The sequence below is a fragment of the Oncorhynchus clarkii genome, chromosome 21 (genome assembly GCF_045791955.1).
Source record: "Oncorhynchus clarkii lewisi isolate Uvic-CL-2024 chromosome 21, UVic_Ocla_1.0, whole genome shotgun sequence".
NCBI lineage: Eukaryota > Metazoa > Chordata > Actinopteri > Salmoniformes > Salmonidae > Oncorhynchus > Oncorhynchus clarkii.
In genome coordinates this window covers 27,286,725-27,355,904 of record NC_092167.1, presented here as the reverse complement: position 1 = coordinate 27,355,904, position 69,180 = coordinate 27,286,725, and the positions used below count along the sequence as shown (strand labels likewise).

The following is a 69,180-nucleotide window of genomic DNA, read 5'->3' as shown; positions in this document are numbered from 1 at the left end:
CATTGTGTGGGCTAGGTTATGAATGCTGTGTTGCACGTGTAGCGCAACATTTTACGGTAGCTTCGGTTTTTAACATCGGCGTTAAACTCAGCCAATACCGATGTTGACATTTTTAGCTAATATCGTCCAATTCCGATATGTTCACAAATATTAGTGACTACCTCAAGCTCTAAACCCTCAGAGGTAGTAATCACACCTGTGGGGAGAGGGGCATTCTTCTTAACAAACCACATTACCTTTGTTTTGGAGGTGTTCAGAACAAGGTTAAGGTAGAGAAAGCTTGTTGGACACTGGGACGCCACTGGGCCAAACCTGGACGACACTGGGCCAAACCTGGACGACACTGGGCCAAACCTGGACGACACTGGGCCAAACCTGGACGACACTGGGCCAAACCTGGACGACGTTGGGCCAAAGTAGTGGCTAGTAGTGATAGAGAGATGAGACCTGGGTTCTATCAGGTAGCCCATATATATACATATATATATATATATATATATATATATATATATATATATATATATATATATATATATATATATATATATATATATATATATATATACAGTGCCTTGCGAAAGTATTCGGCCCCCTTGAACTTTGCGACCTTTTGCCACATTTCAGGCTTCAAACATAAAGATATAAAACTATTTTTTGTGAAGAATCAACAACAAGTGGGACACAATCATGAAGTGGAACGACATTTATTGGATATTTCAAACTTTTTTAACAAATCAAAAACTGAAAAATTGGGCGTGCAAAATTATTCAGCCCCTTTACTTTCAGTGCAGCAAACTCTCTCCAGAAGTTCAGTGAGGATCTCTGAATGATCCAATGTTGACCTAAATGACTAATGATGATAAATACAATCCACCTGTGTGTAATCAAGTCTCCGTATAAATGCACCTGCACTGTGATAGTCTCAGAGGTCCGTTAAAAGCGCAGAGAGCATCATGAAGAACAAGGAACACACCAGGCAGGTCCGAGATACTGTTGTGAAGAAGTTTAAAGCCGGATTTGGATACAAAAAGATTTCCCAAGCTTTAAACATCCCAAGGAGCACTGTGCAAGCGATAATATTGAAATGGAAGGAGTATCAGACCACTGCAAATCTACCAAGACCTGGCCGTCCCTCTAAACTTTCAGCTCATACAAGGAGAAGACTGATCAGAGATGCAGCCAAGAGGCCCATGATCACTCTGGATGAACTGCAGAGATCTACAGCTGAGGTGGGAGACTCTGTCCATAGGACAACAATCAGTCGTATATTGCACAAATCTGGCCTTTATGGAAGAGTGGCAAGAAGAAAGCCATTTCTTAAAGATATCCATAAAAAGTGTTGTTTAAAGTTTGCCACAAGCCACCTGGGAGACACACCAAACATGTGGAAGAAGGTGCTCTGGTCAGATGAAACCAAAATTGAACTTTTTGGCAACAATGCAAAACATTATGTTTGGCGTAAAAGCAACACAGCTCATCACACCATCCCCACTGTCAAACATGGTGGTGGCAGCATCATGGTTTGGGCCTGCTTTTCTTCAGCAGGGACAGGGAAGATGGTTAAAATTGATGGGAAGATGGATGGAGCCAAATACAGGACCATTCTGGAAGAAAACCTGATGGAGTCTGCAAAAGACCTGAGACTGGGACGGAGATTTGTCTTCCAACAAGACAATGATCCAAAACATAAAGCAAAATCTACAATGGAATGGTTCAAAAATAAACATATCCAGGTGTTAGAATGGCCAAGTCAAAGTCCAGACCTGAATCCAATCGAGAATCTGTGGAAAGAACTGAAAACTGCTGTTCACAAATGCTCTCCATCCAACCTCACTGAGCTTGAGCTGTTTTGCAAGGAGGAATGGGAAAAAATGTCAGTCTCTCGATGTGCAAAACTGATAGAGACATACCCCAAGCGACTTACAGCTGTAATCGCAGCAAAAGGTGGCGCTACAAAGTATTAACTTAAGGGGGCTGAATAATTTTGCACGCCCAATTTTTCAGTTTTTGATTTGTTAAAAAAGTTTGAAATATCCAATAAATGTCGTTCCACTTCATGATTGTGTCCCACTTGTTGTTGATTCTTCACAAAAAAATACAGTTTTATATCTTTATGTTTGAAGCCTGAAATGTGGCAAAAGGTCGCAAAGTTCAAGGGGGCCGAATACTTTCGCAAGGCACTGTATATATATATATATATATATATATATATATATATATATATATATATAGTGGCAGTAGTAGTGGCTAGTACTGATAGAGAGATGAGTCCTGGGTTCTATCATGTGGTATATATATATATATATAGTGGCAGTAGTAGTGGCTAGTACTGATAGAGAGATGAGACCTGGGTTCTATCAGGTGGCCCATATATATATATATATATATATATATATATATAGTGGCAGTAGTAGTGGCTAGTACTGATAGAGAGATGAGACCTGGGTTCTATCAGGTGGTCTATATATATATATATATATAGTAGCAGTAGTAGTGGCTAGTACTGATAGAGAGATGAGACCTGGGTTCTATCAGGTGGTCTATATATAGTGGCAGTAGTAAATGGGGGGTGTATATGGAAGTACATTGGCCTACAGGACACTGTGTGTGTATTAGAGCTCCCAGTCAGGATTGTAGTGAGGCACAGATCTGGGAAAGGGTACCAAAATAATTATGCAGCATTGAAGGTCCCCAAGAACACAGTGGCCATCATTCTGAAACGGAAGTCGTTAGGAACCTCCAAGACTCTTCCTGAAGCTGGCCGCCCTGTGAAACTGAGCAATTAGTGGAGAAGGGCCTTGGCCAGGGAGGTGACCAAGAACCCGATGGGAGATTGGAGAACCTTCCAAAAGGACAAAGTTAGATAACTTGTTGGTTATTACTGCATTGTCGGAACTAGAAGCACAAGCATTTCGCTACACTCGCATTAACATCTGCTAACCATGTGTATGTGACAAATAAAATTTGATTTGATTTGATTTGATTTGACCATCTCTGCAGCACTCCACCAATCAGGCCTTTATGGTAGAGTGGCCAGATGGAAGCCAGTCCTCCGTCAAAGGCACATGACAGTCCGCTTGGAGTTTGCCAAATGGCACCTAAAGGACTCTCAGACCATGAGAAACAAGATTCTCTGGTCTTTTGAAACCAAGATTTAACTGGTTTGCTAAGCAAACTGAATGCTAAGCATCACATCTGGAGGTAACCTGGCATCATCCCTACGATGAAGTATGGTGTTGGCAGCATCATGCTGTGAGGATGTTTTTCAGCTGCAGGGACTGGGAGACTAATCGGGATTACGGGTAAGATGAACAGAGCAAAGTACAGAGAGATCCTTGATGAAAACCTGCTCCAGAGCTTTCAGGACCTCAGACTGGGGTAAAGTTTCACCTTCCAACAGGACAACGACCCTAAGCACACAGCCAAGACGATGCAGTAGTGGCTTCTGGACAAGTCTCTGAATGCCTTTGAGTGGCCAATCCACAGCCCAGACTTGAACCCGATCAAACATCTCTGGAGAGTCGTGAAAATAGCTGTGCAGCGAAGCAACGCTCCCCATCCAACCTGACAGAGCTTGAGAGGATCTGCAGAGAAGAATGGGAGAAACTCCCCAAATACAGGTGTGCCAAGCTTGTAGCATCATACCCAAGAAGACTCAAGGTTGTAATCATTGCCAAAGGTGCTTCAACAAAGTACTGAGTAAAGGGTCTGAATACTTATGTAAATATAATATCTCAGTTTTTTTTAATACAAATTTTCACACATAAAATAGACAGTTTTTGCTTTGTAATTCTGGGTTATTGTGTGTAGATTGATGAGGGGAAAAACACATTTAATCCATTTTAGAATAAGTCTGTAACGTGATGAAAATGTGTAAAAAGTCAAGGGGTCTGAATATTTTCTGAATGTTCCTGTATATCAGTATATTAGACTCTCTCTCTCTGGTCTGAATACTTTCTGAATGTTCCTGTATATCAGTATATTAGACTATCTCTCTCTGGTCTGAATACTTTCTGAATGTTGCTGTATATCAGTATATTAGACTCTCTCTCTCTCTCTGCAGTGATGTTGTTTTCATCACTTCTGGTTTAACACTGCCATCAAGTGGTGATTGTCCAAACTGCACCACTGTTAAGATAGAGAAAGGGAGAGATAGAGAGAGCAGAGAATGTGGGAGAGAGAGCAGAGAGAGAGCAGAGAATGTGGGAGAGAGAGCAGAGAGAGAGAGAGCAGAGTGTGGGCGAGAGAGATAGCAGAGAGAGAGAGCAGAGAGAGAGAGAGCAGTGTGGGAGAGAGAGAGAGAGAAGAGAGCAGAGAGCAGAGAGTGTGTGTGAGAGAGAAGAGAGCAGAGATTAGGGAAAAGAGAGAGAGAAGAGAGCAGAGAGTGTGAGTGAGAGAGATAAGAGAGCAGAGAGTGTGTGTGAGAGAGAGAAGAGAGCAGATATTAGGGAAAAGAGAGAGAGCAGAGAGCTGAGGGAGCAGAAAGCAGGCTGAGAGAGCAGAGAGCGAGAGCAGAGAGAAGAGAGAGGGGGAGGGGGGTTAGAGAGCGGAGAGCAAAGAGAGAGATCAAAGAGAGCAGAGAGAGCAGAGATAAAAGAGAGTGAGAGAGCAGAGATAATAGAGAGTGAGAGAGCAGAGAGAGCGGGTAGAGCGAGCAGCAGAGCAGAGAGCAGAGAGAGCAGAGATCATAGAGAGAGGGAGCAGAGAGAGACAGCAGATAATGAGAGCAGAAAGAGAGAGAGCAGAGAGAGCAGAGAAAAGCGAGAGAGCAGAGAGCAGAGAGTGTGTGTGTGAGAGAGAAGAGAGCAGAGCACACAGAGAGAGCAGAGCAGGGAAAAAAGAGAGAGCAGAGAGAGAGCAGAGAAAAGGGAGCAGAGAGTTGAGAGAGCAGAAAGTAGGCTGAGGGAGCAGAGAGCGAGAGCAGAGAGAAGAGAGAAGGCTGAGAGAGGGCAGAGAGCATTAGAGAGAGAGAGAGAGAGAAAGAGAGGGGGAGGGGGAGGGAGAGAGTGGAGAGCAGGCTGAGAGAGCAAAGAGAGAGAGCAGCAAGTGAGAGAGATCAAAGAGAGCAGAGAGAGCAGAGATAATAGAGAGTGAGAGAGCAGAGAGAGCGGGTAGAGAGAGCAGCAGAGCAGAGAGCAGAGAGAACAAAGGGCAGAGAGAGCAGAGAACAGAGAGAGAAGAGATAACAGAGAGAGCAGAGAGAGAGCAGACAGAGCAGAGGGAGAGAGAGAGCAGAGAGCAGAGAGAGCAGATAAAATAGAGAGCAGCAGAGCAGAGAGTAGAGAGAGCAGAGGGAGCAGAGGGAGAGAGAAAGAGCAGAGAACAGAGAGAAGAGAGAGCAGAGGGTGTTAGAGAGCAAAGGGAGAAAGAGAAAGAGAGAGAGCAGAGAACAGAGAGAGAGCAGAGAGAGCAGAGGGAGTGAGAGAGCAGATAACAGAGAGAGCAGAGAGAGCAGAGGGAGAGAGAGAGCAGAGAACAGAGAGAGCAGAGGCAGAGAGAGAGCAGAAAACAGACGAGAGAGCAGAGAGAGAGCAGAGGGCAGCGAGAGTAAGAGCAGATAACGAGAGCAGAAAGAGAGCAGAGAGAGAGAGCAGCAGAGCGGAGAGAGCAGAGCAGAGAGAGAGCAGAGAGAGAGCAGAGAACAGAGAGAGAGCGCAGAGAGAGAGCAGAGAGAGCAGAGGGAGAAAGAGAGAGAGAGAGAGCATAGAGCAGAGAGAGCAGAGGGAGAGAGAGAGCAGAGAACAGAGAGAAGAGAGAGCAGAGGGTGTTAGAGAGCAGAGAACAGAGAGAAGAGAACAGAGAGCAGAGAGAGCAGAGCAGGGGGCGAGAGAGAGAGCAGAGAATAGATAGAAGAGAGAGCAGAGAGAGAGTGAGCAGAGAGCAGGCTGAGAAAGCAAAGAGAGAGTAAGAGAGCAAAGAGTGAGAGAGCAGAGAGAGAGAGAGAGAGAGCAGAGAGCAAAGAGAGAGAGCAGAGAGTGCAGAGAGAAAGAGCAGAGAGAGCAGAGAGAGAGAGCAGAGAGAGCAGAGAAGAAAGAGCAGAGAGCAGAGAGAGCAGAGCAGAGAGAGCAGAGAACAGAGAGAAAAGAGTGAGAGAGCAGAGAGGGCAGAGAGAGCTGAGAGCAGAGAGACAGATCAGGGAGAGCAGAGGGCAGAGAGAGCATAGAGAGAGCAGAGGGAGAGAGAGAAAGCAGAGAGATCAGAGGAAGTGAGAGAGCAGAGAACAGAGAGAAGAGAGAGCAGAGAGGGCAGAGAGAGAGTGAGAGAGCAGAGAGTGATAGAACAGAGAAGAGAGCAGAGAGAGCAGAGGGAGAGAGAGAGCAGAGAGAACTCTGTTGCTATAGTGACCCTGCATCACAACACTACGTTGCTATAGTGACCCTGCATCACAACACTGTTGCTATAGTGACCCTGCATCACAACACTACGTTGCTATAGTGACCCTGCATCACAACACTCTGTTGCTATAGTGACCCTGCATCACAACACTCTGTTGCTATAGTGAACCTGCATCACAACACTATGTTGCTATAGTGACCCTGCATCACAACCCTCTGTTACTATTGTGACCCTGCATCACAACACTCTGTTGCTATAGTGACCCTGCATCACAACACTCTGTTGCTATAGTAACCCTGCATTACAACACTCTGTTGTACTAATTGTACAATTTGTTTAATTCTATTCCACATATTTAATTGTTTTGTATTTCAGTTCATATTTGTTTCATGTTTCAACCAGTCGCAGGTTAACATCAACCTGACAGAGGAAACGTTAAATCAATAAACAAACTGTTTCACAATTAACAGGCCTTTTCATGTTTCAACCAGTCGCAGGTTAACATCAACCTGACAGAGGAAACGTAAAATCAATAAACAAACTGTTTTCACAATTAACAGGCCTTTTCTTGTTTCAAGTATGTTTTATTATGAAAAGTACAATATATCCTTGTATACTTGTACAACTATGGAGCGTAGGTCCATATATAATTGTATATAATTGTATAATTAGTTTTTCAACATAAAAGACAACACATGATTACATTGGTATTTTAACAGTGTTATTGTAAGAGGTCCTCACAACTATAGAAAAACGCGCATGTGTGTGTGTGTTTGTTTGTCCAGTGTGTGTCCAGTGTGTGTGTGTCCAGAGTGTGTGTGTGTGTGTGTCCAGTGTGTGTGTGTCCAGAGTGTGTGTGTGACCAGTGTGTGTGTGTGTGTGTGTGTGTGTGTGTGTGACCAGTGTGTGTGTGTGAGTGTGTGTGTCCAGTGTGTGTGTGTCCAGTGTGTGTGTCTCCAGAGTGTGTGTGTCCAGAGTGTGTGTGTCCAGAGTGTGTGTGTGACCAGTGTGTGTGTCCAGTGTGTGTGTGTGTGTGTGTGTCCAGTGTGTATCTGTGAGTCCAGTGTGTGTGTGAATGTGTGTCCAGTGTGAATCTGTGAGTCCAGTGTGTGTGTGTGTGTGTGTGTGTGTGTGTGTGTGTGTGTGTGTGTGTGTGTCCACTGTGTTTGTGTGTGTGTTTGTCTAGTGTGTGTGTGTATTTGTCCAGTGTGTGTTTGTCCAGTGTGTGTGTGTGTGTGTCCAGTGTGTGTATGTGTGTGTGTGTGTGTGTGTGTGTCCAGTGTGTGTGTGTGTGTCCAGAGTGTGTGTGACCAGTGTGTGTGTGTGTGTCCAGAGTGTGTGTTTGTCCTGTGTGTGTGTGTGTCCAATGTGTTTGTGTGTGTGTTTGTCTAGTGTGTGCATGTATTTGTCCAGTGTGTGTGTGTGTGTGTCCAGTGTGTGTCTGTGAGTCCAGTGTGTGTGTGTGTGTGTGTGTGTGTGTGTGTCCAGAGTGTGTGTTTGTCCTGTGTGTGTGTGTGTGTGTCCAATGTGTTTGTGTGTGTGTTTGTTTAGTGTGTGCATGTATTTGTCCAGCGTGTGTTTGTCCAGTGTGTGTGTGTGTGTCCAGTGTGTGTCTGTGAGTCCAGTGTGTGTGTGTGTCCAGTGTGTGTGTGTGTAACCAGTGTGTGTGTCCAGCAGGTGTATGTGTGTTTGTGTGTCCAGTGTGTGTGTGTGTGTGTCCAGTGTGAGTGTGTGTGTGTGTGTCCAGTGCGTGTGTGTGTGTGTGTGTGTGTGTCCAGTGTGTGTCTGTGAGTCCAGCGTGTGTGTGTGTGTGTCCAGCGTGTGTGTGTGTGTGTGTGTGTGTCCTGTGTGTGTCTGTGAGTCCAGTGTGTGTGTGTGTGTGTGTGTGTCCAGTGTGTGTGTGTGTGTGTAACCAGTGTGTGTATCCAGCAGGTGTATGTGTGTGTGTGTGTCCAGTTTGTGTGTGTGTGTGTGTCCAGTGTGTGTGTGTGAGTCCAGTGTGTGTATCTAGTGTGTGTGTGTGTGTGTCCATCGTGTGTCTGTGAGTCCAGTGTGTGTGTGTGTATCTAGTGTGTGTGTCCAGCAGGTGTGTGTGTGTGTGTCCAGTGTGAGTGTGTGTGTGTCAAGTGTGTGTCCAGCAGGTGTGTGTGTGTTTGTCCAGTGTGTGTGTGTGTGTGTGTTTGTCCAGTGTGTGTGTGTTTGTCCAGTGTGTGTGTGTTATTATTTACAGTTTGCACTATTTCAGGGACACTGAGTCGCCCAACCAACCCCAAACCCTAAACCCTGGATAGAGGGGCTCAGTGAATGTGGAGGTGAACGTGTACTGGTGGGTCAGTGAGTCAGAGGAGGCTCTATAGAAGGACAGAGTGCCGGCTGGCCAGTCCAGATACACTCCTATTCTGTGGGATCTGGAGGAGGGGACGTCTATGGTAGTGGAGTTATTATTGTGCCTGGCTCTGTAACTGTTGTCAGAGCAGGACAGACTCCAGGACTTGTCATTACATCCAAGACAACAGTCATCACTCCTTCCTCTCCTGCTGATTCCTTTATATGTCACTCCTATACCAGCCCCTCCCCCATTCCACTCTACCTCCCAGTAACAACGCCCAGTCAGACCCTCTCTACACAGCACCTGTCCCCAGACCTCAAATCTCTCTGGGTGATCAGGATACGGCTGCTCCTCTCTCCTCCATGTCACCTTTCTGTTCTCCTCAGACAGAGAGAGGAGTCTGTGTGCTGTGTTTAGGCCCAGTGTAAGATCACAGACATCTGATGGATGAAACCAGACACAATATTAGAAATCATCATCATTAACAATAGAATGTTAACTCACTTTTCACAAATTAATTTAATGTAGATGTTTCTAGGTATCAAAAGGAGAAGTTAAGGTAACTTGAGACTTGTTGAATGATCATGTGTTATACTGTATGGTAATATAAAACACACTTATTCCCATTAATTACACACACACACACACACACACACACACACACACACACACACACACACACACACACACACACACACACACACACACACACACACACACACGTATATATCAAGCGAATGTTTGTCTGTGTGTGTGTGTCCAGTGCTTGTATGTGTTTGTCCTGTGTGTGTGTGTGTGTGTGTGTGTGTGTGTGTGTGTGTGTGTGTTGTGTGTGTGTGTGTGTGAGCCCAGTTTGTCTGTGTGTGTCCAGTGTGTGTGTGTCCAGTGTGTGTCCGTGTGTGTCTCTGTGTGTGTGTCCAGTGTGTGTTTGTCCAGTGTGTGTTTGTGTGAGTCCAATGTGTGTCTGTGTGTGAGTGTGTGTGTGTGTGTGTGTGTGTGTGTCCAGTGTGTGTCCAGAGTGTGTGTGTCCAGAGTGTGTGTCATTGAGAGATTTACACACACACTGCACACATTGGACCCACACACTGAACTCACACACACTGCACACACAACTTTGTCCAAGTGTTGGTAAGAATGTTTGTGTTAACCAGCCTGATAAGTCAAACATGTCTGATATGAACATTGACATAAACCCTCTACATACTTGAGTTTCTCCAGTCTGCAGTGTGGATCCTCCAGTCCAGCAGAGAGCAGTCTGACTCCTGAGTCTCCTGGGTGATTGTAGCTCAGGTCCAGCTCTCTCAGGTGTGAGGGGTTTGACCTCAGAGCTGAGACCAGAGAAGCACAGCCTTCCTCTGTGACTAGACAGCCTGACAGCCTGCAAAGAGTCAAATCATATTAAAATCACACTGCTATTCTTTGGTGGTGAAAATAGTGGCAGTATATTTTTTCAACATATTCAGATATGTCAATTTCCTGAAACCTGCCATTTCTATTTATTTAATGCATCATTGATTTAAATTATTAGAAATAATCATAATATTACTTGTAGATAGAAACATGTAGAGTACAAATATTATAGTAGACTGACCAGACAAGTTTAAAAAGCAGTATCAGTCAAAAGACAGACAGTGAGGAGTATTGATTATTGGATTGTATTGAGTATACAGTCCACATCATATCTATTTAGACAGTGAGGAGTCAGATTTAGATTGTATTGAGTATACAGTCCACACCATATCTATTTAGACAGTGAGGTATCAGATTTAGATTGTATTGAGTATACAGTCCACACCATATCTATTTAGACAGTGAGGTATCAGATTTAGATTGTATTGAGTATACAGTCCACACCATATCTATTTAGACAGTGAGGTATCAGATTTAGATTGTATTGAGTATACAGTCCACACCATATCTATTTAGACAGTGAGGTATCAGATTTAGATTGTATTGAGTATACAGTCCACACCATATCTATTTAGACAGTGAGGTATCAGATTTAGATTGTATTGAGTATACAGTCCACACCATATCTATTTAGACAGTGAGGTATCAGATTTAGATTGTATTGAGTATACAGTCCACACCATATCTATTTAGACAGTGAGGAATCAGATTTAGATTGTATTGAGTATACAGTCCACACCATATCTATTTAGACAGTGAGGTATCAGATTTAGAGTGTATTGAGTCTACAGTCCACACCATATCTATTTTGACAGTGAAGCTAACATTTTAAATGTGTCTCTATTCTCCAACATTTTGGATTTCAGATCAAATGTTTCATATGAGGTGACAGTATATAATGTCACCTTTAATTTGAGGGTATTTTAATACATATCTGTTTCACCATTTACTGCTTAGAATAAAAGCACTTTATGTATCTAGTCCCCCTATTTGAAGAAGTCATAAGTATTCTGACTAATTCACTTACAGTTAACTTATAGGGTATTAAAGTAGTCAAAAGTATATAATTTGGTCTCATATTTTTTAACACAATGACTACACCAAGCCTGTGACTGCCATGATTGAGAAAGATCATAAATGAATCATTAATAATAATGAGTGAGAAAGTTACAGAGGCTACAACAAAACATGCTAACCTCTCACCATTACCAGTAACAGAGGCTACAACAAAACATGCTAACCTCTCACCATTACCAATAACAGAGACTACAACAAAACATGCTAACCTCTCACCATGACCAATAACAGAGACTACAACAAAACATGCTAACCTCTCACCATGACCAATAACAGAGGCTACAACAAAACATGCTAACCTCTCACCATTACCAATAACAGAGGCTACAACAAAACATGCTAACCTCTCACCATTACCAATAACAGAGACTACAACAAAACATGCTAACCTCTCACCATGACCAATAACAGAGACTACAACAAAACATGCTAACCTCTCACCATTACCAATAACAGAGACTACAACAAAACATGCTAACCTCTCACCATTACCAATAACAGAGGCTACAACAAAACATGCTAACCTCTCACCATTACCAATAACAGAGGCTACAACAAAACATGCTAACCTCTCACCATTACCAATAACAGAGGCTACAACAAAACATGCTAACCTCTCACCATTACCAATAACAGAGACTACAACAAAACATGCTAACCTCTCACCATTACCAATAACAGAGGCTACAAAAAAACATACTAACCTCTCACCATTACCAATAACAGAGGCCACAACAAAACATACTAACCTCTCACCTTTAACAACAAATAAAAGGTGACATTCTGTACTGTCACCTAATATGAAACATTATATCCAACTACAGGAATACTGACCTCAGAGTCTCCAGTTTACAGTGGGGATTCCCCAGTCCAGCAGAGAGCAGCTTCACTCCTGAATCCTTCAGGTCATTGTTACTCAGATCCAGCTCTCTCAGGTGTGAGGGGTTTGAACTGAGAACTGAGGCCAGAGAAGCACAGCCTTCCTCTCTGATTAGACAGCCTGACAGCCTGACAAAGAGATCATCATGACTTCACAAACACCAGTTTAACACCAGTAGTGTAGAAGGACAATGGCAGATGCATTTGGTTTATTCTCGCAAACAACATATAGATTCATCTTCCATCTCCTAGAATTGTATGGTCATATTGTTATACTAATGTGAAAATCAATGCATTTATTCAATATGTTTTTCAAAATAATATATTATACATATTATAATACATATTTTTCTCTAAACTGAATATTTCTTCTTGATGATTAGTTCTTAAATGTAATTTTATGTACTCACAGAACAGCTCTGGAGGCTTTGACCACTGGCAGCAGCCTCAGAAGACCTTCCTCTGATCTGGAGTATTTCTTCAGGTCAAACACATCTAGCTCCTTTTCTGAAGTCAGCAACACAAAGACCAGAGCTGACCACTGTGCAGGTGACAGGTTGGGTTTTGAGAGACTTCCTGAGGTCAGGTATCTTTGGATCTCCTCCACTAGAGAATGGTCATTCAGTTCATTCAGACAGTGGAACAGATTGATGCTCCTCTCTGGAGAGAGATCCTCCCCGATCTTCTCCTTTATGTACTCAACTGTTTCTTCATGGCTCTGTGAGCTGCTTCTTGTCTTTGTCAGTAAACCTCGTAAGTGCTTCTGATTGGACTCCAGTGAGAGGCCCAGAAGGAAGCGGAGGAAAAGGTCCAGGTTTCCCGTCTCACTTTGTAAGGCTTTATCCACAGCACTCTTGTAGAAAGTAACTTCAGGCTCGTCGTTTGTTTGCAGTTTGTCCATAAGATTCTCATTGTTGTTGTTGAATGAGAGGAACACATATACAGCAGCCAGAAACTCCTGAATGCTCAGATGTACGAAGCAGTACACCTTGTCCTGGTACAGCACACATTCCTCTTTAAAGAGCTGTGTGCACAATCCTGAGTACACTGAGGCTTCATTAACATCAATGCCAGACTCTTTCAGGTCTTCCTCATAGAAAATCAGATTGCCCTTCACAAGCTGTTGAAAAGCCAGTTTTCCCAGTGACAGAATGCTCTCTTTATTCCAGTGTGGACCTGTCTCTTCTTTCCCAGGATACTTTTCATTCTTCTGTTTGGTATGAAACACCACAAGGTGTGTGTACATCTCAGTCAGAGTCTTGGGCATCTCTTCTCTCTTCTGTTCCAGCATGTGTTCAAGGACTGTTGCAGAAATCCAACAGAAGACTGGAATGTGGCACATGATGTGGAGGCTCCTTGATGTCTTTATGTGTGAGATGATTCTGCTGGCCATGTCCTCATCACTGAATCTCTTCCTGAAGTACTCCTCCTTCTGTGGGTCATTGAAGCCTCGTACCTCTGTCACCTGGTCAACACACCCTGAAGGGATCTTATTGGCTGCTGCAGGTCGGTTAGTTATCCAGAGGAGAGCAGAGGGAAGCAGATTTCCCTTGATGAGATTTGTCAGCAGAACATCCACTGAGGTTGACTCTGTGACGTCACAACAGATCTTGTTCTTCTGGAAGTCTAGGGGCAGTCGGCACTCATCCAGACCATCAAAGATGAACAGAACTTTGTACTTGTTGTAGATGGAGATTCCTGATTGTTTGGTTTCCATTGAGAAGTGATTGAGAAGTTCAATGAAAGTGTGTTTGTCCTCTTTCATCAAATTCAGCTCCCGAAAAGGGAATGAAAATACAAATTGGACATCCTGATTTGCTTTTCCTTCAGACCAGTCCAGAATGAACTTCTGCACAGAGACTGTTTTTCCAATGCCAGCGACTCCCTTTGTCAACACAGTTATGATACGTTTGTCTTGTCCAGTTAAGGGTTTGAAGATGTCGTTACATTTGATTGCAGTCTCTGGTCTTGCTTGTTTCCTGGTTGTTGTCGCAATCTGTCTCAGCTCATGTTCATTATTGACCTCTCCTGTTCCACCCTCTGTGATGTAGAGCTCTGTGTAGATCTTATTGAGAAGTGTTGGGTTTCCTTGTTTAGCGATCCCCTCAAATACACATTGAAACTTCTTCTTTAGATTAGATTTGAGTTCACGTTGGCAAATCACAGCAAGCTCATCTGAATCTAGAAATAACACAGAGGATATTAATATTACATCTGTTTTAATACCTACAGTATTGAAGGACTGTTATAAAGTTGTAAATTATAATAATTTATTCTCTTAACTGACTGTCTAAATCTGTAAAAGTTTTTATAATGCATTACAGACTGGTGTGACTGATCATATTATTGATGGTATTATTGATGGTATTATTAATGTTGTCTCTCTCTCTCTCATCTCTCTCTCTAAATTAATCAACACATCCTTCTGCTACGTGACGAGGTCACTAGGTGTTGTGTTAAGGCTGCTACAATATCATTGAGTTACACAGCTACTTTAGCTGTACTTTAGCTACAGCTTTTAAATGTTAGAAAACATTATTCAACATGAGGCAGACAGATCTTACATTTCTCCAGTGTGTCAGCAAGCTCCTTCTGGTTCATTTTCCTCAGGACGTGCAGTGTGATCTTCAGAGCCCCCTCTCTGGCACTGCTTCTCATCTTCAGCATCCACCACTTCCTTATCCTGATTCTGACTCTCAAAGCCTTCTGGGAGTTCTGGACTAAGAATCCTCTTGAACATCTTCAGCTCGTTCTTCACAAATGTCATAATTTTCTCTTCAAGCAACTGAAATAAATCAAGTAAATAAGTTAAGCAAGAGAATAAATGCTTTCTCATTAACACATTAATGAATGATTGACAGATCAACTTTACTTGAGGTCAACAAAAACAAATGTACATAACAGGACCACATACACTGAATATGGAGTCCAGGTCTGTTTGATGACTCTGGGAAGACTGACCACTGAGAATCTCTGAATCTGATCTCTCCTGTTGGTTTCTGTGGACGAAACATGGGATTACATCTTGTCATGGAAATTGCAAGATTATGTTATAATGTTTGTATTGCATTATAATGGTTGTTTTATTCGACAGAATTGAGTATTCTGTTAACTATTGTGTTGTACTGAGGATGGCTTCTATGAGATAACACTGACAGGAGATTTACGATTAAATTAAACAATTAAGATTTATTTTTCTCTGGGTGATAAAACCTAAAGAGAACTAGATTGAGGTAATGGTTCTGTTATGAACCAGGAACCTCGTTTTAGGGACCAAACTGAACGATAATTTATAGCTTTCTGGCTACGGGATACTCCTTTCCACTTATAAAGTCTCACTTTGTGAACTGTTCCTGTGGTTTGTTATGTCGACTACGGGGGTGAACTGTTCCTGTGGTTTGTTATGTCGACTACGGGGGTGAACTGTTCCTGTGGTTTGTTATGTCGACTACGGGGGTGAACTGTTCCTGTGGTTTGTTATGTCGACTACGGGGGTGAACTGTTCCTGTGGTTTGTTATGTCGACTACGGGGGTGAACTGTTCCTGTGGTTTGTTATGTCGACTACGGGGGTGTAGCTTTGTGAACTGTTCCTGTGGTTTGTAATGTCGACTACGGGGGTGAACTGTTCCTGTGGTTTGTTATGTCGACTACGGGGGTGAACTGTTCCTGTGGTTTGTTATGTCGACTACGGGGGTGAACTGTTCCTGTGGTTTGTTATGTCGACTACGGGGGTGTATCTTTGTGAACTGTTCCTGTGGTTTGTTGTGTTGACTACGGGGGTGTATCTTTGTGAACTGTTCCTGTGGTTTGTTATGTCGACTACGGGGGTGAACTGTTCCTGTGGTTTGTTATGTCGACTACGGGGGTGAACTGTTCCTGTGGTTTGTTATGTCGACTACGGGGGTGTATCTTTGTGAACTGTTCCTGTGGTTTGTTATGTCGACTACGGGGGTGAACTGTTCCTGTTGTTTGTTATGTCGACTACGGGGGTGTATCTTTGTGAACTGTTCCTGTGGTTTGTTATGTCGACTACGGGGGTGAACTGTTCCTGTGGTTTGTTATGTCGACTACGGGGGTGTAGCTTTGTGAACTGTTCCTGTGGTTTGTAATGTCGACTACGGGGGTGAACTGTTCCTGTGGTTTGTTATGTGGACTACGGGGGTGTATCTTTGTGAACTGTTCCTGTGGTTTGTTATGTCGACTACAGGGGTGAACTGTTCCTGTGGTTTGTTATGTGGACTACGGGGGTGAACTGTTCCTGTGGTTTGTTATGTCGACTATGGGGGTGAACTGTTCCTGTGGTTTGTTATGTCGACTACGGGGGTGTATCTTTGTGAACTGTTCCTGTGGTTTGTTATGTCGACTACGGGGGTGAACTATTCCTGTGGTTTGTTATGTCGACTACGGGGGTGTATCTTTGTGAACGGTTCCTGTGGTTTGTTATGTCGACTACGGGGGTGAACTGTTCCTGTGGTTTGTTATGTCGACTACGGGGGTGAACTGTTCCTGTGGTTTGTTATGTCGACTACGGGGGTGAACTGTTCCTGTGGTTTGTTATGTCGACTACGGGGGTGTATCTTTGTGAACTGTTCCTGTGGTTTGTTATGTCGACTACGGGGGTGAACTGTTCCTGTGGTTTGTTATGTCGACTACGGGGGTGTATCTTTGTGAACTGTTCCTGTGGTTTGTTATGTCGACTACGGGGGTGAACTGTTCCTGTGGTTTGTTATGTCGACTACGGGGGTGAACTGTTCCTGTGGTTTGTTATGTCGACTACGGGGGTGTATCTTTGTGAACTGTTCCTGTGGTTTGTTATGTCGACTACGGGGGTGAACTGTTCCTGTGGTTTGTTATGTCGACTACGGGGGTGAACTGTTCCTGTGGTTTGTTATGTCGACTACGGGGGTGTATCTTTGCTACTAAAGATCTCAGTAGCCATTGTGTTGTCACTTTCAATGGTTCATTAGAAACGGTGCATCATTGAAAGTCTTTGCTCTTATTATTAAATTAACCACCACAATCTCCTCATCCAGGGAGTACACACACACACACACACGCACACACACACACACACACACGCACACACACACACACACACACACACACACACACACACACACACGTTGTGTTTGTTTAATATTGTTTTAGGGACTATGAAAATGGAGAAAAAAAATAGCATTATGAAAATTACTAGAAACAGTGTTGTTTAACTCAGTGACCATGACCCATGAGTTGTTCTTACCTTTGTTCAGTAGAAAAGTCTCCCTTTCTAAAGTGTATAGGTTGACCCATAGACCAGTCACTCTTCATGGACACACAGCTGGAAACAGGGGAGGCTGGTCTCTCCTGCATGATTGGTCTTCAACACAACAGAGACAAACATTACATCCCTCATCTACTCTGAGCTCAGATGGGGAAACATAAGAAGAGTTTCATTCCAAAACGACATATATCACTTTTCAGAAATGTTCATAAATTAGCTTTTATTGTAACCTCTTACAGCTACCCCCCTAATTTTTCAATTTCCACCTGAAGACATACCCAAATCTAACTGCTTGTAGACTATTAGCCAAGCACAATCTCAGAGAAATCAGTAGTACTGCTAGGTTTTTCACAGTAATAATATATATCTGCCCCATTCTCAGAGAAATCAGTAGTACTGCTAGGTTTTACACAGTAATAATATATATCTGATTCACTCTCAGAGAAATCAGTAGTACTGCTAGGTTTTACACAGTAATAATATATATCTGCCTCACTCTCAGTGAAATCAGTAGAACTGCTAGGTTTTACACAGTAATAATATATATCTGCCTCACTCTCAGAGAAATCAGTAGTACTGCTAGGTTTTACACAGTAATAATATATATCTGCCCCATTCTCAGAGAAATCAGTAGTACTGCTAGGTTTTACACAGTAATAATATATATCTGCCTCACTCTCAGTGAAATCAGTAGTACTGCTAGGTTTTACACAGTAATAATATATATCTGCCTCACTCTCAGAGAAATCAGTAGTACTGCTAGGTTTTACACAGTAATAATATATATCTGCCCCATTCTCAGAGAAATCAGTAGTACTGCTAGGCTTTATACAGTAATAATATATATCTGCCTCACTCTCAGTGAAATCAGTAGTACTGCTAGGTTTTACACAGTAATAATGTATATCTGCCCCATTCTCAGAGAAATCAGTAGTAATGCTAGGTTTTACACAGTAATAATATATATATATCTGCCTCACTCTCAGTGAAATCAGTAGTACTGCTAGGTTTTACACAGTAATAATATATATCTGCCTCACTCTCAGAGAAATCAGTAGTACTGCTAGGTTTTACACAGTAATAATATATATCTGCCCCATTCTCAGAGAAATCAGTAGTACTGCACTGCTAGGTTTTACACAGTAATAATATATATATATCTGCCTCACTCTCAGTGAAATCAGTAGTACTGCTAGGCTTTACACAGTAATAATATATCTCTGCATTACTCTCAGAGAAATCAGTAGTACTGCTAGGTTTTACACAGTAATAATATATATCTGCCTCACTCTCAGAGAAATCAGTAGTACTGCTAGGCTTTACACGGTAATAATATATATATATATCTGCCTCACTCTCAGTGAAATCAGTAGTACTGCTAGGTTTTACACAGTAATAATATATATCTGCCTCACTCTCAGAGAAATCAGTAGTACTGCTAGGCTTTACACGGTAATAATATATATATATATCTGCCTCACTCTCAGTGAAATCAGTAGTACTGCTAGGTTTTACACAGTAATAATGTATATCTGCCTCACTCTCAGAGAAATCAGTAGTACTGCTAGGTTTTACACAGTAATAATATATATCTGCCCCATGCTCAGAGAAATCCATAGTACTGCTAGGTTTTACACAGTAATAATATATATATATCTGCCTCACTCTCAGTGAAATCAGTAGTACTGCTAGGTTTTACACAGTAATAATATATCTCTGCATTACTCTCAGAGAAATCAGTAGTACTGCTAGGTTTTACACAGTAATAATATATATCTGCCTCACTCTCAGAGAAATCAGTAGTACTGCTAGGTTTTACACAGTAATAATATATATCTTCCCCACTCTCAGGAAATCAGAAGTACTGCTAGGTTTTACACAGTAATAATATATATCTGCCTCACTCTCAGATAAATCAGTAGTACTGCTAGGTTTTACACAGTAATAATATATATCTGCCTCACTCTCAGTGAAATCAGTAGTACTGCTAGGTTTTACACAGTAATAATATATATCTGCCCCACTCTCAGGAAATCAGAAGTACTGCTAGGTTTTACACAGTAATAATATATATCTGCCTCACTCTCAGAGAAATCAGTAGTACTGCTAGGTTTTACACAGTAATAATATATATCTGCCTCACTCTCAGAGAAATCAGTAGTACTGCTAGGTTTTACACAGTAATAATATATATCTGCCTCACTCTCAGTGAAATCAGTAGAACTGCTAGGTTTTACACAGTAATAATATATATCTGCCTCACTCTCAGAGAAATCAGTAGTACTGCTAGGTTTTACACAGTAATAATATATATCTGCCCCATTCTCAGAGAAATCAGTAGTACTGCTAGGTTTTACACAGTAATAATATATATCTGCCTCACTCTCAGTGAAATCAGTAGTACTGCTAGGTTTTACACAGTAATAATATATATCTGCCTCACTCTCAGAGAAATCAGTAGTACTGCTAGGTTTTACACAGTAATAATATATATCTGCCCCATTCTCAGAGAAATCAGTAGTACTGCTAGGCTTTATACAGTAATAATATATATCTGCCTCACTCTCAGTGAAATCAGTAGTACTGCTAGGTTTTACACAGTAATAATGTATATCTGCCCCATTCTCAGAGAAATCAGTAGTAATGCTAGGTTTTACACAGTAATAATATATATATATCTGCCTCACTCTCAGTGAAATCAGTAGTACTGCTAGGTTTTACACAGTAATAATATATATCTGCCTCACTCTCAGAGAAATCAGTAGTACTGCTAGGTTTTACACAGTAATAATATATATCTGCCCCATTCTCAGAGAAATCAGTAGTACTGCACTGCTAGGTTTTACACAGTAATAATATATATATATCTGCCTCACTCTCAGTGAAATCAGTAGTACTGCTAGGCTTTACACAGTAATAATATATCTCTGCATTACTCTCAGAGAAATCAGTAGTACTGCTAGGTTTTACACAGTAATAATATATATCTGCCTCACTCTCAGAGAAATCAGTAGTACTGCTAGGCTTTACACGGTAATAATATATATATATATCTGCCTCACTCTCAGTGAAATCAGTAGTACTGCTAGGTTTTACACAGTAATAATGTATATCTGCCTCACTCTCAGAGAAATCAGTAGTACTGCTAGGTTTTACACAGTAATAATATATATCTGCCCCATGCTCAGAGAAATCCATAGTACTGCTAGGTTTTACACAGTAATAATATATATATATCTGCCTCACTCTCAGTGAAATCAGTAGTACTGCTAGGTTTTACACAGTAATAATATATCTCTGCATTACTCTCAGAGAAATCAGTAGTACTGCTAGGTTTTACACAGTAATAATATATATCTGCCTCACTCTCAGAGAAATCAGTAGTACTGCTAGGTTTTACACAGTAATAATATATATCTTCCCCACTCTCAGGAAATCAGAAGTACTGCTAGGTTTTACACAGTAATAATATATATCTGCCTCACTCTCAGATAAATCAGTAGTACTGCTAGGTTTTACACAGTAATAATATATATCTGCCTCACTCTCAGTGAAATCAGTAGTACTGCTAGGTTTTACACAGTAATAATATATATCTGCCCCACTCTCAGGAAATCAGAAGTACTGCTAGGTTTTACACAGTAATAATATATATCTGCCTCACTCTCAGAGAAATCAGTAGTACTGCTAGGTTTTACACAGTAATAATATATATCTGCCTCACTCTCAGAGAAATCAGTAGTACTGCTAGGTTTTACACAGTAATAATATATATCTGCCTCACTCTCAGAGAAATCAGTAGTACTGCTAGGTTTTACACAGTAATAATATATATCTGCCTCACTCTCAGAGAAATCAGTAGTACTGCTAGGTTTTACACAGTAATAATATATATCTGACTCACTCTCAGAGAAATCAGTAGTACTGCTAGGTTTTACAGTCAAATGTAACAAAGAACAACATGTTTAATAAAGAACTTTACAAATTATACACTATAACATCAATATTTAAATATTTAAATATAAGAATTCAACAGTAATATAAGAACTGTATGTAAAACATTTACAGTCATTTAACAGATGTTTTATCCAGGGTCCGGTTTCCCAAAAGCATTTGAAGTTCATCATTATAATCTTCATAGGAGCATTGTTAAATCTCTGAAGCTGTTTAACTAAACCATTGTTATTAACGTAGCACTTGAAAACAATCGTAATCTAACACCTGCCCCAGACCACTATAACAGTTGAGTAATCTAACACCTGCCCCAGACCACTAGAACAGCTGAGTAATCTAACACCTGCCCCAGACCACTAGAACAGCTAAGTAATCTAACACCTGCCTCAGAACACTATAAGAGCTAAGTAATCTAACACCTGCCTCAGACCACTATAACAGCTAAGTAATCTAACACCTGCCCCAGACCACTAGAACAGCTGAGTAATCTAACACCTGCCCCAGACCACTAGAACAGCTAAGTAATCTAACACCTGCCTCAGAACACTATAAGAGCTAAGTAATCTAACACCTGCCTCAGACCACTATAACAGCTAAGTAATCTAACACCTGCCTCAGACCACTATAACAGCTAAGTAATCTAACACCTGCCTCAGACCACTAGAACAGCTGAGTAATCTAACACCTACCTCAGACCACTCGTAGATCAGCTGAGTAATCTAACACCTGCCTCAGACCATTAGAATAGCTGAGTAATCTAACACCTGTCTCAGACCACTAGATCAGCTGAGTAATCTAACACCTGTCTCAGACCACTAGAACAGCTGAGTAATCTAACACCTGCCTCAGACCACTAGAACAGCTGAGTAATCTAACACCTGCCTCAGACCACTAGAACATCTGAGTAATCTAACACCTGCCTCAGACCACTAGAACAGCTGAGTAATCTAACACCTGCCTCAGACCACTAGAATAGCTGAGTAATCTAACACCTGTCTCAGACCACTAGATCACCTGAGTAATCTAACACCTGCCTCAGACCACTAGAACAGCTGAGTAATCTAACACCTGCCTCAGACCACTCGTAGATCAGTTGAGTAATCTAACACCTGTCTCAGACCACTAGAACACCCGAGTAATCTAACGCCTGCCTCAGACCACTAGAACAGCTGAGTAATCTAACACCTGCCTCAGACCACTAGAACAGCTGAGTAATCTAACACCTGCCTCAGACCACTAGAACACCTGAGTAATCTAACACCTACCTCAGACCACTCGTAGATCAGCTAAGTAAACTAACACCTGTCTCAGACCACTAGAACAGCTGAGTAATCTAACACCTGTCTCAGACTACTAGAACAGCTGAGTAATCTAACACCACTCGTAGAACAGCTGAGTAATCTAACACCTGTCTCAGACCACTAGATCAGCTGAGTAATCTAACACCTGTCTCAGACCACTAGATCAGCTGAGTAATCTAACACCTGTCTCAGACCACTAGAACAGCTGAGTAATCTAACACCTGCCTCAGACCACTAGAACAGCTGAGTAATCTAACACCTGCCTCAGACCACTAGAACATCTGAGTAATCTAAAACCTGCCTCAGACCACTAGAACAGCTGAGTAATCTAACACCTGCCTCAGACCACTAGAACAGCTGAGTAATCTAACACCTGCCTCAGACCACTAGAACAGCTGAGTAATCTAACACCTGCCTCAGACCACTAGAACATCTGAGTAATCTAACACCTGCCTCAGACCACTAGAACAGCTGAGTAATCTAACACCTGCCTCAGACCACTAGAATAGCTGAGTAATCTAACACCTGTCTCAGACCACTAGATCACCTGAGTAATCTAACACCTGCCTCAGACCACTAGAACAGCTGAGTAATCTAACACCTGCCTCAGACCACTCGTAGATCAGTTGAGTAATCTAACACCTGTCTCAGACCACTAGAACACCCGAGTAATCTAACGCCTGCCTCAGACCACTAGAACAGCTGAGTAATCTAACACCTGCCTCAGACCACTAGAACAGCTGAGTAATCTAACACCTGCCTCAGACCACTAGAACACCTGAGTAATCTAACACCTACCTCAGACCACTCGTAGATCAGCTAAGTAAACTAACACCTGTCTCAGACCACTAGAACAGCTGAGTAATCTAACACCTGTCTCAGACTACTAGAACAGCTGAGTAATCTAACACCACTCGTAGAACAGCTGAGTAATCTAACACCTGTCTCAGACCACTAGATCAGCTGAGTAATCTAACACCTGTCTCAGACCACTAGATCAGCTGAGTAATCTAACACCTGTCTCAGACCACTAGAACAGCTGAGTAATCTAACACCTGCCTCAGACCACTAGAACAGCTGAGTAATCTAACACCTGCCTCAGACCACTAGAACATCTGAGTAATCTAACACCTGCCTCAGACCACTAGAACAGCTGAGTAATCTAACACCTGCCTCAGACCACTAGAATAGCTGAGTAATCTAACACCTGTCTCAGACCACTAGATCACCTGAGTAATCTAACACCTGCCTCAGACCACTAGAACAGCTGAGTAATCTAACACCTGCCTCAGACCACTCGTAGATCAGTTGAGTAATCTAACACCTGTCTCAGACCACTAGAACACCCGAGTAATCTAACGCCTGCCTCAGACCACTAGAACAGCTGAGTAATCTAACACCTGCCTCAGACCACTAGAACAGCTGAGTAATCTAACACCTGCCTCAGACCACTAGAACACCTGAGTAATCTAACACCTACCTCAGACCACTCGTAGATCAGCTAAGTAAACTAACACCTGTCTCAGACCACTAGAACAGCTGAGTAATCTAACACCTGTCTCAGACTACTAGAACAGCTGAGTAATCTAACACCACTCGTAGAACAGCTGAGTAATCTAACACCTGTCTCAGACCACTAGAACACCCGAGTAATCTAACGCCTGCCTCAGACCACTAGAACAGCTGAGTAATCTAACACCTGCCTCAGACCACTAGAACAGCTGAGTAATCTAACACCTGCCTCAGACCACTAGAACACCTGAGTAATCTAACACCTACCTCAGACCACTCGTAGATCAGCTAAGTAATCTAACACCTGCCTCAGACCACTAGAACAGCTGAGTAATCTAACACCTGCCTCAGACCACTAGAACACCTGAGTAATCTAACACCTACCTCAGACCACTCGTAGATCAGCTAAGTAAACTAACACCTGTCTCAGACCACTAGAACAGCTGAGTAATCTAACACCTGCCTCAGACCACTAGAACAGCTGAGTAATCTACCACCTGCCTCAGACCACTAGAACAGCTGAGTAATCTAACACCTGTCTCAGACCACTAGAACAGCTGAGTAATCTAACACCTGTCTCAGACCACTAGAACAGCTGAGTAATCTACCACCTGCCTCAGACCACTAGAACAGCTGAGTGAGTCATTCAATTATTTTTTGCCCTTCCGCATGACTTTATACACAGAAGATCTCTGCTAAACACAGAATCACATGGTTTATCAGTCTCTCTGTGACCACAGATGAATTCAGAACAAAGTTGACACAAACACAAAGTTGCTAATGTCTTTGTAATTGATTCAAACAAGGGACTTAAACAAATTTGCTTCAAATGAAAACTGAGATGACTGCATTAAAACATAAACAGTAGGCTTTAGGCCTATTTCAATCATATTGTTCAGTATATTGAGTTATATTTTGCTACTTGTAGACTACTGTCTGTAATTTATCTCAATATATTTAATGATGCGTATCCTAACATGTACACAATTATGTGTCAAATATGTGATTTCCTGCATTTTAATTCGGTAAGCATTAGAATAAGCCTCCTCAATCTTTGACACTATACGGGGTTGGCAGCGTAGCCTAGTGGTCAGAGCATTGGACAAGAAACTGACAGGTTGCAAGGTCAAATCCCCGAGCGGACAACGTTCAAATCTGTTAATCTGCCCATGAACAAGGATGTTAACCCACCGTCATTGAACATAGGAATTTGATATTTACTGACTTTCCTGGTTATGTTTTTTGCTTTTAAATAGATGGAAAGATATGAATGGAGAAAGCTGATCTGAGAGCAGCGCTCCCTTTCTTTCCATCCTATCAGTACTGATAAATGCTCCACCGGACGTGATACCTTGTTGTGCTGCTGATGTAGTTTCTACTGGTCTCCCTGCGGATATGGAGCTCTGCCCTGTTCACCAGACGTGCTACGTTGCCCTTATACCTTGTAAATAAAAACAAAGGAAATAGTAACACAATGAGACTATAAGGAGTACCAGTACTGAGTCAATGTACCAGGTAGTTGAGGTAATAATGAGACTATAAGGAGTACCAGTACTGAGTCAATGTGCAGGGTACCAGGTAGTTGAGGTAATAATGAGACTATAAGGAGTACCAGTACTGAGTCAATGTGCAGGGTACCAGGTAGTTGAGGTAATAATGAGACTATAAGGAGTACCAGTACTGAGTCAATGTGCAGGGTACCAGGTAGTTGAGGTAATAATGAGACTATAAGGAGTACCAGTACTGAGTCAATGTGCAGGGTACCAGGTAGTTGAGGTAATAATGAGACTATAAGGAGTACCAGTACTGAGTCAATGTGCAGGGTACCAGGTAGTTGAGGTAATAATGAGACTATAAGGAGTACCAGTACTGAGTCAATGTGCAGGGTACCAGGTAGTTGAGGTAATAATGAGACTATAAGGAGTACCAGTACTGAGTCAATGTGCAGGGTACCAGGTAGTTGAGGTAATAATGAGACTATAAGGAGTACCAGTACTGAGTCAATGTGCAGGGTACCAGGTAGTTGAGGTAATAATGAGACTATAAGGAGTACCAGTACTGAGTCAATGTGCAGGGTACCAGGTAGTTGAGGTAATAATGAGACTATAAGGAGAACCAGTACTGAGTCAATGTGCAGGGTACCAGGTAGTTGAGGTAATAATGAGACTATAAGGAGTACCAGTACTGAGTCAATGTGCAGGGTACCAGGTAGTTGAGGTAATAATGAGACTATAAGGAGTACCAGTACTGAGTCAATGTGCAGGGTACCAGGTAGTTGAGGTAATAATTAGACTATAAGGAGTACCAGTACTGAGTCAATGTGCAGGGTACCAGGTAGTTGAGGTGATAATGAGACTATAAGGAGTACCAGTACTGAGTCAATGTGCAGAGTACCAGGTAGTTGAGGTAATAATGAGACTATAAGGAGTACCAGTACTGAGTCAATGTGCAGGGTACCAGGTAGTTGAGGTAATAATGAGACTATAAGGAGTACCAGTACTGAGTACTGAGTCAATGTGCAGGGTACCAGGTAGTTGAGGTAATAATGATACTATAAGGAGTACCAGTACTGAGTCAATGTGCAGAGTACCAGGTAGTTGAGGTAATAATGAGGCTATTAGGAGTACCAGTACTGAGTACTGAGTCAATGTGCAGGGTACCAGGTAGTTGAGGTAATAATGATACTATAAGGAGTACCAGTACTGAGTCAATGTGCAGGGTACCAGGTAGTTGATGTAATAATGAGGCTATAAGGAGTACCAGTACTGAGTCAATGTGCAGGGTACCAGGTAGTTGAGGTAATAATGAGGCTATAAGGAGTACCAGTACTGAGTCAATGTGCAGGGTACCAGGTAGTTGAGGTAATAATGAGACTATAAGGAGTACCAGTACTGAGTCAATGTGCAGGGTACATGGTACTTGAGGTATTAATGAGACTATAAGGAGAACCAGTACTGAGTCAATGTGCAGGGTACCAGGTAGTTGAGGTAATAATGAGACTATAAGGAGAACCAGGACTGAGTCAATGTGCAGGGTACCAGGTAGTTGAGGTAATAATGAGACTATAAGGAGTACCAGTACTGAGTCAGTGTGCAGGGTACCAGGTAGTTGAGGTAATAATGAGACTATAAGGAGAACCAGTACTGAGTCAATGTGCAGGGTACCAGGTAGTTGAGGTAATAATGAGACTATAAGGAGTACCAGTACTGAGTACTGAGTCAATGTGCAGGGTACCAGGTAGGTGAGGTAATAATGATACTATAAGGAGTACCAGTACTGAGTCAATGTGCAGGGTACCAGGTAGTTGATGTAATAATGAGGCTATAAGGAGTACCAGTACTGAGTCAATGTGCAGGGTACCAGGTAGTTGAGGTAATAATGAGACTATAAGGAGTACCAGTACTGAGTCAATGTGCAGGGTACCAGGTAGTTGAGGTAATAATGAGACTATAAGGAGAACCAGTACTGAGTCAATGTGCAGGGTACCAGGTAGTTGAGGTAATAATGAGACTATAAGGAGTACCAGTACTGAGTCAATGTGCAGGGTACCAGGTAGTTGAGGTAATAATGAGACTATAAGGAGTACCAGTACTGAGTCAATGTGCAGGGTACCAGGTAGTTGAGGTAATATGTACATGTAGTTAGGGGAAAAAGTGACTAGGCAATCAGGATGGAGGTTACATCTCCTCACCCAGGGAGCGCACACACACACACACACTGTGACGGCCCTGAATTATTCTGAACCGTCTCAGTGCTTCTCCTTCCAATAGGGTGCTTTCCCTTTAATTCCCAATTAAATAGCCAGCATCAGCTGCGCAAAAAAGGGTTTTTGTGATGGAGACGTGACTGAGGATGTGTGCCCGAAACTTCTCTATGCCGGTTGTTTTGTTGCTGCTAAACGTGTGTTTTGTAGCCTGAGAGAGTTTACCCAGGATCGGATCCACTCTTTGCGTCCGTGGACTACACCTCTCCATTCTTCGTGGCCTTTCTCCGCTGGAGATCTATTGGCGGATTGGATTGTCTGACTGACCGACTGACTACCACCTTTTTGTATACGGTATTTCATTTGTTTTGAGATGATGTATACGGTGATGATTTATGTAGTTAGATGTAGTTGAGGACTTACTAAGAGCTGATACGCTTTAAAGTTCTGTGGTAAAATTATTGTTATACTGATTGTATGATTTAATACTGGGTTTACGCTACACGGAATGAACGGACAAACATTGCGTGACAAAAGTCACTTGAGTTCACTGAACTCCTTTACCGGGCTGGACTCTTTTTAGGCCCGAGGTACAGGACATTTCTGGAGGAACCAGAACTCATTGTGTTATATTATTATGTGTGTGTAATCCATTGATGTTGCTAATACAACCCACGCAAAAGAATACAGTTGTTTTTGAAGTTCTTTTCAATGTTTTAAGGGTTTATGAAAAGTTGATTTCCCTCCTGACGTTTACATAAGTCCTTTGTATTGGTGTAGACTTGACGGACCAGATGGGACTCATTCCCTCCCAAACTAAAAGGAGAAACCAATGTTTTCTCTGGTAGGCACAACCTACCTGGCACCCCTATAAATAATAACCTCAAGTCAAAACCGTTACATAAAAAATGGCACCCCAGATGGGACAGCTCAACATTGAGAACTAACCAAAGCAAATATTTTGTGTGGAATTAAAACAATGGATTCACCCCAAGATAATGTGCTCATCCATTTCATACCTGTCAATGGAAATATACAGGGCCATTCTGACCATCAAGCTGACAATACAATTCATAATGTGAATGGAGATACTGGAGTTGATTTGGGCCAGAGCCCTGGGAATCTGAATGCTCGGTCTGAACCACAGGCCACAGGAGGTCTAACCAGTTACTCACTTATTGACATGGATCTGTGTGGAAGTACTGAGCTAGCCCTCCCTCTGACACCCAACCTTCTTCCATTGTCTGGTTTATCTCCAGAGGTTGTAGTCTTACAACTTCAAGGTGACATCCTTGATATTCGTCGGACTCAACAACATCTCCAAACTCTTATCCACCATAAATTCAAATGTCTGAGGGAAGAGCAACAACAGAGTGCCATGGAATTCAGAAACTCACTGAGCACTCTAACCCACACGCTGACAGAGCTCAGTGAGAGTGGAAGACGGGAAATTACTGGTGCCATGGACAGGCAGTTTGACTACCAACGAAACCAACTCACTGCCACTCTCCAATGGCGCCTGCAACATCATCACACTGAGGTCCTCAAGGACGTTAATTCTGTTTTTTCTCCCATGGTTAACACTGTAGACCACTTGCAAACAGAGCTCTCTAATTGTGTTAAAATGTTGGATGACGTGTCTGTGGACATGGCCGCCATTAGGCACAACTCCTTACACAGAGTTTCTCTGGTGTCCACTTCTGTTCAGACCACTGAGGGCCAAGCTGGCACCTCTGAAGAGCCAAGACAAGGCCATGCTACAGCCACCCCTTGCAGGATGCAATCCACCATGCATCCTGGTGTTCATTTTCATTGTCCGATAACGCCCTCCCCCTCTACTTCCTCAATCCCTCCTAGCTCGTTTGTTCATGGTGAATTGAGTAGACGTCATGTGGGGGCGATGCCCATTAAATTGCAATTTCCCACCTTTGGGAAAAAAGATGACAGTCCGGATCCGCTAATGTACCTAGAAAGATGTCGTGACTTTCTTGCCCTCAATCCCCTGGCTGACGAAGAACTCCTTGCCACATTGAGGAATGTGTTGCATGGGACAGCTCGAGACTGGTGGGATGTGGCACGTCTCACCACTACCTCCTGGGCTGACTTTGAGGCCAAGTTTTCCTCTGCATTTCTGTCTGAGGACTACACAGATGAGTTGGCAGACAGAGTCAGGAATCGAGTACAAAGAGAGAAAGAGAGTATCCGTGACTTTGCATACGGTTACCACTCCCTGTGCAGAAGGTGGAAACCTGGCATTGAGGAGGAAGAGGTCATTAAATTGATCTTGAAGAACATCAACCCACTACTAGCCAGTCAACTCCGAGAACGAGTTACCACTGTCGATGGACTGGTTCGCTTGGGACAGCAGTTTGAGAAGGACAGAGAATGCCAACAGCAATATGACCAAAGAAAGAAACAGACACCCAAACAGTTACCCAAGACAGACCATCAACAACAGCTAGAGTCTCCAGCCAAGACCCCTCTCATGTTCTGTTGGAGATGTAACCAAAAGGGACATTCTTCAGCTACATGTCCAAGACCGTATCAAGTAAACCCTTCCAGAAACCATAAATCACAACAGGCCAACACAGCGAACTCTCTTCGCAGGAATGACCATCCTACTCCAGTTGCCTTATCCAGAGCTCCTGCTTGTGGCAACGGTGGCCCTCATCTTACATGTGCTACTGTCCTGTCAAGCAGTCGAGACTCGCCCAAAACAGACTTTCCCATCTCTGATGAGACCATATGGAAAGCCCAACAGGATGATCCAGAAGTACAGGCTTTGTACAAGACTATCCTGGAAGATGGAGAAAAGATGGTCAATCCTACCACAAAGCTGACCATCATGGAAGACAAAGTCTACCGTGTTGTACAACTACCTCACAGAACCCTCTACCAATTGTACATACCTGAAACTCTACGCCTACAACTGCTTCAACATTTCCATGAAGACCCATTAGCTGGTCATTTGGGCAGGTTCAAAACCTACAAGCGGTTGCAAGCGTTACTGTACTGGCCACATCTGAGCATGGATGTGAAGTCACACATCCGAAACTGTCAGGTTTGTCAAATGTACAAACCAGAAGGTAGAAAGCCTGCTGGCAACCTGCAGCAAACGGTGGTTACCCGACCTTGGGAAATGCTAGGAGTGGATTTGATGGGTCCATTTCCTAGAAGCTCCAATCAGAATGTGTACATGCTTGTGTTTGTTGATTATTATTCAAAGTGGGTGGAACTCTTTTCCCTGCGTCAGGCCACAGCAAGGACCGTCTCTAACATCCTTACGAAAGAGATCCTGACTCGCTGGGGAGTGCCTGATTACATCCTGTCTGATCGAGGTTCCCAATTTGTCTCTGATCTCTTTGAGGAGACCTGCCAAAGATGGAACCTGAGACAGAAGTTGACCACGGCCTATCACCCACAGACCAATCTCACTGAGAGAGTAAATCAAACCTTGAAGACAATGATTGCTTCCTATGTAGGGACCCAGCACAAACACTGGGACAAGCACCTTCACGAGTTTCGATTTGCCCTGAATTCTGCTGTGCAAGAGTCCACTGGAGTCACACCTGCAGAGCTGAACCTAAGTCGTCCCCTCCGAGGACCCTTGGATATGGTGCTACAGCCCCAGCAGCTTACTCCAGACGCTGCTTGCTATGACCAGGTAGTCCATCTCCATGACTTGAGAGCTCTTGTCTCAAAGAACATGATCCAGGCTCGACTCAAGCAGAAGAGAAATTATGATAAGAACAGACGAGACATGCAGTTTCAGCTTCGTGATCGGGTGTGGCTTCGCTCTCATCCTTACTCGAAAGCTGAACAATTCTTCTCTGCCAAGCTCGCTCCTAAATGGCAAGGACCATATAGGATTGTGGAGCAGATGGGCCCTTTGAACTACCGAGTGGTGAAAGAGGACACAGGTGAAGATATGCGCGTTGTCCATGTCTCACGCCTTAAGGCCTGTTACCCCTCGGCTGAGGAATTGGAGGCGATTGAGCGCCGCAAGATCTTGGATATCTTTGAAGAGGAAAGTGAGGAGACTTTTCTCGGATTCCCAGACCCAGAAGTCTCACACCTTAAGGCCTGTGACCCCTCAGCTGAGGAGCGTGAGCTCCAAAAAGTCATGAACATTTTTGTAGAGGAAAGTGATGAGGAGACCTTTCTCGGTTTCCCCGAACAAGATGTGCCTTCCAGAGCAATGGTCGGCTTTTTCCAGGGGAGGGGGTGTGTGACGGCCCTGAATTATTCTGAACCGTCTCAGTGCTTCTCCTTCCAATAGGGTGCTTTCCCTTTAATTCCCAATTAAATAGCCAGCATCAGCTGCGCAAAAAAGGGTTTTTGTGATGGAGACGTGACTGAGGATGTGTGCCCGAAACTTCTCTATGCCGGTTGTTTTGTTGCTGCTAAACGTGTGTTTTGTAGCCTGAGAGAGTTTACCCAGGATCGGATCCACTCTTTGCGTCCGTGGACTACACCTCTCCATTCTTCGTGGCCTTTCTCCGCTGGAGATCTATTGGCGGATTGGATTGTCTGACTGACCGACTGACTACCACCTTTTTGTATACGGTATTTCATTTGTTTTGAGATGATGTATACGGTGATGATTTATGTAGTTAGATGTAGTTGAGGACTTACTAAGAGCTGATACGCTTTAAAGTTCTGTGGTAAAATTATTGTTATACTGATTGTATGATTTAATACTGGGTTTACGCTACACGGAATGAACGGACAAACATTGCGTGACAAAAGTCACTTGAGTTCACTGAACTCCTTTACCGGGCTGGACTCTTTTTAGGCCCGAGGTACAGGACATTTCTGGAGGAACCAGAACTCATTGTGTTATATTATTATGTGTGTGTAATCCATTGATGTTGCTAATACAACCCACGCAAAAGAATACAGTTGTTTTTGAAGTTCTTTTCAATGTTTTAAGGGTTTATGAAAAGTTGATTTCCCTCCTGACGTTTACATAAGTCCTTTGTATTGGTGTAGACTTGACGGACCAGATGGGACTCATTCCCTCCCAAACTAAAAGGAGAAACCAATGTTTTCTCTGGTAGGCACAACCTACCTGGCACCCCTATAAATAATAACCTCAAGTCAAAACCGTTACATAAAAAATGGCACCCCAGATGGGACAGCTCAACATTGAGAACTAACCAAAGCAAATATTTTGTGTGGAATTAAAACAATGGATTCACCCCAAGATAATGTGCTCATCCATTTCATACCTGTCAATGGAAATATACAGGGCCATTCTGACCATCAAGCTGACAATACAAATCATAATGTGAATGGAGATACTGGAGTTGATTTGGGCCAGAGCCCTGGGAATCTGAATGCTCGGTCTGAACCACAGGCCACAGGAGGTCTAACCAGTTACTCACTTATTGACATGGATCTGTGTGGAAGTACTGAGCTAGCCCTCCCTCTGACACCCAACCTTCTTCCATTGTCTGGTTTATCTCCAGAGGTTGTAGTCTTACAACTTCAAGGTGACATCCTTGATATTCGTCGGACTCAACAACATCTCCAAACTCTTATCCACCATAAATTCAAATGTCTGAGGGAAGAGCAACAACAGAGTGCCATGGAATTCAGAAACTCACTGAGCACTCTAACCCACACGCTGACAGAGCTCAGTGAGAGTGGAAGACGGGAAATTACTGGTGCCATGGACAGGCAGTTTGACTACCAACGAAACCAACTCACTGCCACTCTCCAATGGCGCCTGCAACATCATCACACTGAGGTCCTCAAGGACGTTAATTCTGTTTTTTCTCCCATGGTTAACACTGTAGACCACTTGCAAACAGAGCTCTCTAATTGTGTTAAAATGTTGGATGACGTGTCTGTGGACATGGCCGCCATTAGGCACAACTCCTTACACAGAGTTTCTCTGGTGTCCACTTCTGTTCAGACCACTGAGGGCCAAGCTGGCACCTCTGAAGAGCCAAGACAAGGCCATGCTACAGCCACCCCTTGCAGGATGCAATCCACCATGCATCCTGGTGTTCATTTTCATTGTCCGATAACGCCCTCCCCCTCTACTTCCTCAATCCCTCCTAGCTCGTTTGTTCATGGTGAATTGAGTAGACGTCATGTGGGGGCGATGCCCATTAAATTGCAATTTCCCACCTTTGGGAAAAAAGATGACAGTCCGGATCCGCTAATGTACCTAGAAAGATGTCGTGACTTTCTTGCCCTCAATCCCCTGGCTGACGAAGAACTCCTTGCCACATTGAGGAATGTGTTGCATGGGACAGCTCGAGACTGGTGGGATGTGGCACGTCTCACCACTACCTCCTGGGCTGACTTTGAGGCCAAGTTTTCCTCTGCATTTCTGTCTGAGGACTACACAGATGAGTTGGCAGACAGAGTCAGGAATCGAGTACAAAGAGAGAAAGAGAGTATCCGTGACTTTGCATACGGTTACCACTCCCTGTGCAGAAGGTGGAAACCTGGCATTGAGGAGGAAGAGGTCATTAAATTGATCTTGAAGAACATCAACCCACTACTAGCCAGTCAACTCCGAGAACGAGTCACCACTGTCGATGGACTGGTTCGCTTGGGACAGCAGTTTGAGAAGGACAGAGAATGCCAACAGCAATATGACCAAAGAAAGAAACAGACACCCAAACAGTTACCCAAGACAGACCATCAACAACAGCTAGAGTCTCCAGCCAAGACCCCTCTCATGTTCTGTTGGAGATGTAACCAAAAGGGACATTCTTCAGCTACATGTCCAAGACCGTATCAAGTAAACCCTTCCAGAAACCATAAATCACAACAGGCCAACACAGCGAACTCTCTTCGCAGGAATGACCATCCTACTCCAGTTGCCTTATCCAGAGCTCCTGCTTGTGGCAACGGTGGCCCTCATCTTACATGTGCTACTGTCCTGTCAAGCAGTCGAGACTCGCCCAAAACAGACTTTCCCATCTCTGATGAGACCATATGGAAAGCCCAACAGGATGATCCAGAAGTACAGGCTTTGTACAAGACTATCCTGGAAGATGGAGAAAAGATGGTCAATCCTACCACAAAGCTGACCATCATGGAAGACAAAGTCTACCGTGTTGTACAACTACCTCACAGAACCCTCTACCAATTGTACATACCTGAAACTCTACGCCTACAACTGCTTCAACATTTCCATGAAGACCCATTAGCTGGTCATTTGGGCAGGTTCAAAACCTACAAGCGGTTGCAAGCGTTACTGTACTGGCCACATCTGAGCATGGATGTGAAGTCACACATCCGAAACTGTCAGGTTTGTCAAATGTACAAACCAGAAGGTAGAAAGCCTGCTGGCAACCTGCAGCAAACGGTGGTTACCCGACCTTGGGAAATGCTAGGAGTGGATTTGATGGGTCCATTTCCTAGAAGCTCCAATCAGAATGTGTACATGCTTGTGTTTGTTGATTATTATTCAAAGTGGGTGGAACTCTTTTCCCTGCGTCAGGCCACAGCAAGGACCGTCTCTAACATCCTTACGAAAGAGATCCTGACTCGCTGGGGAGTGCCTGATTACATCCTGTCTGATCGAGGTTCCCAATTTGTCTCTGATCTCTTTGAGGAGACCTGCCAAAGATGGAACCTGAGACAGAAGTTGACCACGGCCTATCACCCACAGACCAATCTCACTGAGAGAGTAAATCAAACCTTGAAGACAATGATTGCTTCCTATGTAGGGACCCAGCACAAACACTGGGACAAGCACCTTCACGAGTTTCGATTTGCCCTGAATTCTGCTGTGCAAGAGTCCACTGGAGTCACACCTGCAGAGCTGAACCTAAGTCGTCCCCTCCGAGGACCCTTGGATATGGTGCTACAGCCCCAGCAGCTTACTCCAGACGCTGCTTGCTATGACCAGGTAGTCCATCTCCATGACTTGAGAGCTCTTGTCTCAAAGAACATGATCCAGGCTCGACTCAAGCAGAAGAGAAATTATGATAAGAACAGACGAGACATGCAGTTTCAGCTTCGTGATCGGGTGTGGCTTCGCTCTCATCCTTACTCGAAAGCTGAACAATTCTTCTCTGCCAAGCTCGCTCCTAAATGGCAAGGACCATATAGGATTGTGGAGCAGATGGGCCCTTTGAACTACCGAGTGGTGAAAGAGGACACAGGTGAAGATATGCGCGTTGTCCATGTCTCACGCCTTAAGGCCTGTTACCCCTCGGCTGAGGAATTGGAGGCGATTGAGCGCCGCAAGATCTTGGATATCTTTGAAGAGGAAAGTGAGGAGACTTTTCTCGGATTCCCAGACCCAGAAGTCTCACACCTTAAGGCCTGTGACCCCTCAGCTGAGGAGCGTGAGCTCCAAAAAGTCATGAACATTTTTGTAGAGGAAAGTGATGAGGAGACCTTTCTCGGTTTCCCCGAACAAGATGTGCCTTCCAGAGCAATGGTCGGCTTTTTCCAGGGGAGGGGGTGTGTGACGGCCCTGAATTATTCTGAACCGTCTCAGTGCTTCTCCTTCCAATAGGGTGCTTTCCCTTTAATTCCCAATTAAATAGCCAGCATCAGCTGCGCAAAAAAGGGTTTTTGTGATGGAGACGTGACTGAGGATGTGTGCCCGAAACTTCTCTATGCCGGTTGTTTTGTTGCTGCTAAACGTGTGTTTTGTAGCCTGAGAGAGTTTACCCAGGATCGGATCCACTCTTTGCGTCCGTGGACTACACCTCTCCATTCTTCGTGGCCTTTCTCCGCTGGAGATCTATTGGCGGATTGGATTGTCTGACTGACCGACTGACTACCACCTTTTTGTATACGGTATTTCATTTGTTTTGAGATGATGTATACGGTGATGATTTATGTAGTTAGATGTAGTTGAGGACTTACTAAGAGCTGATACGCTTTAAAGTTCTGTGGTAAAATTATTGTTATACTGATTGTATGATTTAATACTGGGTTTACGCTACACGGAATGAACGGACAAACATTGCGTGACAAAAGTCACACCGGGCTGGACTCTTTTTAGGCCCGAGGTACAGGACATTTCTGGAGGAACCAGAACTCATTGTGTTATATTATTATGTGTGTGTAATCCATTGATGTTGCTAATACAACCCACGCAAAAGAATACAGTTGTTTTTGAAGTTCTTTTCAATGTTTTAAGGGTTTATGAAAAGTTGATTTCCCTCCTGACGTTTACATAAGTCCTTTGTATTGGTGTAGACTTGACGGACCAGATGGGACTCATTCCCTCCCAAACTAAAAGGAGAAACCAATGTTTTCTCTGGTAGGCACAACCTACCTGGCACCCCTATAAATAATAACCTCAAGTCAAAACCGTTACAACACACACACACACACACACACACACACAGTCACACACACACACAGTCACACAGGGAGGGAATGTGGTGTTTGTTTAATATTGTTTTAGGACTATGGAAATGGACAAAAGGATTAGCCTATGGATTATGAAAACAACTAAAATATAAATGGGAAAATGTGAGAGGAGAAATGACTAGAGACAGTGTTGTTTAACTCACTGACCCATGAGTTCTTGTTACCTTTGTTCAGTAGAAAAGTCTCCCTCTCTAAACTCTATAGGATGACCCATAGACCAGTCACTCTTCATGGACACACAGCTGGGTACAGGGGAGGCTGGTCTCTCCTGCCTGATTGGTCTTCAACACAACAGAGACAAACATTACATCTCTCATCTACTCTGAGCTCAGATGGGGAAACATAAGAAGAGTTCCTAAAGATTCCTAAACGACATATATCACTTTTCAGAAATGTTCATAAATTAGCGTTTACTGCTTAAAAACATTATGAAAGAGATTGGTGATTTTTCACTATCTAATCATGGCATCGGATTGTTCAATGATGGACATGTTTTTGTTCAATATCTATCACTTGATGGTTTCATTTCAGAGAGACAAATATTTTTTGGGGCTCAATGCTACATATCTGCCTCATTCTCATATAAATCAGTAGTACCACTAGAACAGCTGAGTAATCTACCACCTGCCTCAGACCACTAGAACAGCTGAGTGAGTCATTAAATTATTTATTGCCCTTCCACATGACTTTATACACAGAAGATCTCTGATAAACATAGCATCACATGGTTTAAAATGGCATTAAAATATAAACTGTAGGCTGTAGGCCTATTTCAATCATATTGTTCAGTATATTGAGTTATATTTTGCTACTTGTAGACTACTGTCTGTATTTTGTCTCAATATATTTCATGATGTGGAGCCTAACATGAACACAATGATGTGCCAAATCTGTGATTTAGTGCATTTCTTGGGGGTAAGCATTAGAATAACCGCCTCAATATTTGCAGCCAGAGGGGATAATAGAACCTGATCCGTGGTCAGTATTGTGACATAATTATAATGTTAAGAACATATTTGAATGGAGAAAGCTGATCTGAGAGCAGTGCTCCCTTTCTTTCCATCCTATCAGTACTGACACAGGCTCCACCAGACGTGATACCTTGTTGTGCTGCTGATCCAGTTTCTGCTGGTCTGCCTGCGGCCATGGAACCCTGACGTGTTCACAGGACGTGCTACGTTGTCCTTGTGCCTTGTAAATAAAAATAAGGAAATAGCAACACAAAATAATAAGATAATAATAAGAATAAGTACTGAGTCAATGTCTAGGGTACCAGGTATACACACACACACACACACAGTCACACAGGGAGGGAATGTTGTGTTTGTTTAATATTGTTTTAGGACTATGAAAATGGACAAAATGATTAGCCTATGGATTATGAAAACAACAAAAATAAATGTGAAAATGGGAGAGGAGAAATGACTAGAGACAGTGTTGTTTAACTCACTGACCATGACCCATGAGTTCTTCTTACCTTTGTTCAGTAGAAAAGTCTCCCTCTCCAAAGTATGTAGGTTGATTCATAGACTTGTCACTCTTCATGGACACGCAGCTGTGAACAGGGGAGGCTAGTCTCTTCTGCTTGATTGGTCTTCAACACAACAGAGACAAACATTACATCTCTCATCTACTCTGAGCTCTGATGGGGAAACATAAGAGTTTCATTCCAAAAAGCTATATATTCATATTCAGAAATGTTCGTAAATTAGCTTTTATTGTTTAAAGAAGTTATGTTTATGTTAAGTTATGTTTTTTGCTAAATGAGATGACACCAATGAGGAGATGGCACGTGGGTACCTGCTTCTATAAACCAATGATGAGATGCAGCGCGATCTGCGTCACAAATATAACTGACTTCCAGACGCTCGTTGCCGCGCGCGAGCAGTGTGTCATTGTTAATAACTAAATTAATTTAGCGACGCGAGCGTTGTAGTCAGTCTGTCAGCCCCGCTAAAAGGCTGGTGTCGTTACTCTGCCTTCTCCGGGGGCATGTTGAGATAAATTTACTAACCGGGAGGGTTGAATGATGTAATTTATTAGAGTGCTGGAAGACGCATTCTCGAGGTTGTTTACACACAAAATCAGATATTAAGATGATTTATAGAATGTATGTATACTGAGGTTGAGGCTCTGACTAGTGATTATTTACCCGGTGTTCAATACCTGCTATTGAGGCCCCCTGAAAATAATATTCAAAAGTTTGGTCCTTGGACACAGAGGGGTTAAACACAAAAGTTACCGTCCATCTCGTGAAGAGAGGAGAACCGGACAGAGGTAGCCAGCATCCGTCAACGAGAGAGGGAGAAGCCTCACCGGGATTTAACAGGTGGGAGAAACAACCGGGGAGCTCCATCGGTCCACAAGAAATGCAGACAGCCGGTGATGATATAGTGGTAGCTATGGTAACTAGGATGCTGCTGGTAGAGTAGCTAGCTAGCTTACCGAGCTGTACTGACTAGCTAGGATAACTAGGATGCTGCTGGTAGAGTAGCTAGCTAGCTTACCGAGCTGTACCGACTAGCTAGGATAACTAGGATGCTGCTGGTAGAGTAGCTAGCTAGCTTACCGAGCTGAACCGAATAGCTAGTCGTTCGTCTGTCCCTCGTCTCGATGATGAATCCGGTGAACCACAAAATGAAACAAGGATAGAGAGTGAAAAGGATCTGGCTACACTCACACTGTCCCTGACCGTAAAGAAAAAAGCAAATTATATAATAACTAGGATGAGCAGTGGAACACAATCAACTAAACCCAGTCTTTACAGTGGGTTACATTGGTAATATTCATTTTTTATTATTATGTAAAACAAACATTCTAAGTTTTTTTATAACATTATGTTGAGATCTGGGTCCACATCCACAAAGTGTCTCAGAGTAGAAAATTGGTCGTATAAGTGCTGAGAATAAAGACATTTTACACTTATGGGTATAAATTAAAGCTATTTATGAAGTCTCTCGTCCCACCTAGTCGGCAGATATTTAGGACACCTCGTGAGCTGTCCTGAGTAGTTAAGAGTTAACAGCAGGTGTCTTGATAATACTATAGAATAATGCAGTGAGTCAGTGGTTCCTGTGCCACATGTAATTGCATTGCAGTAGTTAAAAATATTTTTTTTATATTTCAATGTGATCAACCCATAAATAATATAGACCTACATGCAACAGTATGTCTTGTGCTTTTGGCAATGAGTTATGTATAAAAATGATGTATAACTGCATAGCATTTTGTCTTCATTTTGGCAGATTAACTCATGCTTATTTCTGAAGATTAACTCAGGTTGGAGTTGGAGCTGTGGCCGAAGGGTGGCTGGTTCGAATCCCGGGCCGGGCGCTGGAAAAAACAGGTGGAATTGATCTGACCACTGGAGGGCTGCTGGGTTCACATCCTCAAAACATGAACCTTTTGTTGATCAGAACTCTAGAGGTTCTTCTTCACTGAACCCCAAAATATATATAACTTTTATTGATTTCATATTTTAAGGAAGTGATAGAAGCCTTTTTGGCTCTATAAGGAACCTTGTTTTCTAAACACGTTTTTCTTCTGATGATTTAATTATCTACATCATGTTATTTGAGAGTGTATAATAATAAACACGTTTACAACATGTTATTTCAAGTACTCTGGAGCACAACATGACGTTGTTAAATAATAATCCTAAACTGGGCCTGGCTATAAATTGGGCATTTGAAGGCATCTAGGGTGTAATATGAGTTTGATGAAAATGAACATTGTTGCAACGTTGTAGGCAACATTATTGGCAAGGGACTTGATACCTACTATGCCAAAGATATTTAGAGTTGTTAAACGGGTGTGAAGAGTTGTACATTGCAACGAGTACAGTCAGGGTGCCGTGGAACCCCTGCAGTACCTCCACAGACCCCGGATTGAGAACCCCTGCAGTACCTCCACAGACCCCGGATTGAGAACCCCTGCAGTACCTCCACAGACCCCGGATTGAGAACCCCTGCAGTACCTCCCCAGACCCCGGATTGAGAACCCCTGCAGTACCTCCACAGACCCCGGATTGTGAACCCCTGCAGTACCTCCCCAGACCCCGGATTGAGAACCCCTGATTTAGCAGAATAGACTCAAATGATGTCAATTAACCTATCAGAAGCTTCTAAAGCCATGACATCATTTTCTGGAATTTTCCAAGCTGTTTAAATGCACAGTCAACTTACTGTATGTACACTTCTGACTCACTGGAATCGTGATACAGTGAGATATAAGTGAAATAATCTGTCTGTAAACAATTGTTGGAAAAATGAAAAATGTGTCATGCAAAAAGTAGATGTCCTAACTGACTTGCCAAAACTGTAGTTTGTTAACAAGAAATTTGTGGAGTGGTTGAAAAATTAGTTTTAATGACTCCAACCTAAGTGTATGTAAACTTCCGACTTCAACTGTATATAACCTGCATATATTGAGGCCACATATTTTCAGGCCACAGAGGAACCTCTGTTCTAGCAGCAGACTGAAGGTTCCCTCCAGATTGGTCCTCAATCTGTTACTCTGCAGTCTGTGGAGTGCAGTCTGGAAGAGACTGCTGGTGGAGGACCATCAATCTGTTACTCTGCAGTCTGTGGAGTACAGTCTGGAAGAGACTGCTGGTGGGGGACCATCAATCTGTTACTCTGCAGTCTGTGGAGTGCAGTCTGGAAGAGACTGCTGGTGGGGGACCATCAATCTGTTGCTCTGCAGTCTGTGGAGTACAGTCTGGAAGAGACTGCTGGTGGGGGACCATCAATCTGTTGCTCTGCAGTCTGTGGAGTACAGTCTGGAAGAGACTGCTGGTGGGGGACCATCAATCTGTTCCTCTGCAGTCTGTGGAGAACAGTCTGGAAGAGACTGCTGGTGGGGGACCATCAATCTGTTCCTCTGCAGTCTGGAAGAGACTGCTGGTGGGGGACCATCGATGGAGGATGCTGTTCTTCCTCTCCATCATCTTCAGTTTTCTGTCATCAGAAAGGGTCTAAATACTTTGACCAGGGAGATCAATTATATTCATTGATCTAACAATTACACTGTTGTCACGACTCCTACCGAAGGTGTCTCCACTTCCTGTTCGGGTGGGGAGCGGTCGTCATCACCGGCCTACTAGCTGCCACTGAAGGTGCCTCCCCTTCCTGTTCGGGTGGGGAGCGGTCGTCATCACCGGCCTACTAGCTGCCACTGAAGGTGTCTCCCCTTCCTGTTCGGGTGGGGAGTGGTCATCATCACCGGCCTACTAGCTGCCACTGAAGTTGGGTCCCCTTCCTGTTCGGGTGGGGAGCGGTCGTCATCACCGGCCTACTAGCTGCCACTGAAGGTGTCTCCCCTTCCTGTTCGGGTGGGGAGCGGTCGTCATCACCGGCCTACTAGCTGCCACTGAAGGTGTCTCCCCTTCCTGTTCGGGTGGGGAGCGGTCGTCATCACCGGCCTACTAGCTGCCACTGAAGGTGTCTCCCCTTCCTGTTCGGGTGGGGAGCGGTCGTCATCCCCGGCCTACTAGCTGCCACTGATCCCTTTCCCCCCCTTTCTGTTTATTAGTTGCACCTGTGTTTAGTTTAGGCTGATTGGTTGGGCTTTATTTACCAGCCGGCCCTGGTTGTGCGGGATAATTTCAGTGTACGTGTTGCACACGGCTGTTGGTCACGGTTGTCCGTATGTGTGTGTTTTGCTGAACTGTTTAAGTTCCCCGTGTTTGGGGCATTTGTTTGGGTTGGCGTCGTTTCACCGTTGTGGTGCATTAAAAGTAGCGCCCTGAACTCTCTGCTTCCTGCGCCTGACTTCTTCCTCCACTACACCCTGGGTGTTACAACTGTTAAAAACTGAGAAAGTACTTCTCCATCTGCACGAGCTGAAAAACAGCTGTTCCATCTCCACTTTCCTGCTGTGCCTGAAAATAAACCATGGATTAGAGAGGGCAGACAATAACGCATGCTGAAAAATAACCTCTTTCTTTAGTCATTTGAAATTAATTACATACATTGCAATTGTATGTTGCTGGAGCATTGCAACATATTGCTCCTCCCAGCACAGAGCAGGTTTTTGCCTCTCGATCCCTAATGTTGTCCAGTCTTGTTCCTACAACATAACAACACTGACATTCCTGCCCCAATCCCTAATGGTGTCCAGTGTTGTTCCTAAAACATAACAACACTGACAGATGTGACAACATTTCTAATCAATACTGAAATTCTATGCTGAGATTATTAATACAATGGTTTACCTGGAAGAGACTGTTTCTGCCATTTCCCTTTCTGCCTCTGTTGAACTTCTGTTGCTGGGAAAACCTCTGTGGCAGAGAGTCCACTACAACAGAACAACAGGACATGTTAGGAACATCACCAGAGTCCACTAAAACAGAACAACAGGACATGTTAGTAACATCACTAGAGTCCACTACAACAGAACATCAGGAAATGTTAGGAACATCACTAGAGTCCACTACAACAGAACAACAGGACATGTTAGGAACATCACCAGAGTCCACTAAAACAGAACAACAGGACATGTTAGGAACATCACCAGAGTCCACTACAACAGAACAACAGGAAATGTTAGGAACATCACTAGAGTCCACTACAACAGAACAACAGGACATGTTAGGAACATCACTAGAGTCCACTACAACAGAACATGTTAGGAACATCACTAGAGTCCACTACAACAGAACAACAGTACAGGTATAATAACTAATACTATCTAATACAGTACAGGTATAATAACTAATCATTTCTAGTACAGTACAGGTATAATAACTAATAATATCTAGTACAGTACAGGTATAATAACTAATAATATCCAGTACAGTACAGGTATAATAACTAATAATATCCAGTACAGGACAGGTATAATAACTAATAATATCTAGTACAGTACAGGTATAATAACTAATAATATCCAGTACAGGTATAATAACTAATAATATCCAGTACAGTACAGGTATAATAACTAATAATATCTAGTACAGTACAGGTATAATAACTAATAATATCCAGTACAGTACAGGTATAATAACTAATAATATCCAGTACAGTACAGGTATAATAACTAATACTATCCAGTACAGTACAGGTATAACTAATCATATCTAGTACAGTACAGGTATAATAACTAATAATATCCAGTACAGTGCAGGTATAATAACTAATAATATCCAGTACAGTACAGGTATAATGACTAATAATATCTAGTACAGTACAGGTATAATAACTAATAATATCTAGTACAGTACAGGTATAATATCCAGTACAGTACAGGTATAATAACTAATAATATCTAGTACAGTACAGGTATAATGACAAATAATATCCAGTACAGTACAGGTATAATAACTAATAATATCCAGTACAGTACAGTACAGGTATAATAACTAATAATATCCAGTACAGTACAGTACAGGTATAATAACTAATAATATCCAGTACAGTACAGTGCAGGTATAATAACTAATAATATCCAGTACAGTACAGTACAGGTATAATAACTAATAATATCCAGTACAGTACAGGTATAATAACTAATAATATCCAGTACAGTACAGGTATAATAACTAATAATATACAGTACAGTACAGGTATAATAACTAATAATATCCAGGACAGTACAGGTATAATAACTAATCATATCCAGTACAGTACAGGTATAATAACTAATAATATCCAGTACAGTACAGGTATAATAACTAATAATATCCAGTACAGTACAGGTATAATAACTAATAATATCTTCTACATTACAGGCATAATAACTAATAATATCCAGTACAGTACAGGTATAATAACTAATAATATCCAGTACAGTACAGGTATAATAACTAATAATATCTAGTACAGTACAGGTATAATAACTAATAATATCCAGTACAGTACAGGTATAATAACTAATAATATCCAGTACAGTACAGGTATAATAACTAATAATATCCAGTACAGTACAGGTATAATAACTAATAATATATTCTACATTACAGGTATAATAACTAATAATATCCAGTACAGTACAGGTATAATAACTAATAATATCCAGTACAGTGCAGGTATAATAACTAATAATATCTAGTTCAGTACAGGTATAATAACTAATAATATCCAGTACAGTACAGGTATAATAACTAATAATATCCAGTACAGTACAGGTATAATAACTAATAATATCCAGTACAGTATAGGTATAATAACTAATAATATCCAGTACAGTACAGGTATAATAACTAATAATATCCAGTACAGTACAGGTATAATAACTACTAATATATTCTACAGTACAGGTATAATAACTAATAATATCCAGTACAGTACAGGTATAATAACTAATAATATCCAGTACAGTACAGTACAGGTATAATAACTAATAATATCCAGTACAGTACAGGTATAATAACTAATAATATCCAGTACAGTACAGGTATAATAACTAATAATATCCAGTACAGTACAGGTATAATAACTAATAATATCCAGTACAGTACAGTACAGGTATAATAACTAATAATATCCAGTACAGTACAGGTATAATAACTAATAATATCCAGTACAGTACAGTACAGGTATAATAACTAATAATATCCAGTACAGTACAGGTATAATAACTAATAATATCCAGTACAGTACAGTACAGGTATAATAACTAATAATATCCAGTACAGTACAGGTATAATGACTAATAATATCCAGTACAGTACAGGTATAATAACTAATAATATCCAGTACAGTACAGGTATAATAACTAATAATATCCAGTACAGTACAGTACAGGTATAATAACTAATAATATCCAGTACAGTACAGGTATAATAACTAATAATATCCAGTACAGTACAGTACAGGTATAATAACTAATAATATCCAGTACAGTACAGTACAGGTATAATAACTAATAATATCCAGTACAGTACAGGTATAATAACTAATAATATCCAGTACAGTACAGGTATAATAACTAATAATATCCAGTACAGTACAGGTATAATAACTAATAATATCCAGTACAGTACAGGTATAATAACTAATAATATCCAGTACAGTACAGGTATAATAACTAATAATATCCAGTACAGTACAGTACAGGTATAATAACTAATAATATCCAGTACAGTACAGTACAGGTATAATAACTAATAATATCCAGTACAGTACAGTACAGGTATAATAACTAATAATATCCAGTACAGTACAGTACAGGTATAATAACTAATAATATCCAGTACAGTACAGGTATAATAACTAATAATATCCAGTACAGTACAGTACAGGTATAATAACTAATAATATCCAGTACAGTACAGGTATAATAACTAATAATATCCAGTACAGTACAGTACAGGTATAATAACTAATAATATCCAGTACAGTACAGGTATAATAACTAATAATATCCAGTACAGTACAGTACAGGTATAATAACTAATAATATCCAGTACAGTACAGGTATAATAACTAATAATATCCAGTACAGTACAGTACAGGTATAATAACTAATAATATCCAGTACAGTACAGGTATAATAACTAATAATATCCAGTACAGTACAGGTATAATAACTAATAATATCCAGTACAGTACAGTACAGGTATAATAACTAATAATATCCAGTACAGTACAGGTATAATAACTAATAATATCCAGTACAGTACAGTACAGGTATAATAACTAATAATATCCAGTACAGTACAGTACAGGTATAATAACTAATAATATCCAGTACAGTACAGTACAGGTATAATAACTAATAATATCCAGTACAGTACAGGTATAATAACTAATAATATCCAGTACAGTACAGTACAGGTATAATAACTAATAATATCCAGTACAGTACAGGTATAATGACTAATAATATCCAGTACAGTACAGGTATAATGACTAATAATATCCAGTACAGTACAGTACAGGTATAATAACTACTAATATCCAGTACAGTACAGGTATAATAACTAATCATTTCTAGTACAGTACAGGTATAATAACTAATAATATCTAGTACAGTACAGGTATAATAACTAATAATATCCAGTACAGTACAGGTATAATAACTAATAATATCCAGTACAGGACAGGTATAATAACTAATAATATCTAGTACAGTACAGGTATAATAACTAATAATATCCAGTACAGGTATAATAACTAATAATATCCAGTACAGTACAGGTATAATAACTAATAATATCTAGTACAGTACAGGTATAATAACTAATAATATCCAGTACAGTACAGGTATAATAACTAATAATATCCAGTACAGTACAGGTATAATAACTAATAATATCCAGTACAGTACAGGTATAATAACTAATCATATCTAGTACAGTACAGGTATAATAACTAATAATATCCAGTACAGTACAGGTATAATAACTAATAATATCCAGTACAGTACAGGTATAATGACTAATAATATCTAGTACAGTACAGGTATAATAACTAATAATATCTAGTACAGTACAGGTATAATATCCAGTACAGTACAGGTATAATAACTAATAATATCTAGTACAGTACAGGTATAATGACAAATAATATCCAGTACAGTACAGGTATAATAACTAATAATATCCAGTACAGTACAGTACAGGTATAATAACTAATAATATCCAGTACAGTACAGTACAGGTATAATAACTAATAATATCCAGTGCAGTACAGTACAGGTATAATAACTAATAATATCCAGTACAGTACAGTACAGGTATAATAACTAATAATATCCAGTATAGTACAGGTATAATAACTAATAATATCCAGTACAGTACAGGTATAATAACTAATAATATCCAGTACAGTACAGTACAGGTATAATAACTAATAATATCCAGTACAGTACAGGTATAATAACTAATAATATCCAGTACAGTACAGTACAGGTATAATAACTAATAATATCCAGTACAGTACAGGTATAATAACTAATAATATCCAGTACAGTACAGTACAGGTATAATAACGAATAATATCCAGTACAGTACAGGTATAATGACTAATAATATCCAGTACAGTACAGGTATAATAACTAATAATATCCAGTACAGTACAGGTATAATAACTAATAATATCCAGTACAGTACAGTACAGGTATAATAACTAATAATATCCAGTACAGTACAGGTATAATAACTAATAATATCCAGTACAGTACAGTACAGGTATAATAACTAATAATATCCAGTACAGTACAGTACAGGTATAATAACTAATAATATCCAGTACAGTACAGTACAGGTATAATAACTAATAATATCCAGTACAGTACAGGTATAATAACTAATAATATCCAGTACAGTACAGTACAGGTATAATAACTAATAATATCCAGTACAGTACAGGTATAATAACTAATAATATCCAGTACAGTACAGGTATAATAACTAATAATATCCAGTACAGTACAGTACAGGTATAATAACTAATAATATCCAGTACAGTACAGGTATAATAACTAATAATATCCAGTACAGTACAGGTATAATAACTAATAATATCCAGTACAGTACAGGTATAATAACTAATAATATCCAGTACAGTACAGTACAGGTATAATAACTAATAATATCCAGTACAGTACAGGTATAATAACTAATAATATCCAGTACAGTACAGTACAGGTATAATAACTAATAATATCCAGTACAGTACAGTACAGGTATAATAACTAATAATATCCAGTACAGTACAGTACAGGTATAATAACTAATAATATCCAGTACAGTACAGGTATAATAACTAATAATATCCAGTACAGTACAGTACAGGTATAATAACTAATAATATCCAGTACAGTACAGGTATAATAACTAATAATATCCAGTACAGTACAGTACAGGTATAATAACTAATAATATCCAGTACAGTACAGGTATAATAACTAATAATATCCAGTACAGTACAGTACAGGTATAATAACTAATAATATCCAGTACAGTACAGGTATAATAACTAATAATATCCAGTACAGTACAGTACAGGTATAATAACTAATAATATCCAGTACAGTACAGGTATAATAACTAATAATATCCAGTACAGTACAGTACAGGTATAATAACTAATAATATCCAGTACAGTACAGGTATAATAACTAATAATATCCAGTACAGTACAGGTATAATAACTAATAATATCCAGTACAGTACAGTACAGGTATAATAACTAATAATATCCAGTACAGTACAGGTATAATAACTAATAATATCCAGTACAGTACAGTACAGGTATAATAACTAATAATATCCAGTACAGTACAGTACAGGTATAATAACTAATAATATCCAGTACAGTACAGTACAGGTATAATAACTAATAATATCCAGTACAGTACAGGTATAATAACTAATAATATCCAGTACAGTACAGTACAGGTATAATAACTAATAATATCCAGTACAGTACAGGTATAATGACTAATAATATCCAGTACAGTACAGGTATAATGACTAATAATATCCAGTACAGTACAGTACAGGTATAATAACTACTAATATCCAGTACAGTACAGGTATAATAACTAATCATTTCTAGTACAGTACAGGTATAATAACTAATAATATCTAGTACAGTACAGGTATAATAACTAATAATATCCAGTACAGTACAGGTATAATAACTAATAATATCCAGTACAGGACAGGTATAATAACTAATAATATCTAGTACAGTACAGGTATAATAACTAATAATATCCAGTACAGGTATAATAACTAATAATATCCAGTACAGTACAGGTATAATAACTAATAATATCTAGTACAGTACAGGTATAATAACTAATAATATCCAGTACAGTACAGGTATAATAACTAATATATCCAGTACAGTACAGGTATAATAACTAATAATATCCAGTACAGTACAGGTATAATAACTAATCATATCTAGTACAGTACAGGTATAATAACTAATAATATCCAGTACAGTACAGGTATAATAACTAATAATATCCAGTACAGTACAGGTATAATGACTAATAATATCTAGTACAGTACAGGTATAATAACTAATAATATCTAGTACAGTACAGGTATAATATCCAGTACAGTACAGGTATAATAACTAATAATATCTAGTACAGTACAGGTATAATGACAAATAATATCCAGTACAGTACAGGTATAATAACTAATAATATCCAGTACAGTACAGTACAGGTATAATAACTAATAATATCCAGTACAGTACAGTACAGGTATAATAACTAATAATATCCAGTGCAGTACAGTACAGGTATAATAACTAATAATATCCAGTACAGTACAGTACAGGTATAATAACTAATAATATCCAGTATAGTACAGGTATAATAACTAATAATATCCAGTACAGTACAGGTATAATAACTAATAATATCCAGTACAGTACAGTACAGGTATAATAACTAATAATATCCAGTACAGTACAGGTATAATAACTAATAATATCCAGTACAGTACAGTACAGGTATAATAACTAATAATATCCAGTACAGTACAGGTATAATAACTAATAATATCCAGTACAGTACAGTACAGGTATAATAACGAATAATATCCAGTACAGTACAGGTATAATGACTAATAATATCCAGTACAGTACAGGTATAATAACTAATAATATCCAGTACAGTACAGGTATAATAACTAATAATATCCAGTACAGTACAGTACAGGTATAATAACTAATAATATCCAGTACAGTACAGGTATAATAACTAATAATATCCAGTACAGTACAGTACAGGTATAATAACTAATAATATCCAGTACAGTACAGTACAGGTATAATAACTAATAATATCCAGTACAGTACAGTACAGGTATAATAACTAATAATATCCAGTACAGTACAGGTATAATAACTAATAATATCCAGTACAGTACAGTACAGGTATAATAACTAATAATATCCAGTACAGTACAGGTATAATAACTAATAATATCCAGTACAGTACAGGTATAATAACTAATAATATCCAGTACAGTACAGTACAGGTATAATAACTAATAATATCCAGTACATTACAGGTATAATAACTAATAATATCCAGTACAGTACAGTACAGGTATAATAACTAATAATATCCAGTACAGTACAGTACAGGTATAATAACTAATAATATCCAGTACAGTACAGTACAGGTATAATAACTAATAATATCCAGTACAGTACAGGTATAATAACTAATAATATCCAGTACAGTACAGTACAGGTATAATAACTAATAATATCCAGTACAGTACAGGTATAATAACTAATAATATCCAGTACAGTACAGTACAGGTATAATAACTAATAATATCCAGTACAGTACAGGTATAATAACTAATAATATCCAGTACAGTACAGTACAGGTATAATAACTAATAATATCCAGTACAGTACAGGTATAATAACTAATAATATCCAGTACAGTACAGTACAGGTATAATAACTAATAATATCCAGTACAGTACAGGTATAATAACTAATAATATCCAGTACAGTACAGTACAGGTATAATAACTAATAATATCCAGTACAGTACAGGTATAATAACTAATAATATCCAGTACAGTACAGATATAATAACTAATAATATCCAGTACAGTACAGTACAGGTATAATAACTAATAATATCCAGTACAGTACAGGTATAATAACTAATAATATCCAGTACAGTACAGTACAGGTATAATAACTAATAATATCCAGTACAGTACAGGTATAATAACTAATAATATCCAGTACAGTACAGTACAGGTATAATAACTAATAATATCCAGTACAGTACAGGTATAATAACTAATAATATCCAGTACAGTACAGTACAGGTATAATAACTAATAATATCCAGTACAGTAGAGGTATAATGACTAATAATATCCAGTACAGTACAGGTATAATAACTAATAATATCTAGTACAGTACAGGTATAATAACTAATAATATCCAGTACAGTACAGGTATAATAACTAATAATATCCAGTACAGTACAGTACAGGTATAATAACTAATAATATCCAGTACAGTACAGGTATAATAACTAATAATATCCAGTACAGTACAGTACAGGTATAATAACTAATAATATCCAGTACAGTACAGTACAGGTATAATAACTAATAATATCCAGTACAGTACAGTACAGGTATAATAACTAATAATATCCAGTACAGTACAGGTATAATAACTAATAATATCCAGTACAGTACAGGTATAATAACTAATAATATCCAGTACAGTACAGGTATAATAACTAATAATATCCAGTACAGTACAGGTATAATAACTAATAATATCCAGTACAGTACAGGTATAATAACTAATAATATCCAGTACAGTACAGTACAGGTATAATAACTAATAATATCCTGTACAGTACAGGTATAATAACTAATAATATCCAGTACAGTACAGTACAGGTATAATAACTAATAATATCCAGTACAGTACAGGTATAATAACTAATAATATCCAGTACAGTACAGTACAGGTATAATAACTAATAATATCCAGTACAGTACAGGTATAATGACTAATAATATCCAGTACAGTACAGGTATAATGACTAATAATATCCAGTACAGTACAGTGCAGGTATAATAACTACTAATATCCAGTACAGTACAGTACAGGTATAATAACTAATAATATCCAGTACAGTACAGGTATAATAACTAATAATATCCAGTACATTACAGGTATAATAACTAATAATATCCAGTACAGTACAGGTATAATGACTAATAATATCCAGTACAGTACAGGTATAATAACTAATAATATCCAGTACAGTACAGGTATAATAACTAATAATATCCAGTACAGTACAGGTATAATAACTAATAATATCCAGTACAGTACAGGTATAATAACTAATAATATCCAGTACAGTACAGGTATAATAACTAATAATATCCAGTACAGTACAGGTATAATAACTAATAATATCCAGTACAGTACAGTACAGGTATAATAACTAATAATATCCAGTACAGTACAGGTATAATAACTAATAATATTCAGTACAGTACAGGTATAATAACTAATAATATCCAGTACAGTACAGTACGGATATAATAACTAATAATATCCAGTACATTACAGTACAGGTATAATAACTAATAATATCCAGTACAGTACAGTACAGGTATAATAACTAATAATATCCAGTACAGTACAGGTATAATAACTAATAACATCCAGTACAGTACAGGTATAATGACCATGCAACAACTATAGAACGAGTCAGTATTTAAGTTAATATTGAAGAGTACTACAATAGTAATAAACCCTTCATTCATCAGTATCCTGAACATAGCTGGGTGTTTCTGGGATAGAGGGTTGATATAAAAGTCAGTACTACAATAGTAATGAACCCTTCATTCATCAGTATCCTGAACATAGCTGGGTGTTTCTGGGATAGAGGGTTGATATAAAAGTCAATATATTCAGCAACACAGTAAGATTCTGAGACACAACCACTTCCTATTGGTCAGCTGCAGGGAACCACCCACGTCTCTGAGACACAATCACTTCAAATCAAATCAAATCAAATTTTATTTGTCACATACACATGGTTAGCAGATGTTAGTGCGAGTGTAGCGAAATGCTTGTGCTTCTAGTTCCGACAATGCAGTAATAACCAACAAGTAATCTAGCTAACAATTCCAAAACTACTACCTTATAGACACAAGTGTAAGGGGATAAAGAATATGTACATAAAGATATATGAATGAGTGATGGTACAGAGCGGCATAGGCAAGATACAGTAGATGGTATTGAGTGCAGTATATACAGTGCCTTGCGAAAGTATTCGGCCCCCTTGAACTTTGCGACCTTTTGCCACATTTCAGGCTTCAAACATAAAGATATAAAACTGTATTTTTTTGTGAAGAATCAACGACAAGTGGGACACAATCATGAAGTGGAACGACATTTATTGGATATTTCAAACTTTTTTAACAAATCAAAAACTGAAAAATTGGGCGTGCAAAATTATTCAGCCCCTTTACTTTCAGTGCAGCAAACTCTCTCCAGAAGTTCAGTGTGGATCTCTGAATGATCCAATGTTGACCTAAATGACTAATGATGATAAATACAATCCACCTGTGTGTAATCAAGTCTCCGTATAAATGCACCTGCACTGTGATAGTCTCAGAGGTCCGTTAAAAGCTCAGAGAGCATCATGAAGAACAAGGAACACACCAGGCAGGTCCGAGATGCTGTTGTGAAGAAGTTTAAAGCCGGATTTGGATACAAAAATATTTCCCAAGCATTAAACATCCCAAGGAGCACTGTGCAAGCGATAATATTGAAATGGAAGGAGTATCAGACCACTGCAAATCTACCAAGACCTGGCCGTCCCTCTAAACTTTCAGCTCATACAAGGAGAAGACTGATCAGAGATGCAGCCAAGAGGCCCATGATCACTCTGGATGAACTGCAGAGATCTACAGCTGAGGTGGGAGACTCTGTCCATAGGACAACAATCAGTCGTATATTGCACAAATCTGGCCTTTATGGAAGAGTGGCAAGAAGAAAGCCATTTCTTAAAGATATCCATAAAAAGTGTTGTTTAAAGTTTGCCACAAGCCACCTGGGAGACACACCAACCATGTGGAAGAAGGTGCTCTGGTCAGATGAAACCAAAATTGAACTTTTTGGCAACAATGCAAAACGTTATGTTTGGCGTGAAAGCAACACCCTGAACACACCATCCCCACTGTCAAACATGGTGGTGGCAGCATCATGGTTTGGGACTGCTTTTCTTCAGCAGGGACAGTGAAGATGGTTAAAATTGATGGGAAGATGGATGGAACCAAATACAGGACCATTCTGGAAGAAAACCTGATGGAGTCTGCAAAAGACCTGAGACTGGGACGGAGATTTGTCTTCCAACAAGACAATGATCCAAAACATAAAGCAAAATCTACAATGGAATGGTTCAAAAATAAACATATCCAGGTGCTAGAATGGCCAAGTCAAAGTCCAGACCTGAATCCAATCGAGAATCTGTGGAAAGAACTGAAAACTGCTGTTCACAAATGCTCTCCATCCAACCTCACTGAGCTCGAGCTGTTTTCAGTCTCTCAATGTGCAAAACTGATAGAGACATACCCCAAGCGACTTACAGCTGTAATCGCAGCAAAAGGTGGCGCTACAAAGTATTAACTTAAGGGGGCTGAATAATTTTGCATGCCCAATTTTTCAGTTTTTGATTTGTTAAAAAAGTTTGAAATATCCAATAAATGTCGTTCCACTTCATGATTGTGTCCTACTTGTTGTTGATTCTTCACAAAAAAATACAGTTTTATATCTTTATGTTTGAAGCCTGAAATGTGGCAAAAGGTCGCAAAGTTCAAGGGGGCCGAATACTTTCGCAAGGCACTGTACATATGAGATGAGTATGTAAACAAAGTGGCATAGTTAAAGTGGCTAGTGATACATGTATTACATAAGGATGCAGTAGATGATATAGAGTACAGTATATACGTATACATATGAGATGAATAATGTAGGGTATGTAAACATTATATTAGGTAGCAATGTTTAAAGTGGCCAGTGATATATTTTACAGAAACTGGCAGAAACCCAGATTCCACTGCTCCAGAGTCAAATGGCAGCGAGCTTTACACCACTCAAGCTGATGCTTGGCATTGCGCAAGGTGATCTTGTGTGCGGCTGCTTGGCCATAGAAACCCATTTCATGAAGCTCCCGACTAACAGTTATTTTGCTGACATTGCAGTTTGGAACTCGGTATTGGGTGTTGCAACCGAGGACAGACCATTTTTATGCGCTTCCGCACTCGGCGAGCCAGTTCTCTGAGCTTGAGTGGCCTACCACTTCACTGTTGAGCTGTTGTTGCTCCAAGATGTTTCCACTTCACAATAACAGCACTTACAGTTGACAGGGGCAGCTCTAGCAGGGCAGGAAATTGACGAACTGACATGTTGGAAAGGTGGCATCCTATGACGGTGCCACGTTGAAAGTCACTGAGATCTTCAGTTAGGTCATTCTACTGCCAATGTTTGGCTGTGGAGATTGCATGGCGGTGTGCTCAATTGTATACACCTGTCAGCAACAGGTGTGGCTGAAAGCCGAATCCACTAATTTGAAGGTGGTGTCCACATATGTTTGTATATATACATATATAGTGTAGAATATCTGTCCTGCTGCTGGTAGGACTATAACATTATGTGAACTGACCTGAACAGGTTTAGACTGGTCATCTATGATATGTAGGCTATAGCTGAGGTAAAGACCTTGATCTGCATATCACAAAAAAAACACTATTATACATTATAACCTAGCCTACTTTACAAAATACAACATCTACATATCACTTAATGCAAAAAACCTTTCGGAATGCATCAATGATTTCCCCCTCAGATCAATCATGTCTGTTTTAGCCCTTCTGTCTACATTCTCAGATACATTTAGAAAATTACAGATTGAAAGACAATAAATAGCCACTTTTGGTGAATAAAAACAAGTGTGAGACATGGCCTTGTGTTGCTGTACTGTCTAGAACTACCTTAACAAACAGTGACTTATTATTATTATTATTATTATTATTGTTGTTGTACTGTCTATAACTACCTTAACAAACAGTGACTTATTATTATAGTTGACAGTTACCATGGAGATGAAATGTCACAACTACATGTTCATGTGATGCATTAAATCACCTAACTGTTTCTATGTCTGTTAGTAAATGTTTCATTTCTCAAAGAGATAATGAATAAATGAGAACAATTGACAATCAATAATAAGTTGTCACTGTGTTAACCACAACCAACATGTTGGATCTCTGTTTAGTTGTCACTGTGTTAACCACAACCAACATGTTGGATCTCTGTTTAGTTGTCACTGTGTTAACCACAACCAACATGTTGGATCTCTGTTTAGTTGTCACTGTGTTAACCACAACCAACATGTTGGATCTCTGTTTAGTTGTCACTGTGTTAACCACAACCAACATGTTGTATCTCTGTTTAGTTGTCACTGTGTTAAACACAACCAACATGCTGGATCTCTGTTTAGGGGTCAGTGCTCTAAAATGAGTCTCTCTGGGGAGAGAGAGGAGGGGGACCCTGCCTCTAAAATGCATCTCTCTGGGGGACATGACACCAAAGCTAAGAGGTAAGATGATATTTATTTATTAATTTATTAAGTTCATTTCCAAAATAAATAGCTATCTTTAAGATGAATGCACTTACTGTAAATCACTCTGGATAAGAGCATCTGCTAAATCAGGGGTTCTCAATCCGGGGTCTGTGGAGATACTGCAGTCGTTCTCAATCCGGGGTCTGTGGAGTTACTGCAGGGTTCTCAATCCGGGGTCTGTGGAGGTCCTGCAGGGGTTCTCAATCCGGGGTCTGTGGAGGTACTGCAGGGGTTCTCAATCCGGGGTCTGTGGAGGTCCTGCAGGGGTTCTCAATCCGGGGTCTGTGGAGGTACTGCAGGGTTCTCAATCCGGGGTCTGCGGAGGTACTGCAGGGGTTCTCAATCCGGGGTCTGTGGAGGTACTGCAGGGGTTTTCAATCCGGGGTCTGTGGAGGTCCTGCAGGGGTTCTCAATCCGGGGTTTGTGGAGGTACTGCAGGGTTCTCAATCCCAGGTCTGCGGAGGTACTGCAGGGTTCTCAATCCGGGGTCTGTGGAGGTTCTGCAGGGGTTCTCAATCCGGGGTCTGTGGAGGTACTGCAGGGGTTCTCAATCCGGGGTCTGTGGAGGTACTGCAGGGGTTCTCAATCCGGGGTCTGGGGAGGTACTGCAGGGGTTCTCAATCCGGGGTCTGGGGAGGTACTGCAGGGGTTCTCAATCCGGGGTCTGTGGAGGTACTGCAGGGGTTCTCAATCCGGGGTCTGGGGAGGTACTGCAGGGGTTCTCAATCCGGGGTCTGGGGAGGTACTGCAGGGGTGACTGTACTCGTTGCCATGTTAGACATTTGATAGAATTTCCACATGACACAACCACTTTGCCTACTCTTAATTATTGACTAATATAATGGAATGCATATTTTTTTAACCAATTGTGATGGTTGTTACCATCAGAATATTGACAATATTCCCGTTATATCAACACACTCTTCACACCCGTTTAACAACTCTAAATAGCTTTGGCATTGTAGGCATCAAGTTCCTTGCCAATAATGTTGCCTACAACGTTGCACACAATGTTAATTTTCATTGAACACATTTTACACACTACATGCCTTCAAATGCCCCATTTATATCCATGTCCAATTTAGGATTATTATTTAACAACATGATGTTGTGCTCCAAAGGGAGAACTTGAAATAACATGATGTAGATAATTAAATCATCAAAAGATAAACGTGTTTATTAAAATATAGAATCACTAAAAGTTCTATATATTTTTGGGTTCATTGAACCTGTAGAGTTCTGATAACCAAAAGGTTCATGTTTTGAGGATGGGAACCCAGCAGCCCTCCAGTGGTCAGAACAAATCCACCCATTTATTCCAGCACTCGGCCCGGGATTAGAACCAGCCACCTTTCAGCCATAGGTCATACTCCCTCCACAGCTCCAACTCCTTAGACGCTGGGTGAAAACCTGAGTTAATCTTCAGAAATAAGCATGAATTAATCTGCTAAAATGAAGACAAAATGCTTTGCAGACATACATTGTATCACTTGTTATACATAATTGATAATTATACATAAATCATTGCCAAAAGCACAAGACATACTATTGCATATATGTCTATATTATTAATGGATTTATCATATAGAAATATAAAACATTAATTTAACTACAAAGCAATTACATGTGGCTCAGGAACCACTGACTGCATTATTCTATAGTATTATCAAGACACCTTCTGTTAACTCTTAACTACTTAGGACAGCTGCTGTTAACTCTTAACTACTTAGGACACCTGCTGTTAACTCGTAACTACTTAGGACAGCTGCTGTTAACTCTTAACTACTTAGGACAGCTGCTGTTAACTCTTAAATAAAGGTGAAATTAAAAAAAAGGTTTTCATACTTATATATTTTACCGTTTAGAAATGAAAGCACTCTATGTATGTAGTTGTCCCATTTGAAAAAGTCGAAATTATTTGGACAAAATAATTTACTCCATTTTTTTTAGTATTTGGTCCCATGTTCCATGCCTCCAGTGATTACATCAAGCTTGTAATTCTACTAACTTGTTGAATTCACTTGCAGTTTGTTTTGGTTGTGTTTCAGATTATGTTTTTCTTAATAGAAACTGAATGCTGAATAATGTCCTGTCATTTTGGAGTCACTTCACTTGTATTGTCAGTAAGAATAGAAGATGTTTCTGAACACTTCTACATTCATGTGGATGCTACTATGATTATGAACAATCCTGAATGAATCTTGAATAATGTCGAATTACAAAGTTATAGAGGCACAAAGGTCAGAAAATAATGCTAACCTCTCCTGTTATTGGTAATGGTGAGAGGTTAGCATGTTTTGTTGTAGCCTCTGTTATTGGTCATGGTGAGAGGTTAGCATGTTTTGTTGTAGCCTCTGTTATTGGTAATGGTGAGAGGTTAGCATGTTTTGTTGTAGCCTCTGTTACTGGTAATGGTGAGAGGTTAGTATGTTTTGTTGTTGTCTCTGTTATTGGTAATGGTGAGAGGTTAGCATGTTTTGTTGTTGTCTCTGTTATTGGTAATGGTGAGAGGTTAGCATGTTTTGTTGTCGTCTCTGTTATTGGTAATGGTGAGAGGTTAGCATGCTTTATTGTAGCCTCTGTAACTTTCTCACTCATTATTATTCATGATTCTTTCATGATTTTTCTTAATCATTGCATCATCAGGATTAATTTATTATTGTTTAGAAACATGTTATCTACTCTCTTAGACAGAAAAGTACTCCACTCATCATCCACCATTTTATTATTGGGCAAAACACAACCAAAAACACAACCAAAACAAACTGCAAATGCAACCAATGAGTTTATGACAAAAAACTAATTTTAATACACTATGAGTGAATTGTTCAGAAAACTTAAGACTTCTTCAAATGGGGAGACTGGAAACATAAATTGTTTTCATTTTTAATAGTGAAACACATATGTCTTAAAATACCCTCAAATTAAAGGTGACATTATAAACTGTCACCTCATATGAAACATTTGACCTCAAATCCAAAATGTTGGAGAATAGAGACACATTTAAAATATTAGCTTCACTGTCAAAATAGATATGGTGTGGACTGTATACTCAATACAATCTAAATCTGATTCCTCACTGTCTAAATAGATATGGTGTGGACTGTATACTCAATACAATCTAAATCTGATACCTCACTGTCTAAATAGATATGGTGTGGACTGTATACTCAATACAATCTAAATCTGATACCTCACTGTCAAAATAGATATGGTGTGGACTGTATACTCAATACAATCTAAATCTGATACCTCACTGTCTAAATAGATATGGTGTGGACTGTATACTCAATACAATCTAAATCTGATTCCTCACTGTCTGTCTTCTGACTGATACTGCTTTTTAAACTTGTCTGGTCAGTCTACTATAATATTTGTACTATACATGTTTCTATCTGCAGACAATACTTTGATCATTTGTCATTTTTTATGATGATACACTATTTTACGAATAGATATGGAAGGTTTCAGGACACTGATATATCTGAATATGTTGAAATAATATACTGCCACTATTTTCACCACCAAAGAATATCAGTGTGGTTTTAATATGATTTGACTATTTGCAGGCTGTCAGGCTGTCTAGTCACAGAGGAAGGTTGTGCTTCTCTGGTCTCAGCTCTGAGGTCAAACCCCTCACACCTGAAAGAGCTGGATCTGAGTAACAATGACCTGAAGGATTCAGGAGTGAAGCTGCTCTCTGCTGGACTGGGGAATCCCCACTGTAAACTGGAGACTCTGAGGTCAGTATTCCTGTAGTTGGTCAACAAGTGATAACTGTTCACCAGATCCACATGTGTTTACCAGGCACACATAGTAAACACCATATGTGTTTGGACAGTGAAGCTTACAGTTTTAAATGTGGTGCTCTGCTCCAGCATTTTGGATTTGAGATAGAATGTTTCATATTAGGAGACAGTACAGAATGTCACCTTTTATTTGAGGTTAAAGGTGAGAGGTTAGGATGTTTTGTTGTAGCCTCTAACTCCCTCACTCATTATTATTCATGATTCATTCATGATCTTTCTCAATCATGGCAGTCACAGGCTTGATGTAGTCATTGTGTTCAAAGAATATGGGACCAAATACTAAACTTATGACTATTTTAATAAACTATGAGTTAATTGGTCAGAATACTTATGACTTCTTCAAATAGGGGGACTAGATACATAAAGTGCTTTTATTTTTCTAAATGGTGAAACAGATATGTATTAAAATACCCTCAAATAAAAGGTGACATTATATATTGTCACCTCATGTGAAACATTTGATCTCAAATCTAAAATGTTGGAAATGTATTAAACTACCCTCAAATAAAAGGTGATATCCTCAAAGAATAGCAGTGTGGTTTAAGACACAAGGTGAGACCCAGATGGCACGGGAGGCAGATGGTTAGTCTTTGATATTTATTAATATGCTAAAAGGGAGAGGCACGAGAATGGTCGCGGACAGGCCAAAGGTCATAACCAGATCAGAGTCCAGGAGGCACAGAGTGGCAGACAGACTAGAGGTCAGAACAGACAGACTGGACAGGACAGGCAGACTGGTCAGGCAAGCTAGAGGTCAAGACAGGCAGACTAGAGGTCAGGACAGACAGACTGGACAGGACAGGCAGACTGGTCAGGCAGACTAGAGGTCAGGACAGGCAGACTGGTTAGGCAGGCTAGAGGTCAGGACAGACAGACTGGACAGGACAGGCAGACTGGTCAGGGAGGCTAGAAGTCAGGACAGGCAGGTTAGAGGTCAGGACAGGCAGGCTAGAGGTCAGGACAGACAGACTGGACAGGACAGGCAGACTGGTCAGGCAGACTAGAGGTCAGGACAGGCAGACTGGTCAGGCAGGCTAGAGGTCAGGAGGTCAGGACAGGCAGACTAGAGGTCAGGACAGACAGACTGGACAGGACAGGCAGACTGGTCAGGCAGGCTAGAGGTCAGGACAGGCAGACTGGTCAGGCAGACTAGAGGTCAGGACAGGCAGACTGGTCAGGCAGACTAGAGGTCAGGACAGGCAGACTGGTCAGACAGGCGGGTACAGAGTCCAGAAAACAGGCAAGGGACAAAAACCGTGAGGAACGAAAAGAAGCAGGAGTATAGAAAAACGCTGGTTGACTTTATAAACATACAAGACAAACTGGTACAGAGAAACAGGGAACACAGGGATAAATTCACCAGGGAAACACAGGGATAAATCCACCAGGGATATATACACCAGGGATATATACACCAGGGAAACACAGAGATAAATACACCAGGGATATATACACCAGGGAAACACAGGAATAAATACACCAGGGATACACAGGGATAAATAAACCAGGGAAACACAGGGATATATACACCAGGGAAACACAGGGATAAATACACCAGGGATACACAGGGATAAATACACCAGGGATACACAGGGATAAATACACAAGGGAAACACAGGGATATATACACCAGGGATAAATACACCAGGGAAACACAGGGATATATACACCGGGGAAACACAGGGATATATACACCAGGGAAACACAGGGATAAATACACCAGGGAAACACAGGGATATATACACCAGGGAAACACAGGGATATATACACCAGGGATATATACACCAGGGATATACAGTATACACCAGGGATATATACACCAGGGATAAATACACCAGGGAAACACAGGGATAAATACACCAGGGAAACACAGGGATATATACACCAGGGATAAATACACCAGGGATATATACACCAGTGATAAATACACCAGGGATATATACACCAGGGAAACACAGGGATATATATATACCAGGGAAACACAGGGATATATACACCAGGGAAACAACAGGGATAAATACACCAGGGATATATACACCAGGGATATATACACCAGGGAAACACAGGGATATATACACCAGGGAAAAACAGGGATAAATACACCAGGGAAACACAGGGATATATATATACCAGGGAAACACAGGGATATATACACCAGGGAAACACAGGGATATATACACCAGGGATATATACACCCGGGATATATACACCAGGGAAACACATGGATATATACACCAGGGAAACACAGGGATAAATACACCAGGGAAACACAGGGATATATATATATATACCAGGGAAACACAGGGATATATACACCAGGGAAACACAGGGATATATACACCAGGGATATATACACCAGGGATATATACACCAGGGAAACACAGGGATATATATATATACCAGGGAAACACAGGGATATATACACCAGGGAAACACAGGGATATATACACCAGGGAAACATACATCAGGGAAACACAGGGATAAATAAACCAGGGATATATACACCAGGGAAACACAGGGATAAATACACCAGGGAAACACAGGGATATATACACCAGGGATAAATACACCAGGGATATATACACCAGGGATAAATACACCAGGGATATATACAACAGGGAAACACAGGGATATATATATACCAGGGAAACACAGGGATATATACACCAGGGAAACACAGGGATAAAAACACCAGGGATATATACACCAGGGATATATACACCAGGGAAACACAGGGATATATATATATATAAACCAGGGAAACACAGGGATAAATACACCAGGGAAACACAGGGATATATACACCAGGGATATATACACCAGGGATATGTACACCAGGGAAACACAGGGATATATACACCAGGGAAACATACACCAGGGAAACACAGGGATAAATACACCAGGGATATATACACCAGGGGAACACAGGGATAAATACACCAGGGAAACACAGGGACATATACACCAGGGAAACACAGGGACATATAAACCAGGGAAACACAGGGACATATACACCAGGGAAACACAGGGATATATACACCAGGGATATGTACACCAGGGAAACACAGGGATATATACACCAGGGAAACACAGGGATATATATATACACCTGGGAAACACAGGGATATATATACACCAGGGAAACACAGGGATATATACAACAGGGAAACATACACCAGGGAAACACAGGGATAAATACACCAGGGATATATACCCCAGGGGAACACAGGGATATATACACCAGGGAAACACAGGGATATATACACCAGGGAAACACAGGGACATATTCACCAGGGAAACACAGGGATAAATACACCAGGGAAACACAGGGATATATACACCAGGGATATATACAACAGGGAAACACAGGGATAAATACACCAGAGAAACACAGGGACATATACACCAGGGAAACACAGGGACATATACACCAGGGAAACACAGGGACATATACACCAGAGAAACACAGGGATATATACACCAGGGAAACACAGGGATATATACACCAGGGAAACACAGGGATATATACACCAGGGAGACACAGGGATATATACACCAGGGAAACACAGAGATATATACACCAGGGATATATACACCAGGGAAACACAGGGATATATACACCAGTGATATATACACCAGGGATATGTACACCAGGGAAACGCAGGGATATATACACCAGGGAAACACAGGGATATATACACCAGGGAAACATACACCAGGGAAACACAGGGATAAATACATCAGGGATATATACACCAGGGGAACACAGGGATATATACACCAGGGAAACACAGGGACATATACACCAGGGAAACACAGGGATAAATACACCAGGGAAACACAGGGATAAATACACCAGGGAAACACAGGGATAAATACACCAGGGAAACACAGAGATATATACACCAGGGAAACACAGGGATATATACACCAGGGATACAGTGCCTTGCGAAAGTATTCGGCCCCCTTGAACTTTGCGACATTTTGCCACATTTCAGGCTTCAAACATAAAGATATAAAATTGTATTTTTTTGTGAAGAATCAACAACAAGTGGGACACAATCATGAAGTGGAACGACATTTATTGGATATTTTAAACTTTTTTAACAAATCAAAAACTGAAAAATTGGGCGTGCAAAATTATTCAGCCCCCTTAAGTTAATACTTTGTAGCGCCACCTTTTGCTGCGATTACAGCTGTAAGTCGCTTGGGGTATGTCTCTATCAGTTTTGCACATCGAGAGACTGACATTTTTTCCCATTCCTCCTTGCAAAACAGCTCGAGCTCAGTGAGGTTGGATGGAGAGCATTTGTGAACAGCAGTTTTCCGTTCTTTCCACAAATTCTCGATTGGATTCAGGTCTGGACTTTGACTTGGCCGTTCTAACACCTGGATATGTTTATTTTTGAACCATTCCATTGTAGATTTTGCTTTATGTTTTGGATCATTGTCTTGTTGGAAGACAAATCTCCGTCCCAGTCTCAGGTCTTTTGCAGACTCCATCAGGTTTTCTTCCAGAATGGTCCTGTATTTGGCTCCATCCATCTTCCCATCAATTTTAACCATCTTCCCTGTCCCTGCTGAAGAAAAGCAGGCCCAAACCATGATGCTGCCACCACCATGTTTGACAGTGGGGATGGTGTGTTCAAGGTGATGAGCTGTGTTGCTTTTACGCCAAACATAACGTTTTGCATTGTTGCACAAAAAGTTCAATTTTGGTTTCATCTGACCAGAGCACCTTCTTCCACATGTTTGGTGTGTCTCCCAGGTGGCTTGTGGCAAACTTTAAACGACACTTTTTATGGATATCTTTAAGAAATGGCTTTCTTCTTGCCACTCTTCCATAAAGACCAGATTTGTGCAATATACGACTGATTGTTGTCCTATGGACAGAGTCTCCCACCTCAGCTGTAGATCTCTGCAGTTCATCCAGAGTGATCATGGGCCTCTTGGCTGCATCTCTGATCAGTCTTCTCCTTGTATGAGCTGAAAGTTTAGAGGGACGGCCAGGTCTTGGTAGATTTGCAGTGGTCTGATACTCCTTCCATTTCAATATTATCGCTTGCACAGTGCTCCTTGGGATGTTTAAAGCTTGGGAAATATTTTTGTATCCAAATCCGGCTTTAAACTTCTTCACAACAGTATCTCGGACCTGCCTGGTGTGTTCCTTGTTCTTCATGATGCTCTCTGCGCTTTTGACGGACCTCTGAGACTATCACAGTGCAGGTGCATTTATACGGAGACTTGATTACACACAGGTGGATTGTATTTATCATCATTAGTCATTTAGAAAGACATTGGATCATTCAGAGATCCTCACTGAACTTCTGGAGAGAGTTTGCTGCACTGAAAGTAAAGGGGCTGAATAATTTTGCACGCCCAATTTTTCAGTTTTTGATTTGTTAAAAAAGTTTGAAATATCCAATAAATGTCGTTCCACTTCATGATTGTGTCCCACTTGTTGTTGATTCTTCACAAAAAAATACAGTTTTATATCTTTATGTTTGAAGCCTGAAATGTGGCAAAAGGTTGCAAAGTTCAAGGGGGCCGAATACTTTCGCAAGGCACTGTATATACAACAGGGAAACACAGGGATAAATACACCAGGGAAACACAGGGACATATACACCAGGGAAACACAGGGACATATACACCAGGGAAACACAGGGACATATACACCAGGGAAACACAGGGACGTATACACCAGGGAAACACAGGGATATATACACCAGGGAAACACAGGGATATATACACCAGGGAAACACAGGGATATATACACCAGGGAGACACAGGGATATATACACCAGGGAAACACAGAGATATATACACCAGGGATATATACACCAGGGAAATAAGTGACACCTGGAGGGGTGGAGACAATCACAAGACAAGAAACATATCAGGGTTTGACATGAATATGGAGAAAAATATACTGCCACTATTTTCACCACCAAAGAATATCAGTGTGATTTTAATATGATTTGACTCTTTGCAGGCTGTCAGGCTGTCTAGTCACAGAGGAAGGCTGTGCTTCTCTGGTCTCAGCTCTCAGGTCAAACACCTCACACCTGAAAGAGCTGGACCTGAGCTACAATCACGCAGGAGACTCAGGAGTCAGACTGCTCTCTGCTGGACTGGAGGATCCACACTGCAGACTGGAGAAACTCAAGTATGTAGAGGGTTTATGTCAATGTTCATATCAGACATGTTTGACTTATAAGGCTACTTAAGACAAACATTCTTACCAACACTTGGACAAAGTTAGATGCTGAGTGTGTGTGTGTCCAGTGTGTGTGTGGGTCCAGTGACAGGAACACACACACACACACAGAACACACACACTGGACACATGCACGCACAAATTGGACACTAACACACACACACACACACACACACACACACACACACACACACACACACACACACACACACACACACACACACACACACACACACAGACAAACATTTGCTTGAAGTTATATGCTGTATATCCGCGTGTGTCCAGTGTGTGTGTGTTGTGTGTGTGTGTGTGTGTGTTGTGTGTGTGTGTGTGTGTGTGTGTGTGTGTGTGTGTGTGTGTGTGTGTGTGTGTGTGTGTGTGTGTTAGTGTCCAATTTGTGCGTGCATGTGTCCAGTGTGTGTGTTCTGTGTGTGTGCGTGTGTGTGTGAGTTCAGGTGTATCCCTCAATGACTGTCTGTTCTTCTGCTTACCGCTACAGTGTGGAACATGGTGGAGAGAACACAATGAAACCTGGGCTTAGAAAATGTGAGTGTTGACTGCTGTGAAGAATATGACTATGTGTGTCTTAATTCAAGTAAAGTCAAAGACCACAAAGAGTTGCTTTGACAGTGTGTGTGTGTGTGTGTGTGTGTGTGTGTGTGTGTGTGTGTGTGTGTGTGTGTGTGTGTGTGTGTGTGTGTGTGTGTGTGTGTGTGTGTGTGTGTGTGTGTGTGTGTGTGTGTGTGTGTGTGTGTGTGTGTGTGTGTGTGTGTGTAATGAATGGGAGTAAGTGTGTTTTATATTACCATACAGTATAACATATGATAATTCAACAAGTCAACAAGTCTCAAGTTACCTTAACTTCTCCTTTTGATACCTAGAAACATCTACATTAAATTAATTAGTGAAAAGTGAGTTAACATTCTAATGTGAATGATGATGATTTCTAATATTGTGTCTGGTTTCATCCATCAGATGTCTGTGATCTCACAGTGGACCCAAACACAGTAGACAGACACCTCTCTCTGTCTGAGGAGAACAGAAAGGTGACATGTAGGACAGAGGAGCAGCCATATCCTGATCACCCAGAGACATTTAAGGACTGTAGACAGGTGCTGTGTAGAGAGGGTCTGACTGGGCGCTGTTACTGGGAGGTAGAGTGGAGTGGGAGGGGGGGGGGGCTGATATAGGAGCGACATATAAAGGAATCAGCAGGAGAGGAGAGGGTGATGACTGTTGTCTTGGATACAATGACAAGTCCTGGAGTCTGGTCTGCACTGACAACCGTTACTATGCCTGTCACAATAATAATCCCACTACCATAGACGTCCCCCCCTCCAGCTCCCACAGAGTAGGAGTGTATCTGGACTGGCCAGCCGGCACTCTGTCCTTCTATAGAGCCTCCTCTGACACACTGACCCACCTGATCACATTCACCCCCACATTCACTGAGCCCCTCTATCCAGGGTTAAGGCTTTGGGGTGATGGTGCCTCAGTGTCTCTGTGTCAGTGATACACACCCACTGGACTCACACACACACACTGGACTCACACACACACACACACACACACACACACTGGACTCACACACACACTGGACACACACACGCTGGACACACACACACACACGCTACACACACACACACACGCTGGACACACACACACACACACACTGGACACAGACACACACTGGACACACACACACACACACTGGACACAGACACACACTGGACACACACACACACACTGGACACACACATACACACACTGGACACACACATACACACACTGAACTCACACATTCTCACACAGGACACACACACACACACAGGACACACTGGACACACTCTCATACACACACACACACACACACACCTCTTCCTATAATTGTGACCCAAGACCTCTTACAAAAATACCAAT

The 69,180-nt window shown here is 40.8% G+C and overlaps 1 protein-coding gene and 1 long non-coding RNA gene across 2 annotated transcripts; one reads left to right on the top strand and one right to left on the bottom strand.

Annotated features, from left to right (window-relative positions):
* Positions 1-8,572: 8,572 nt before the first annotated feature.
* On the bottom strand, positions 8,573-38,670 carry LOC139379547 (NLR family CARD domain-containing protein 3-like). The gene is made up of 8 exons (XM_071122362.1): positions 38,603-38,670; positions 37,290-37,406; positions 24,142-24,145; positions 14,596-14,656; positions 12,442-14,212; positions 11,987-12,160; positions 9,847-10,043; positions 8,573-9,105 (listed from the first exon to the last, which is right to left on the bottom strand). The coding sequence occupies exons 1-8, from the start codon at positions 38,668-38,670 to the stop codon at positions 8,573-8,575; spliced, it is 2,925 nt and encodes a 974-aa protein (XP_070978463.1).
* A 28,405-nt stretch (positions 38,671-67,075) lies between these two features.
* Positions 67,076-68,788, top strand: LOC139378822 (uncharacterized). The gene is made up of 3 exons (XR_011628332.1): positions 67,076-67,209; positions 67,760-67,806; positions 68,236-68,788. It is a non-coding gene; the product is annotated as an uncharacterized lncRNA (long non-coding RNA).
* The last annotated feature ends 392 nt before the right edge of the window (positions 68,789-69,180 follow it).

Bases quoted from the DNA above. Each gene is read 5' to 3' on its own strand.
- LOC139379547 (XM_071122362.1), bottom strand. From the start codon at position 38,670: ATGAAGAGTGACAAGTCTATGAATCAACCTACATACTTTGGAGAGGGA. The intron at 37,407-38,602 runs GTAAGAAGAACT...GTTGTGTTGAAG, and splicing joins GACTTTTCTACTGAACAAAG to ACCAATCAGGCAGGAGAGAC. The intron at 12,161-12,441 runs GTGAGTACATAA...TCTCTTTGTCAG, and splicing joins AAAGCCTCCAGAGCTGTTCT to GCTGTCAGGCTGTCTAATCA.